Source organism: Pan paniscus, chromosome 4, assembly GCF_029289425.2.
Source record: "Pan paniscus chromosome 4, NHGRI_mPanPan1-v2.0_pri, whole genome shotgun sequence".
Taxonomy (NCBI): domain Eukaryota; kingdom Metazoa; phylum Chordata; class Mammalia; order Primates; family Hominidae; genus Pan; species Pan paniscus.
The window spans coordinates 45,437,114-45,509,202 of NC_073253.2; the positions used below are offsets into that span (position 1 = coordinate 45,437,114).

Consider the following 72,089-nt stretch of genomic DNA (forward strand, 5'->3'; position numbering starts at 1 on the left):
CAGTGACATTAGGCAACAGAAAGAATGTGAAGTTCTCAAACTGGTATGAGAACTGCAGCTCAAGCTTGTTGCTGTTCTAGACAGATGGCTCTTTCAGGCATTGTTCAACTAAGGGGTCATTTCTGCTGTTGTCAGAACAGAAATTCCCAAAACACATACTTTAGAGTCTGTAGGCTGCCTTCATAGTATATTTCAGTAACTCCAAAGGCTTCACTGTTGTAAAATTCTTTACTTTGTAACCCAAGTTCTCCACCCTCCTGAGGAGCCACTGTGTCCTTGGAAGTCCATCAGTCTTAGTCCAAGTTTCCATTTTGGATACAAGAAGTCCTGCATCCTGCTCAAGTATTTCTAAGCATCCCAGTAGAGTTTACATTTCTGGTGGTTGCTTATTGTGTCAGTTAGAAATTAGATCCAGCTGCATGTAACAGAAACTCAACTGCTGTGGTTTAACCAAACAGGAGGAGGGGTGATTTTCTCATGTATTCAAAGTCTGGACATGAGCAGTACGAGGGCTCTGTAAAGTCTTAGGAGCTCCACGTCCTATCAACATTTTTTTCCTCTATCCTTAACATGTGACTTTTTGCCTCATGCTTGTTGCCTCATGGTCACAAAATGGCTGCCCTTTTTCCAGGCTCTTGTCCTTACTCTCAGCAGAAAGAATACGGGGCAAAGGACCAAGGGGGAACCCCTGAAGCAGAAAAGTGAAACTTTCCCAGAAATTCCTAGCCAAGTTTTAATTATATCTCAGTGACCTGAAATGAGTGTCAGCGCATTTTCTGAAGCCTGGGAAGGCAAGGATTATAGCAAAGTGCACTCCCATCTAAAACAAAATATGAATATGGCTGGTAAGGAAAAGGGGAGCTGGGCTGCTGAGTACCCAGAAGTGTCTGCCACTCTTCCCAGCTCTCGTCCTGAACCACTCCACGCTGGCCATGTCTGGTCATCTCCTAACTATGAGATAGGAAAAATTTAAAACTAGATCTCAGACGTGAATACCCTAGTAGTGGCCTTGCCTCTTCCTGGGAGGAGTAGTCTCCTCGGTGCCTTCTTCCTGATCCTCCACTCCAGTACCATATTGCTGAGATCATGGTTTTTTTCTTTCTTTATTCATTCAATTAATAAATACTTTTTGATCAATTTCTATGCATTAAGTACTGTTTTAGACATTGGGGATATGAAAGAAACCAAGATCTCAAGACCCTTACCTTACATGGAACTCATATTCTAATGGAGGTTACTGTATTTCTCTCCCCAGTTGTCCTCTTAGCAGGCACATTTTGCAGGGCACTCCCTGCACCACTGTTTATGGTAACCGTGGTCACTCCCCAGAGACCAACGTTCTAGTCTTCTGTCTCTCTCTCCACTAGAAGAAGTTTAAAAAATCAGGCAACGAATATTATTTTTGCAGAAATAAACACAATGACCTATTCCAAGTCTTTTATTGTCAAACAGTATGTTTATCATCTCAGTCTGAAGCCCCCACCTTTAGATATTTCCATTTGTCCAGTGTTTCCTCAAGAAGAATGTTTTTACTTTCTTACTGCATGAGAGGCTTTGCTAAACACAAATTCCAGTTTTCACCTTTACAGCCACAAAGAGTTCAGAAAATTGGGCACCCAGTGTATTTGAGCATCTCCTTAAGCTTATGTATAATAGAGATTCCTCAAAGAGCAACTCATGCCCATTGATAGTTAGTGATTTAATTTTCCTGCACACTTCGATTGAAGGTCTATGTGCATTCTGAAGCCCCTTTATAAAATGTAAATTAAGTGTTTACTTGAATCTAGTTGATCTCTTGCATTAAGCCTCTACTTTTGTTAGGGAAAGGGGATAATACAAATCTCAGTTCTGGAAAGGCCTTTCTCTGTTTCTCTTTCTGACTCAGGACCCCCATGTACACAGGGGGTATGACAACACCAAAGTAATAACCAAAGGTATTTGAAGTGGATGAGGTCTTTGAGGTTCTGTGTACCGGTGATCAAGGGTAATGTGGTTGAATGTATGAGTTTCTAAACTTCCCGACATATATTCCTTACCAAACTGCTTCATCTTCAGCTGCCATACTCTGTCTTGTGTTCTCTCCTCCAGCTAAGCATGGAATTTTCCTTCTTCACCTCAAAACCTTCCCTCAGGTGCTTCTCCCTGCTCTCTGCCAAGCCAGTTCTTCAAACCATTGCTCAGGCTATTCCTCCTTCTTAAACTCGCCACACACCACACCATGCTACCTGTCATTATTCTGTTCTCCCTGACTCTCCCTCAGCACTTGTATATGGCTATGTCCAACTGTCCATCTCTCTGCCCTTCACTGATGCCAGTTCTAGTTCTTCATGAAATGATAAACTCACAAAAGGGGCATCAGGGTCCTCTACATCCTCAGGAACTCCCCACTATATATTGTGTTACTCCTTGCTCAAAATAGACCATCTGTAAATAGGGGTGCTGCAGGTTTAAGACAAAACTTCTCATCAGCATGCTCAGTTTTCTAGGCAGTTTACATTTGAGACTGCAAAGCAGTGGGCGTGTAACTGCTTCCAACCTTCTCTGGGTGGTGATGCAATCATGGGGAGACCATCTGTGTTTCCTCCATCTGTTGAGGCTTCTCTGCACCTAATCAAGTGCAATGCACCAACTCAAGCCTCATCTTTACAAGCAGCCTTCTCCGCCTGAACCACCCTTCCTCAGCAGTCCACTCAACCTGGGTCTCCAGAGCAGTGGATATGTAGACAGGCTACAGCAGAATCACTGAGCCTCCATTTCCTTATCAATAAAATGGGATGATAATGTATTCCTCATACGTTTGATGTGAGGATTAAATGAGAAAATGTATAATAAACCCTTTGCACATGGTAGGTGTTCAGCATATGTTAAATCTCTGCCCCCTCCCTATCACGCTTTCATGCTGGGATAACCATTGTTCATTTGCACAGTCTCATTTCCCCTGCATGATTGTGAACTCCTTGAGGACAAAGTCTCATCTAATTTGTCTTTACATAAGGAAGGGTAGGGTGTTAGAGAATTAAAAATCCTCAAATCATGACCTTGGTCATGGATCTGCCACTTATGATCTGTGTGACTTTAGGCTGGTTCATTCATCGGTAAAACAAGGCGTTTGGTTTGGAGGACTGCTAAGATCTATGTGTCTAACCTAAATCTCCTAAGGAGCTTAGTGAGTGAATGGGCACCAAGGAAGCATGATTCCTAAGACTTGTTCCTCCTTTAATAGGTGAGTGGGTGAGTGTCCAATGTCTTTTAAGAGGCTCTATGATCAGCCATTCCTTTCCACTGGGCTCATTCAAGTCCAGCAGACTAGAGCTTAAATACACTGCAGCTCCTCAGGCCCACAGAAGGAAGGTGTTCCTTAAAATTAAAGCTCCACCCAGGGCAAATTCTATGAACCAGCCAAGCAGGTCTCCTGAATTCACATGCTCCCTTAAACCCCATCCACCCAACTGCCCAGCAAGGATGACGTAAGTCCTATTGGTGGGAATGCTAGAGTGAGGGATGGGAGTCTATATTCAGTTTCTGCAACTGCCCTTTTGATTCACTCACACAGCTGATGCTGGAAGCTAAGGTGCATAACTGGTGAGCAAATGTTTTGTTATCTTCTTTACCCACTGGCAACGTTATAAAAAGTCAGTATTGATGCCAAGAATTTCTTTGAGATTGTCAAGTAAAAAATGCGAATATGGATCAGATTATAAAATGGCTGATTCTATTACAATAAGCACCTTTATATAAGGAGAAAGGTTTTTTCCTGCTTTGGGCCATATATTTCAAGTTATACCAAACATGACAAATTTGTAGTATAACCAGTCCATTTATATGGGACCTTTGAGCCTATATTAAGCAAAGTGAGGATGAAGGTCTCTATTCTTGGCCTCTTCCTGTACCATCACAAGAATATCTGCCACATTTACGTCTAGTGAGCTAGTTTGAATACATAGATGCTGAGTACTTTCATACTTATCCTTGTTATTAATGCTCAGGGAAAGAAAAGTGTGGGAGAGAAAGAGACTTGAGTCCCTAAATGTTCAGGTACTGTGCTAGGTCCCATCAGACTTCGTCTCATTAGACAGCTAAGGCTCAGAGAAGAAACTCGTCTCTGATCATACAGCCAGTACATGGCAGAGCTGAGATTTGAATCAAGACCTCACTCAAGTGTCCATGCTCTTAACCACTGCACCCCAGTGGCTCCCTGGGTTAGCAATTAGGTGAGTTGTTAGTCAATCAAGTAGGCAAAAATGTAGGCAACACAAGGTATGGGGGTCCATAGAAAACTCTCTCCCTTTCTCTCCTGAGACCTGTGTTCCATGGCAGGTGTACCTTGGTGATTAATGCTTCTGAAGCTCTGGGTGTGCCCAGATGATATGCTATCTACAGCACACAAATGGGAAATTTCAAGATGCTGTTCTCTAACAGGCTTGCCACCAAATGCTGTCAGAAAACTAAAATTGTTCAGGCTATTTTGAGACCAAACTCAAAGTTTTATTCAGCTTCTCCCTGAAGTAAATTGATGTTCATGGATCTCAGAGCTGTTCTTTGCCTCACATTTTAGGTGGGGCCGTATAGCTAGAGTTTGTGCTCATTCAGATTCATGTCCTTGTGTTGACCCCAATCCTTCTGAAAAGCCCAGTGGAATTACAGGGTCTTAGATAAAATCAGAGGCCTGTATTTTCTAGCTTCAAAATAAAGAGAAGGCAAGAGTTGACTCAGAACACAAACACAGTTCTGAGAATAAAATTAGAATTGCTCATTTAATGTGTATACACCTTGTAGGCTGGGGGTGGGTGTAGCTTGTTTACTTTCTGAGTATAAATTACTGAGTTTTCCCACCTTGAGATAGAAACCTGACCTGTGAGACAAAATTTTATTTTCTTCCCTCTTTTTATAACAAGTAGAAATGGCTTGGTGAAATGTGTGTTGGTTTTCATTCTGGGTGAGAAAGTAGAAGTGAGGCTGTAAATTCTAAGTAATGTGTTCTAAGATGCACCTGAGACTGACTGGGCACTAATATAAATTATAACAAAGACTGGAAAATTTATTGCTCCCTCCCCTGTGTTGGCTCTTGACATTTGGCCTGGAGTCTTCATGGTCACTGTGCAGCCCGGGAAGTGATGCAGGAGGACACACATGGGGAATCTTTTCCTGGAAATGGGTTTAGAGGACAGCTTATTATAAACAATAAGCCCTTGTGTAGGGGGTTGAAAATAAACTCAGACAGTGCATGAGGTTACAGTTATGTGCTGAAAGGCGAAAATCCACCATCTGTCACCTGTCCACAAGCCCTGATGGAAGCATTTGCCTCTGCCTGGAATCCCATTCCAGAAACTCCAGCTCAGTGATTAGACACTTCTTTATGCAGAGTCCAGGGACTTAGGGATAGACTCCCATGGTATTTAAGCTTATTTTTAAAAACATCATTTTTTGGTTATTTTTAAGAAAGGAGGCAATGTTGTATTAGAAGGCCACATGATCTTTTTAATCTGTCAGCTCATTGCCCAAATGTCACAGTCTAAAGGACTATTCTGGGCCAGCTCTCATATATTTCCCTCCATTAATTGTATATGTTATTATTTAGGCACAGCATGCGTGTTGGCTCCAACCTGCATGAATGAAAAAAAAAATGACAAGCTCTGAAGCTTTGTCTCTCCAATACAGAAAAACCGTCATAGTTTTCTACCATTGCTTTTGATTCTGTACTAAAAGTCTTGTTGAGCGAATGATATTTGTGGACCAGAAAACTGTATATACGAGTCAGACCATTGTCTCCCCTTCTCCCATGATGTCTATCACAGTTTAAATGTTCCCTTCATCTCTTTCTTTCTTATATAGCACAGCTTCAGCTCCAGAGTTAACTGTAAAATTTCAGAAGCATATTTTTCTAGCAACTCAAAGCACTTAAGAGGACTCAGGGAAAAGTATTTTGGCACTTACTTAGGGGAAATTATTATGTTGGTTGCAAAAACATTTTGGAAATAAAAAGTGTCTTTAGTCTTGTGATTACGTAAATTTCTACTTGGCAAACAAGGACTGTTCTGGCATTGTGGACCTAGAATTTAAGACATCATCTTTTTAACCTAAATTCCTTTTCTGTGAATCTACATTGTTGGTGAGGAAGCAACCCAGGGAGGTAGTGGCTATAATTCCAGTCTTCAAGTCTATGGACAATGCAAGGGTCTAGGGCAGTCCAGAGCTCCTAGATCATTCTGTGGGTAGAGAGAACTGAGGTGGAAGAGACAAGCTTCTTGTTCAGTTGGCCCATGTACAGCTACCAGAGGGAGCCCTAGGGCACCCATAATAGGCTCCCTGAAATAGAAACATTTCAGGTACTAACAGAGTCCCATGACAGCTTAATGCTATGAGAAGGGTTAGAACCTTTACCCTAAGTACAGGTTCCCAGCCTGTGGACTGTGGGCTCCTGGCAGCTGCAGCTCTGTAAAGAGCGAGAAATTCACAGCTGGGTAGAAAACAGCCTGGGTAAGGTTTCACATAATTATGTCCTAGGTCATCTAACATAGCAAGGAGGCTCTGGAGACTAACATTTTAGGTTCAAATGCTGGCTGTGTCTCTTACTAGTTGTGTGGCCCTGAATAAGTTATTTAACCTCTGAATACTTCAGTTTCTTCATCTGTAAAATGGAGATAATGGTGATAATATCACCTCACAGGGTTGTTGTCTTAAATGAGTTAATATCTGAGGAACAGTGCTGCTTACATAGTTAGGGCTCGGTGCATTTTAGCCATTCTTATTGTTTGACAGACATATTTGAAGCTGCTGTCATGATAAATTAAAATACGTTCATTTAAATGTGATTTCATTGTTACTCTTTGTCAATATGCACAGTTTCGGTTGATGGAAACCAAACACAGAATTGTCATAACAGAGGAGTCCTCATTCTCAGAAATGAATGAAAGAAATAAAACAGGGGGGCTGAGTTATCCTAAAATAGGGAAGAAAATATGTATGGCAAGCAGGGCTAACTTCTCTATTAGGCAAAGTAGGCAGAGAATCTAGGGCCCACAATGCTTTCAGAGGCCCATGAAAATGTTTTAATTTCCTTTAAAACCGGAAGAAAAAGTTAATTTTCAGATTGAAGAAAGTGTTTTAATATATAATATTAATACATTTGTCTTTAGGCACTTCGTATAAACATGAAATACAGTTTTTAATATTTTTATGGAAGAAGGGGTCAACAAAGGCAAAATATTAGGAAGTTATAATGTAGCCCAGACTGCAAGTGCCTCTGTTGTATTTGCTCATGTCTTTTTCTGTGTTCCTAACTGAATGGGGAGCCCTTTGAAAGCAGAAGATTGCATCCTATTTACCATTGTACACACCGAGCCTAGCATGGTACCTGGCATATCATAGGCAACAACTATATATTTGATGAATGAAAGAAATGATTAGTATTTTAAGTCACATGGAACAAGCCCTGGAAAGAGGGCTTTTGCTAAGGCTCCAAGCAAGTCAACCTCTGTGCAGCTTAGAAGTACTTTGAAAGTGGCATTCTACGTCACAGGGATGAAAAATCAAAATGATGAAAACATCATTAAGCAAGGCAAAATAGAGACACACTCTGTTGTCTCTGGCTTTGACTCTAAAGCAGACTTTGCATGAAAGACTGCAAGTTTAGCTCCAGCTAAGGCCCATCCAGTTGGAAGAAAGCCCTCAGAGATGGTCCCTGGAAGAGTGAGTCTGTCCTGCTGCAGAAGGGCCAAAGAAATAGAGTGCAACTTCAGAGACTCAAAAACACAAAGGAGGCACCCCTCGCAGCCCTCCCTTAGAGCTCTGCTGGGCCCTGCATGGCCAGGCCAGAGGCCACATAGGGAGGAGAGGGAGAAAGGCCTCCTAGTGGTAGGGCTACGCCTCAGGGAAGCCAAGGTCTAAGTGGTGACTGACAGCCAAATCCAATGGGAAAAAGTTGAAACACCAAAGTTCTCTGGCCAAAGTTCAACTGGAGTTACATCTGCCTCATGGAATTCTGGGGTGGGGTGGTGGAGGGGATGGATATATTCAGGAGCAGGACAGAATTGGAGAGGAGCATGAAAAAAATCGAGGAAACTGCAGTCAGTGGGAAAAGGGAAAATATTGCTACATTGGATTTTTGGGTTAACCAAAAATCTCCTTTGCTTCAATCCTTAATAGTAAAAAATAAACAGTGATCTATTTGCAATAGGGACTGTATTATACGAAATCAAAACACACAATGGGCAGGAATCTTAGCAATATAATATTCAGTTAAAAAACCTCCTAAAGTATTACATACAGCATGATACCCTTTAAAAATTTTATATGGACAATTTAAAACACATACAAAAGAGAATACTGTCACCTCCCTCAGGCATCCTGCATCCAGCTTCCATCTTGGCCGATCTTGTTTCATCCACATATACCTCTTACCCGCTTTTCTCCTCCCTTATTATTTTGAAGAAAATCTCAGACATAGTGGAATAACATTTGTATAATATTGAAAACAGTTAAAAATTAAGAAATACTTTCATGAATACATAGATGCCATTAAAACATATAAAAAGCTTTTTATTTTATCTTGTTTTATTTTTTGAGACGGAGTCTTGCTCTATTGCCAGGTTGGGGTGCAGTGGCACGATCTTGGCTCCCTGAAACCTCCACCTCCCGGGTTCCAGCAATTCTCCTGCCTCAGCCTCTCAAGTAACTGGGACTACAGGCGCCCGCCAACACACCCGGCTAATTTTTGTATTTTTAGTAGAGACAGGGTTTCACCATGTTGGCGAGGGTGGTCTCGATCTCTTGACTTTGTGATCTGCCTGCCTCAGCCTCCCAAAGTGCGGGATTACAGGCGTGAACCACCGCGCCCAGCCCATAAAAAGCTTTTCAAAAGGATGATGGTGACCACAGGTGTGGGGTGGGCTACATGTAGATTAGCATCAAGTTCTGAGATTTTGTTTTGAATGGCCGATTCTGGGTTCTTATTACCTTGTTACTAATAATTGATTAACGAACTGACTAGCAGAATAAAAGGAGACCACGCAAAGACCAATATGAGAGTGTGTGTGAACCCAAGATTTTAATTCCTCTCATTTTCTGTGCCAGAAGCTGCATCGGTCCCCTTTTCTGCCTGCGTAACTGCAGTCATCATCGTCTTTCCTTTCAAGAGTGACTAGAATGTGCGGGAGGGCAGTGGGGGTTGGAGAGGAAGACTTTAAATCCAGTTTGTTTGAAGTCTTGGTTAGCTGGGTTGCAGACTTAGACTCACTGTGTCCATGAGCACGTCCTGTCCACGGCCTACTTTGCTTTAACCCACTTTGCCTATTCCTGCCTGAATTCTGGAACTCAGAACCACAGCTTGGTAGCAGAGGCTGCAAAATGATTGCAACCTACACAAGAGAGGCACATTCATTACAGCCAAATGGACTGTGGGGCCTCCAATGAGAAGCCTGTGCCACAAGTTTTATTTCTGGCAGGAGAGGCTCCAGAGGTAGGGGAAGAAAGGAGTGAGAGAGAGTGGAGAAAGGTGTAACAAAGACAGAAAAAGAAAGAGTGAGGAGACTGTTTGCTTATAACTATTTACAGTATAGTTTTTTTATTTCAATCTAAGATGTATTTAAATCAATTCATTTGAAAGACTGTTCTACTTTCAGCCTATGTCCTGATTTGAGTTTTGGATTTTAATACAATCACTACAGGTTGAATTGCTTGATTTAATTAACTTTTTCCTATTAATTGAGGAGGTGGAGCAGAGGGTAGTGCATTGAGACACCCTCTCTTAACCTTGGCTCTGACCTGTAGAGCAGGCCATGTAAGCTTTCTGGGCTTAGTTTCTACATCTGTAAAAATAACGAGGTAGGACTAGAAGATCTCTAGGGTCCATTTCGGTTGTAAAATTTTATCATTTTAAGTGGCCTGAACAAACCATAAATGGGTTTGTCAGAAGCACAGAGATGGGTATGTCACAGAGATTGAAAAGAACAGGAAATTTGTTCTTTGACTTCCCAGACCAGTGTTTAACTTCTACACATCCAGTTGCTTAGGTCTTAAATGTTCATGTGTTTCCACATTTCCTTATGACCTACACACCTTAAAAGAAAATGAAGGTTACAAAATTTTCTGCACAAAATCCCACGTTAAGTGGAGCAAAACTTTTCTTGAATAAGAAAGAGTTTTCTGAATGGAAATAGTCACAAAGTCAGCCCCAGATTCTAGACATTCTATTTGGTAATACAAGTTACAGGTAGAAAATGGCTTTCTGGTTTGGAGAGCCATGGGCCATGGGATACATAGCCCTGAGACACACACATGCATACACACACACACATTCATAACTGAAGGAAGTATTTTTTTTCAGCTCATTCATCCTGATTTGGGACCCAGAATCCATGTCTCTTCTTCTGCCTAGAGGGCACAAGTGACAAGGCATTAGATGCTGTTGCCAAGACTCTGGGTGCCCACAGCAGAGTGATGCTGAGATAGATGTGGATTCTACCTTTAGCACCTGGGGTGGTCATGGGGTACAGAAGGGAGAAACCATAACTAGAATCAGTATTAATATATCAAAGGAAGTGAATAGAAAGCCTGGAGTCAAACCCAAATATCTATAGTACTTAAAATGTAATGAAGAACAAATTGGTAGGGAGAAATGCATTATTTAGTAATAGTGTTGGGATAACAGCTTACACATTGGAAAAACTGCATATTGAAACTTAGCTCGCATTATACACTTCAATACACTCTAGGTAGACTAAAGAAATATAGAACTGTAAACTAGGTTTAAAAATGTATGTAATTTTAGTTTGAAAAGGCTTTTCTAAGGCAGAAACTGTGAAGAAATAGATTGGTAGATTTGACAACATAAAAATTTTACTTTTCTGTACATCCTAAAACAATAAAAAATTAAAGACAGCCAGGCACGGTGGCTCACACCTGTAATCCCAGCACTTTGGGAGGCCAAGGTGGGTGAATCACGAGGTCAGGAATTCGATACCAGCCTGGCCAATGTGGTGAAACCCTGTCTCTACTAAAAAATACAAAAAATTAGCTGGGTGTGGTCGAGGGCACCTGTAATCCCAGCTACTCGGGAGGCTGAGGCAGGAGAACAGAGGTTGCAGTGAGCCAAGATTGTACCACTGCACTCCAGCCCGGGAAACAGTGCCAGACTCTGTCTCAAAAAAAAACAAAAACAAAAACAAAAAAAACAAACAGAAAAAAACCACAGGACTAAGTGGAAAATATATTTGTAAAATAAGATAATATCACTATTATGGCAAGAGTTCTTATTAGTCAACTCAGAAAAGATAACCATTCTTCCCACCAAAAAAAAAAAAAAAAAGAAATAGGTATAGGCAACAGGTAAGAAAGAACTGGAAAAGAGCCTCATAGATACTCAAAGCAGCGTAAACTAAAACAAGGAAATACTGTTTTGCCTATAGAGTCAGTTAAAAGACTGATAATAGCCTTGGTAATTATGCGGTGAAATGAACACTCTAAGATTAGCTTTATTCCTCATTCTTACTTTAGTATAAAATCTTAGGAAAGCCGCTTAAGCTTTTTGAGCCTCGATTTTCTCATCTGTAAACTAGGGATTATAATAGTATCACTTGCAGGGTTAGTCTGAGAATTAGACGGGCTAATACATTTTAAATGAACTTTGTAAATTCAAAAGTAATATACACACAGGTATATATAATTATTGGGTCCTATAGCCCTTTGTTCTCAAAGAACAAAGGGGATGTAAGGGAATGGGTAGAGTTGTTTCCTTGATGCTATCTTTAAGATCCTGCACTAAAGCATTGTAGCTTTGTTAAGCTACTCTCCAGAGATGGCACTGAGGACTGAGATACATGGATATTGTTATAGAAGCAGCAGAAACTAAGAGGGCACTAAAACTGATGTTGGCAGGAGTGGATGACCAGAGCCACCATTCACTGGCAACAGCCAAGAGGTGATGATGGAAGCCACTTCTAATGGCAGAAACTACCTCAATGAAGCAGCAGCTGAGAGTGGTTCCTGGAATAGAGCTATGTCTAAGGAGAGGATCCACTAGGAGTGACTTCAGTGAGCCTAGCAGGAATCACTCTCAGTCACAGATCAGAGGTGGAGCTGGGAAGACTCCAGAGGAAATGGGTACCACTGGCCTTTTGTGTAGTAAGTAATATTACACAAAGAGCTATATAACTGTACTTCCTGGGTTCAAATCCCAACTCCACCAATTGTGTGACCTTGGGGAAGACACTTTATTTCTCCGTGTCTCAGTTTTCTCATTTGCTAATAAAATAATAGTAACATCTAGATAATGATTATTGTGAGAATTATGTAAGTTAATATATGTAAAGCACTTAAAGATGTCTGGAACATGTAAATACCTAGTTAATGTTACATGTTATTATTGTTGCTATGGTCATTATTAGCACTACTACTACCATGACCACAATCTTTCTTAAAGAGACAATAACATTTTTTCACTAGGAAACCTAGTATTGTTGGAAGCTAAAAATTCTGGTTAGGAGGTAATAAAAGGAAGTTTCAACCATAAGAGTAGGTTTTTCCCCTTGCTACCTAGAGAAATATTTATCCATCAGTTGGCTCCATCTTTTCTTTTCCATGGAAAGAAGGGGAAAAAAAGTCTTCAGTTCACACCACGGTGGTAACTTACAGCATCCTTAAAGATGCAGCTCCCTCTCACTCCTAACAGAGACCTCTCTCAAGTTCATAGGCTCAAATCTACAATTCAAATAAGTGCCCCAAAGGGAAGGCTTTTCCTGTGTTCTGGGGAGTAGTATGAGAGAGGCCTAATATAGCTTCTTGCTTCATGTATTCAACAGTAAGTTCAAATATTTCAAGAATATTTCCTAGAGAATATCCCATGATGCCTTTGAAACCTCCAAAATGGAAGGATTTGATTTAAAAATGAATGATTAGGTCAAACTCTACTTATAAAATTACCTAGCCTTGCACTTTCAGGTCAAAGTGTACTTCATGTCCTGGTGTTAAAGGTGCTACAGCAAAACTTTCTTCCTATGTAATAAGATTCAAGAGACTAATTTTTAAATATAGTATTTGAGTGAATGTGGCCAGTGGCAAGTACATAGTGGGCCTGCCGTGATGTCTGATCTCCCTCACCTCCCAAAATTGGTGCTGTTTACCAACCACAAATGCCATTCAGAATTCCCACTATAAGATGGCTCTCTTGAAGGCATATATTTGTAATAGTCGATCACTATTCATGTCACAAGCAAGATATGTGACATATCTCCATTGGTGTGGAACAGGGGGTCTAGGTGGCCCCTGCTGTCAGCCACATCCGGGACCTTCATCTCTACAGATAAAATCACCAGAGTTTCAAGGGGTTAAGTGACTTGCTCAAGATCACTCATCCATGCAGTCTTTTCCCCCAGAAAAAATCAAGAGGTCACAGCCACCAATGGCTATAGAATATATACCAAATATTCTTAAACTATAAACTCTAAAATAGGCAGCTAGAAAAAAAAGAAGAGTGGAAAAGAAGCAAAATGCTTGGACACTCAAAAAAGACAAAACAAATCAAAGCCTGGAGCTTGAACAGGCAGGAAAGGAAACCAGAACACGTTTCTCTACCTGTGTTGTCAGGGATGAGTTGAAAGAAGAGGGAGGGTCTCAAGAGTGATAACGCGATCCAGCATTGTTGACTTCTCTCAGAAGCCACTCAATTTTCCTGTCCTGTTGAATCTCCAGCTACTCTGAACAAAAGGAATACTATTACTGTTACTTCTAGGGTTTCTTGGGTGATGTTGAAAACATGTCCCCCTTTAACCTGTGCAGTAGAAAGAGAAAGCTTTGGAATAATATAGGATGCTGACTTGGCTAACTAACAGTGTGAGAACATGTTTGCTCATCTGGAAAACGGGAATGATAATGCTAGTAACTATGTTGGAGGACAGTTGCAAGAATTACATGGGACAGTATTTGTGAAGCAGTCAACATCATGCCTAGCACGTGGTTCTTTCTTTGTTAGGAAAGAGGTTAATTCTCTACATTTTTTTTTTTTTTGGAAAATAAAAGTGGGGGAAAAAACTGACACCACACTCTGTCTTTTCCTCTTTCCTCCTTCTTTCCTTTGAATTGAAATAGAGAACCTGAGCTTAATAATTTCCACTCCTATTGTAGTTATTTTTCTCTTTAAAAAATATCTTGAATTGTGAGATATCCCAGCAGCCAACAAAATAAAACTTCAATTCACCAGCGTTTTGAGCCTGTGCAACCCAATGATGACACAAGAAAACCCCAGCTACCCAGTGGTTTCACATCCTCAGTGTCAAATATTTACAAGAAATTGAACACTATTAATCTGGACATTGTATCAAAATGTATCAGCAATGGGGAGTTCAAGTTAGGGTGTTAATGTGAACAAACCCAAAGTAAAGATAGCAAAGTAAATTACTCAGAAAACACATCCTGGCACAGGAATAAAATTGGTATTCCATTTAATGTTGGAAAACCTGAGGGGCTGGGGCCAGGGATAACCTGTTGATATTTGCAGAGTGTACCATGTTGCAGGAGGCGCATTCGCCCTCTGTGGTACAACTTGAATGATAACTGATCCTGGATGATTTAAATGAAGACAGTCAACAATCAGTCAACCCTGAGGTGAGTCGTATAATAAAACTGCATTTTTATTATCAAGTTTGAAGGGAGAAGCAGGACTAGATTAGTTAAAAGCCCACTAACCACAGAAGAAGTGCAGATATCCCAATCCTACAAAACCTTGGCTGGACCAGGGAGCTCAGAAGCATGGGCTGTTTCAATGAAAGAGGAAGAAAAAAGAACCCAGAGGTCCCTATAGAGGAAGAATGCTTCAGAACATGGTATTTGTACTTGTTGGTTTTCTTAATTAGAAACAACAAACTTTGGTCAGATTTTACTAAAACATAATTTCTTGAAAAGATATTTAATAGCTTCACAAATGCCTGAAAATGGAGAATCATGAAGGATCAGAGCTAAAATCATACCACAAGAATTTTTTGGTAAGGTTGGTGTCTTAGTTTGCCTGAACTGCTGTAACAAAGTGCCACAGACTGTGTGGCTTAGGTAAGAGGCACATTCTCACAGCTCTGGAGGCTGGAAGTCCATGATCAACGTGTCCACAGGGTTGGTTCCTTCTGAGGGCTGTGAGGGATCTGATCCAGGCTGCTCTCCTTGGCTTGGAGATGGTGTCTTCATGTTCACTTGGCATCCTCCCTGTACGTCTCTTCACAGTATCTTCCCTCTGTGTATGTCTTTGTGTCTAAGTTTCCCTTTTTTATAATCAGTCCTGTAGGATTAGGGCTCACCCCAATAACCTCACTGTAACCTGATTACCTCTGCAAAGACCCCATCTCCAAATCTGCTCACATTCTTAGATACTTGGGGTTAGATATTCAGCATATGAGTTTAGGGGGTAGGGGACAAAATTCAACCCATAACAGATAGTCCCTCTGGGTGCTGGTTGTTAGATATTGCTTCCTGCTGGTGCTGTGACCCCTGCTCCCTTGGTCACTGGGAGAAGAATGCTCCACTGCCCCAGGTTGGAGCATCTGATTGGCTAGGCTGCTCACACACACTCTGCCAGTGAGGAGAAGGAAAGTTAGACTCTGGCTTTCTCAGTTTCTAGGGCAGGAGGCAGGTTCTGTCTTCTACCAAGACTCATGCTGTGGGATTGCCCTCAGTGGAGGAGGAGGCTCAGCAGCTAAACAGTCAGAAACCCGCCAAGTAGCCACATTTGTACTTTTTAAACCAGTCAATGTCTTCAAGTGGGCATACTAGTCTATGGAAAGAGGCCTTGAATAACAATTTTTAAATATATTTATTTATTTATTTATTATTAAGACATGGTCTCACTCCCATTGCCCAGGCTGGAGTACAGTGGCGTGATTTTGGCTCACTGCAGCCTCAACCTCCCAGGCTCAAGCAATGCCCACCTCAGCCTCCCCAGTAGCTGGGACTACAGGTGCACACCACCATGCCCAGATAATTTTTGTACTTTTTATAGACACACGGTTTCACCATGTTGCCCAGGCTGGTCTCAAACTCCTGGGCTCAAGCAGTCCTCCCACCTTGGCCTCCCAAAATGCTGGGATTACAGGCATGAGCCACCATGCCTGGCCTTGAATAACATGTAAATAGAGGGTCTAGAATCAAGCCAGGTGATGAAGCAACTCTAATGCTTAATGGCAAAACTCATAAATTTTAGTCTATCTCTCATTCACATTGAGAGAGGTGGGATACCATGGAGCCTTTCTACTCAAGATGATTAATTTCCACCATCACAATCCCAAACGGAAGTGAGGAAAACACCTAGGCCTACCTATCCCTTGTCCTCTCTGACTTTCCTACAATGACCTATGATGAGATATACAAGTGCCTGAGAAGAGGAGAGCAAGAGCTTCTTTTATTTATTTATTTATTTATTTATATTTTTGAGACAGAGTCTAGCTCTGTCACCAGGCCGGAGTCCAGTGGCACCATCTTGGCTCACTGCAATTTCCACCTCCCAGGTTCCAGTGACTCCCCTGCCTCAGCCTCCCGAGTAGCTGGGACTACAGGTGCACCCCACTATGTCTGGCTAATTTTTTGTATTTTTGTAGAGACAGGGTTTCACCATGTTGGTCTGGATGGTCTTGATCTCCTGACCTCTTGACCTGCCCGCCTTGGCCTCCCAAAGTGCTGGGATTACAGATGTGAGCCACCGCACCCGGGTTATAGGAGAGAAGCAGTTCTGGGTAAATGCTGACCAAGCCATTGGTCAGAATCACCATTGTGATAGACATTGGAGTCGGGGGCATCCCTATAGAGACTTACTGAGAGAAGGGCACGTCAGGGAGAAAGGGAGGTCCTTCCCTTGGGAAAACATAAGACTTGACAGGAATGAGCTCTTGAAAACAAATAGCTACTGCCAGGGCAGAGTCCATGGCTCCACACCCCTCACTGCCAAGCCTTCTGCAGAGCTCTCCTGCCCACTGGCAGGTTTATTATTTACTGAACACTTATGGAGCCAGGCACCATACTAGAGACTTGAGGTGCAAAGATGAAAACTTAGTCTCTGTCCTAAAGGAGATCGATGCTGGTATAGTGTGGAAAACACACTCATAAAGAAATATAAAGGAGTATTTTTAGAGCACGCATCAGTATGTGGAATTGGGTATATTTCAATCTTTACTTATTCACTCTCTGTTCCCCACCATTAAAATGTAATAGACTTTGTACATTCACTGCTGTATCTGGAGCGCCCCAGCACATAGAGTCTAGGAAATGTTAGGAATTATCAATAACTTCTATCATGAAAGCATATCAGAAAGAGTGCTCAAGGCTGCTGAGGAAGATTAAGGAAGACTTCCCAGAGGAGGAAGCACCACATCACTATTATTCAATTCCATTTTGGTGGGTTGTGTTATTGGACAAGGATTTTGCACATATCCCTGTATTCATGCCCTTTGGCAGTGGGCTTAGCCATTAGACTTGTTTAGACAATGGGATAGTAGCAAACTTGATGCAAGCAGAAACTTGAAATGTGCTTAAAGGTGTCTGATTGCTCTCTCGGAACCTTGCCACCACCAGAAACACAAACCCAGACTAGCCTGCTGGGAGAGATGAAACTATATGGAACAGAGATGAGTGGCGTCAGCTGAAGGCCATCTTAAGCCAGCTAGCCCCCAGGTGAGTGGGCAGCTGATTGCAGATACATGACTGAGCCTAGTCCAGATCAGCAAAACTTCCCAGCTGACCCACAGAGGTGTGAGAAACACCAAATGGCTGGCTTAAGCCACTAAGCTTTGGGGTGGTTGTTACATATTGTGGCAGTAAATAACTGATACACCTACTGTCTCACTCAGCAAAAACCTGTAAAATAGTAGTTTTTACTACCACTTCAAATATACGAAAACTGGGGCTCAGAAACAAATAAATAGGAGGGAAACAGAATTTCCCTTGAGTCTCCTGAGTCTTTGGACTTCAAATTTGGTCCTCCCGTCCTTAGGCCATAACTGCCTTGATGTTTAAAAACACGAGTCTAACAGCTCATTGGAGCCTACAAATGAATTATGTCAACAAGAGGGAGGAAAGGAAGGAAGGAATGAAGGAAAAGGGGAGAGAAGGAGGGCAAGAGGAAGGAAGAGAGGGACAAAGGTAGGAAGGGAGGAGTATGTGTGACCCCCAAGCCAATATGGTTGCTCCATGAATTTAGCCCCATGGGTGGTGCTTAGAGGATTCTAAGTGATGTCTAATATACATCACAGGCTAACTTAAGAAATGGGTTAAAGAGAACCTTTTAAAGAATGAAACAGGGAAAGAGAGGTAGACAAGACAGGACAGGATAAAAGATGTGTATGTTTCTGTGAGACAGATGAAATAATCCATCCTACTTTTGGCTGAGTGGCCAGGGAAAGACTCTCTCTGGGGAGGTAGCATTAAATCTAAGATTTGAATAACAAGAAAGAACTGGGATCAGGGAGAACAACATTCCAAAGCAAGAGGACAGCTGTGGCAAAGGGCCCAAGGCTAAAACAAGCTTGGCAAGAGCAAGGACCCAAAAAAGGACCCAGGTGGCTTGACTGAAGTAGTTGGCGGGGGAGGGACAGATTTCATTTTCAGTGGCATCTGACATGTGTTTTTAAAAGATGACTTTAGAGAACGGATTGTGGAAAGAATGGATTGTAGGCAGGTAAACACAAAAATAGGAAGACCAGATAAGAGGTTATCACAGTTGTCCATGCAGTGGGTGCTGGCTGGGTGCGGTGGCTCACGCCTGGAATCCCAACAGTTCGAGAGGACAAGGTGGGACAATTGCTTGAGGCCAGGAGTTCGAGACCAGCCTGAACAATATAGCAAAACCCAGTCTCTACAAAAAAAAAATTTTTTTTAATTAACCAAATGTGGTGGTGTGTGCTTGTAGTCCCAGCTACTTGGGAGACTGAGGTGGGAGGACTGTTTGAGCCCAGGAGTTCAAGAATCCAGTGAGCTGTGATCATGCCACTGTGTTCCAGCCTGGGCAAGAGACCCTGTCCCTGAAAAACAAACAAGCAAACAAAAACAGAGAGATGCTGGTTGCTGGACTGTGGTGATGGCCATAAAGGTGGTAAAAAGTGACTTTCTCTTGGAAGTTGTCAACCAGATGTAACAATGAATTGGATATGAGGGAAAGATCGGAATTATGAAAGACTCTCACGTTTTGACTTGAACAACTTGGCAGATAGTAGTGCCATTTACTGAAACATGGATGGCCACAGAAGGAAAAGGATGTTTTTTTTTTCCAGAGTAGGGGATTAATAGGAAAAGGAGAATAAGGAGAAGAGGAAAGGAATAAAGGGTTAAAAACACAGGGCCAATGTTGGGGAGACGTAGGGTAGCCTCCTGCAGAGTATCACTGCAAGCATCAGGGCCTTGGGCTGTGTGTCTCTCATCTGATGTTTTGATGTGTATGAATGATCCAGGAAGGTCTGATTGTTATGGAATAAAAACAAACAATTAAAAATTAAAATAGAACCACAGCACTGCTGAGGAACAGCTTGTTGGTAAGCAGCAGCAGCTAAAGGCAGAAGATGCAGCGTCTGTTTTTCCTTCCCTAACCTAAGCACTGCACGCATGCGAGGCCAGCACTTTTTGGTGGTGGGTCTGTGGGTAACCACCTCCCTTTCCATACACCCCCTCTCTGCCACAAAGGAAACAAGAGACTGTTGGGTCTGTTTTCTAATAGAGCTCACACTTTTAAAGCACTTCAGATAATTTGTGACGACAGCTCAGTGAGGTGAACAGGAAAGATGCCATTATTCCCAGTTTTTAAATGAGGAATCTGAAGAGTCAGGGCCACATGGGTAATAAGTGGTGGGGCTGGGACTAGAACCTAGGTCTTTGAACACCTAGGTCAGTGTGCTTCCATGGCCCAGGGCTGCCCTTCTTTCCCAAGCCTGATTCTGTGTCACTGTTGGCCAGCCCTCTATGTTTTCCATGCCTGTTCCCCCACCTCTTTGGAACCTTCTCTTGTCAACTCCTCCTTCTTCCTGTCCTTAGCACCCACCTTTCCTCACTCCCTTCCTTCCTAACATGAACTCTATGGTTCATCCTTTCAATCTTTCCCTTGCAAATGTAGTAAAACCCCCATGATGGTACCTCCTGTTGCAGTGCGAAGTTAGCAGCCTGTAATTGGTGTTTGGCTCCCACCTTCCACCCAGTCCCTATCCTCATTTCACTAACCTAGTTATAACAAGGCTCTCCATTTTATGCAATTCAGTTTTTGGATCTCACATATAATGTTGTGGTGGGGTTTGACTCTACCATCAGCTCCTTTTTCCTGTGCTCTTTCATCATATCTGGATGACTCACTGTTCATCTTCTCAGGTTGAGCGCTCAGGCTGCTGGGCACTGCTGCGGGAAATCACCAACCGATCTGATGAGGCCAATTCCTCTCCTGCTGGGCCACAGGCACTGCTCTGAAATCCTACTCTACCTCTGGTTTGTTTTTCTACACTCTGTTTCAAATCTCTGTTCTCTTCAAACCTTGGATTTCTTGCTCACTTTAAGGAGACAATGTAACTTCCTACTTCACAGAAATAATAGAAACCATTACATGGAAACAACTTCAATTTCTGGCCATGAGATCTATACAAACTTTCCTGCTTTTGTGTTCATCCTTTTGCTTCCAGGTACAGTGGAGGACACTGTCCCTCTCAATTCCAACATCTCTCCATCCACCCATGCCGTGGATCCCATCTTCTGTCTTTTAGCTTGTGTTTCCAACTTTCCTCTCAATAAGTTCAAGTGTCTCTTTTAAAACATAAAACAAAAACTCCTCCTAGACCCCCTTTGCCTACTCTTGCCATTCTTTTGTCAATCTCCATTTCTTCATAGTAAATTTCTAATCTTTACCATATTTTCAACTCTGATTCACCCTTGCACCACCTACCAAACCTGGCTTCCTTCCCCAGTGCTCTAAGGACACCTGTTCCACTGACTAAGGTCACCAACAATCTCAGTGTTGCTACATTTGAGGAACACTTCTGCATCTGATTTTCTCTCTCAGAGGCATGGCATATAGTTAATCATTCCATACTCACTGTCAGGACAGAGGCTTGACTTTGATGGCACCATTCCCACTAGGTTTCCTTCTAACTAGCTGACAGGACCTTCTTTTATGCTGGGCTCCGCAGCCTCTTCCTCTACCCAGACATTAAATTTCCTTTTCTCATCTGACTCCCTCCTCAGATGATCCTGTCCATATCCTGTGCAGTGATAACTCCAGGAACTTGAACTACTGCCAAGAATTTTCTACTGATACTCATGGATCAGACTCATGGATCCATCTGCCCACTTGATATCCCCATGTGATAATAGGCCTCAAAAAGAACACGTGCAAACCTGAACTTGTGATCTTTCCCCTCAACACTCTACCCTTCCTTCGATGAATAAACCCTACCCCCATCCCTCTGCCATCCACTCAGTTTTGCCTATAAAAATCCTCGGAGTTACCTGGACTCCTTATTAGTACTGTCATTCTTGCCTACTTAGCACTCATTCACCTTTGTACTGGGAATAGCTCTTCAAATTTCCTTTCCTGCTCACAATGTCTTCACTCCAGGTGAGATTAATCCTATCCGTTAGCTCCATGGGTAAACATGTTACCCAGGACTAGCCAATAAGGCTCAATTCTAGGAAGTTTCCTGAAACTATTGAGAAGTTGCCTTCTTCTGGAGTTGCTAACCTCTGAGGATGTGAACCTGGAGCTGCCAGCAGCTATTTTGCCACCACAAGGAGAGCTTTCCAGAGAGTGAAGCCATTACACCAGATAAAGAATTCGAAAGAGAGCTACTCTAGAAGACATCATCTGAACTCCTGGATCCAGCCATATATGAAGTATCTGATCTATCCCCAGGACTTTTCCTTCACTTGAATCAATAAATTTTCATTTAGGCTTAAGCCAGTTTGAATGGGATTGCAATCACCCCTACAGAAACAATGCTGACAGATATATCATCCTTAGCTCCTCTCCTTCCTTTACCTCTCCCTAACCTCTCCTCATCCAATCAGTCCCCAAGTCTTTTTGGTTCCACTTGCTGATTCACTAAATATCTCTGAAATCACTCCTCTTCAATCCATTCCAGCCATTACTTTAGGCCAAGCTATCATCTCTCAGTGGCGCAACCACAGTGGCCTTCTAACTGGTAACTCATGCCCAGTCCCATCCCTTTCATGTACTCTGATATGGTTTGGCTGTGTCCCTGTCCAAATCTCATCTTGAATTCCCATGTGTTGTGGGAGGGACCTGGTGGGAGGTAACCGAATCACGAGGGCAGGTCTTTCTCGTGCTGTTCTCGTGATAGTGAATAAGTCTTATGAGATCTGATGGTTTTAAAAAGAGGGGTTCCACTGAACAAGCTCTCTCTCTTTGCCTGCTCCATCCATGTGAGCCATGACTTGCTCCTCCTTGCCTTCCACCATGATTGTGAGGCTTCTCCACCCACATGGAACTGTGAGTCGAATTAAACCTCTTTCTTTTGGAAATTGCCCAGTCTCTGTTATGTCTTTATCAGCAGTGTGAAAACGAACTAATACATACTCTTTACACAATAGTCAGCCTGATCTTAGTAAAATATAAATCTCAGAGCTCTTCATTTCTCCCCCTTGCCCACATAATTAAGCCCAAAGTTGTTCACATGGCCTATAAGCTCTGAATGAGCTGCTGCATGCCTTCCTTTCCCGCTTTATCTCATTCCATTTTTCCCCTAATCCCCTTTATCCCAGCCATGCTAGAAACTACTCCCAAACCTCAGCACCTTGGCAAATGCTGGTTTCACTGCCTGAAACAGTCTTCTCCTTCCTCTCTTCTTAACCAGTTCTAATCTCAATGCCATTTCTCTGGAAAAGGCTGCCGTAATATACCAGACAAGGCCCCTTTATTTCCTGAGCCACCTCTCACACCTGGACACCTTATACTCTATCCTTTGCCTTTTCAGCATTTGTCTTTGTCATCACCTAATTAAGCATTTAATGTTAATGATTAACTGAAGGTCAGATTCCCTCCCTAGACTATAAGCTCCATGAGGACAGGGACCATGGCTGTTTGGTTCACCACTATAGCTTATCATAGGGCCTGACACAAGTTTTGACTGATTATCCTTTGTTCTGGGCTGGAGGGACAGGCAGAGGGGAAACTTAAAGAAAAATAGAGATGTTTTCCAGGCTTTTGAGCAGGTTTACAGATTTCATTTTAGACGAAAAGCTTTACATTTCAGCAGTTGACCATCTGTCATACCATTAAGGCAGTATCTCTTGCAGGTGAAGATACAGCAAAAAGTTGGGCAATTAAAAAAAAAAAATCTGGTTTATGTAAAGAACAAAATCTGAAAGAGAAAAAAACAAAAGAAAGCTTCCCTGTTTTTTTCAACAAGGAGTTTCATGAAAAAAATAATAAAAGGAGGGAAGAAACCATGCTAGATTAAAGAGCTTTAAGGGACATAATACTAGATGCAATGCAGGGCCCTAGGTTTGAGTTCGGTTTGGACAAACCAACTGGAAAGGACATTTTTGGGGACGAGCAGGAGGAATTTGAATACAGACTGGGTTTTAGATAAGATGAAAATTTATTGGCAAGGAAAGATGGAGATCATTAACTAAAAAAAGCAGGTTACAAACAGCATGTACAACATGATCTCATTTTGGTAAAAATATGTATATGTATATTTATACACGCATAGAAAAAGCTTTAAGGATATACACACAGGTGTTAACAGTGGTAATCTATGGGTGGTAGGAATATGGTGCTATCGTTTTCTTATTTTTCTTTATCTGAATTTATAACTTTCGACAAGGCACAAATGCTGCTTTTGTAATAATAAAAATTAAAACATGAATTCATTTTAGAAAATTTTAAAGCAGGCTTAAGCAGACCCAGATTTTCACTGAAAGCTGTCCAGGACATTTTTTCTACGTCCTCCACCTTAGAAATGAATAGTGTGTCCCAACTTCTGAGTAGGTCTCCGCATGAAGGATTAAAAATTTTTGCAGTCCTTGAACTAAAAGTGAATCAATCAGATATTGAGCATGCATACATTTTCCACTAGCAATGTCAGTAAAGGACCTTCCCATCAGTAGCAGGAAAGGTTGCAAGAAAGTAACCCTCACAGGAGGTGCTCACATCATTACCAGGCAACTTCTACACAGCCATTTCCCACTCTAGTGGAAAAATCCACAGTTCATCAACTGTTAAGGATAGTAAGTACATAGAAAATTTAGAAAATGCTGAGTTCCAATGTTATCTGAGAAGTGAAGGAAAGAGAGTTTTGAAGAAAACCATAAAAGACTAGAAAGGTCACTACTGGACACTATTAAGCTGAATATCAGGGATTTGTAACCAAGCCCCAGCCTTATCCCAAAGGAACTGGAAAAGTTCCCAGCCATGGTGGTCCTCATATTCTTTATCTGTAAAATTAGGTCTAGATGAAATCTAACATTTTTATTTGCTTCAGAGCATGGTTCATTACATAACAAAATATTATGTTGCACACTAAGTCACAACATTAAATATAATAAGAGAATTTTGCAAATATCCTCTTCCTGGATTCTTACACGGTGGAGGAAGTTGCCTGTAGAGGGCACTAGTCAGTTAATAACATCTGAATCAGTTTGACTTGAAAGCAAGAAGGGACCTTAGGGGTCACATAGTGGATCCCTCTCTTACAGAGAAGAAACTGAGCCCTAGTGAGATTAGGCGACTTGCTCAGAATCACACAGTTGGCATTTTCACAGAGCTGAGATGGAAAAAAGAACTCTGGTTCATGTTAAAAAACAAAAACCAAACCCAAAAACCTTACAAAGGCCTAGAAATTGAATTGCATTTAGTTGTTCTTTTAATGAATCACCCACCGTGAAAAATAATAAAAAGATTACCATCACCATAAAAAAGGAGACCATCCTAGGAAGCCTACTCTTCAGGACACTAGGAGACAATTAATTCCAGTGTCACTCCCAGCCACAGGGTTATTCAGTGAAATTCCCTTGGCCCATAACCATTTTGTTGATAACCTTTGCTGTCTAAACATCCCTTTGCCAAATTTACACAGCACTCAGATTGCACTGGGGGACAGGATGGTATATAAGAGAGGGGACGGACTTGTTTTTCTTCCTCTCAGCCCCATCAACAGCAGTTAAGTGTCAACCAATGGATTGGATCTTCTTCATTCACTGGTTAAAATTAGGCAAACAACTGGACTGGCAATGTGGCTCCCTGAGGCTGGTGTCTGGTTATTTCAGTCACCTTACAATCAGATTAGATCTATCCACTTTGCAAGATTGCCCCTTCCTTGCCAACATACTAGAAACCAGTTTATCTGTTCAAATACTGCATATGGACCCAGACTCTGTAAAACCATGACTAGGATGTTTGATGTGTTATCTTAGGGTTTTTCTGTTTGTTGCTGTTTTGAGAAATAGACATGTAGGTGGTAACATGCTGCAGTAGAACCATCGACTTTGGAGCCCACTAGACAAGGCTTAAATTCTGCCTCCACTTGTGTGTCAGCTGGGTCTCCTCACTGTATTGCTTGACTCTGAGTATCAGATTTCTCATCACGGTATTTACCTTACAGACTGAGGATTAAAGGAGAAAGTTCATATGAAGTGCCTAGATCAGCACCTGGCACTGTACAAATGAGTCTCCCACTTGAAGAATATGGCCGGTTTTCAGAATTAGGAGAGAGTAAGCAGTAGAATTCCACCATGTAATGAATTCAAGGTCATGGCTATTGAAGGAAGGTATTGTCTTTAAAACGTCCCATGAAAAATAGCTTAGATAAACATTCTAGTAGATAAGCTTCAGAAAAGTAATTTTTAACCTACTCCAAGCTAATGCCATGGTGTTCTCATTGTTTCTCTACTTTTATAAACAGTGGCATTACTAAATTACAGCCTAAATTCCCCCATGCATTTTAGTGGTGATCCAAGAGCATGCTCAGTTAAAAACATGGGTGGAAGGATTTAGGAGAGTTAGCCACCTCTCCCTACACAATATTTCTAGGGTGCAGAGACAACACTTCTGCTTCCTTTTAAACCCAGTATTTGCTTACTTTTCAGAAAGAATGAGGCGGTCCCCAAAGGCATGCTGGTCTAAGCATGGAAGCACCATAGTGATGGCATGTTTTCCTAGTTTTACACAGTTGATTTATACCCACTGAGTGCATAGTATGTCTAGGGCACTGGTCATGTATTATTTCATTCAAACTCTACCACAACTTGATGAAGGAGTCACTATTATCAACTTCCATATATTGATGGAGAGGCTGAGGTTTGGAGAAAGTATGTTGCTCACCCAGGTCATGCAGGTGTCAGTGTGGTGAAGCCAGGATGGAGCCTGGCAGCAACATCCGAGCCCCTCCTTCTTCCTGCTGCCTCTTTAGTCTCTTTTTTTTTTTTTTTTTGTATTTTATTGGCTTTTCTGAATGTGGTAATAACGGGCAAAAGGGCAGGGGCAAAAAATCAAGGAACTTAAGGAATTCACTGAGATCTAAAACATATTTATATCCACACAGTCTACGTTAACATGATTTTACTATTCCAGGATCCTCATCAGCATAACTTTACTGTTCCAGAAAACTCTTCCTCAAGAAGATAACAGTTACAAATAACTGTATTGTTCATTCCAGGAATTTCCCCAAAGACACATCAACTCGTCAATAGAAAGCATTCAAGGAAAATTTTAAAATTTGAGCATTTCCGAGTCTTTGCCCTCAAAATCTTCATCTTGTGTTTGCCCATTCTAAGTGATTAGATTATGGTCCTCACTAGACCCCAGCCAGGGCTCCCTGGCTCTCACACTAAAAGATACACATTGGAAAAAATCCAGACTTCACAATCTCAAAAATATTCCCAACTTTGCTCCATCCCCTACCTGCACCCCGAGACTCTAGTGAGATTTTTTGTAAATAGTGTTCTCCATTAACTTTAAGCCATCAGTTCTCAACTGGGGATGATTTTGCCTCCCAGGGGATATTTGGCCATGTCTGGCAACATTTCTGGTTGTCATGACTGGGGCTGCTCCTGGCATCTAGAGGGTAGAAGTCAGGAATGCTGCTAAACATCCTATAATGCACAGGACAGCCTCCTCCCCTAATAAAGCCTGTCGAGAATCAACAGATTATTTTAATAATATTTTGGAGAGCCACTAATTAGCAATATCTCAGTTAGTGCTATGAAGAAGCTTCCCAAACTCTGAACCCTTCTGGTTATGTTTTTACTCTCTTGATTGCCAGTGTTCTTGCAGGTTCATGAGCCCCAAATCCATGAGCCCCAAATCCATGAAGCCCATCCTTAAGAAATTTCATTCCCAGAGGCTAGACTGCAGACGTTTACCTACTCTTCTTATGATGGGGGTTTCCATCTCCTAAGATAAGATCACTTGGTGGCTCAGTTATTTTTTTTAAGACAGGGTCTTGCTCTGTTGCCCAGGCTGGAATGCAGTGGCGCAATCACGGCTCACTGCAGCCTTGGCCTCCCGGGTGTCAGGCGATTCTCCTACCTCAGCCTCCCGAGTAGCTGGGATTGCAGATGTGAGCCACGGCACCCGGCCAAGTTATCTTTAATTTCTACATTTTGTATTGTGTATCAGCTGTTTGAAATGATGAACCTGAGTCCACAATTTTTTTAGAAGATGCTGTTAACTATCTTAATAATGGCAGCATTCCTGAAGTTGTGAAGATGACTTTACTGAACAGGAAGCATGTTTTCCTTATAGACAAATAGCACGAATTCATATTACTTATAAAAGATACTGCCTCTTGAAATTAGCGCTTTGAATTTCACCTTTTCATGTAGATATTTCCACTGGTAACAAAATTTCCCTGGAAGTCAGTGTTTGGAGTTATAAGATCAATTTGTGACCCAAAAATATAAACGGTCCACCTTTTATCCTGTTTGTGATGAGTGAAAGGCAAAAGTAAACAGAAAAAAGAAACCTGATATGACTTCACTCTTGAAATATTGTGCAATGATTTTCTGAAGGTAAGTAGCAGGCTTTGTATCTTGAGAACCTAACGAAGTTAAACAGCAGTCCTCACTCTGGGCACAGAAGTCACAGCTTACAGTGCTGGAATGAGGCCCAGGATGATGTCATCCTGGGCAGAGACCTTATCCGTAACCCCACAGTGCATTTGTATTAGGCAGTGATGTCTCTGTCACCAGGAACTTCACTGAGCCTTCCTGAAGCTCTCAAGCATGTCATAGAAATATTGTCTATCTCAAAATTTGCCCTAGAAAGGAACCAGGAAGTTTTCCTTTTTAAAAGTTCTTGAGATGATATATGTCTTGAGTCTTGTGGGGATTCATTCAAATCCCTGGAGCTGGCATAAAGATTTTTGAAGTGAGAACATTTGAGCTAAAGAAGATACAGAAAAAAGTCTTATCTCGACTGCACTTACCTGACTAAAGCAGGGCCTCCCGAAAATACTGCTGCCATTAACCCCCATCTGAGGGAGTTTCCTGGAATTCCGCTGCCAGGGAGACAGAGTGTCCATTGCTATTAGCATTAAAAACCTCAACAGAACCTTCCATACCTTCTTATTGAAGCCCTAACCCCTCTCCCCTTTGTTAAATTTTGTATATGAACCCTTTAATCTCAGGCTATTGAGTGAGTTATTATCTCTGAGAACTCCTGTGTATGTGTAAATCGCCTATCTTTTCTCCTGTTAATCTGTCTATTGTCAGTTAATTCATGGGCCTTCAACCACTGGAACTAAATTGGATGAGGAAAAGTTTTCTCCCAATAGTTTTGGTGATGTGGATGGAATGGCTGGGACTCTGCTCCTCCAGAAAGTGCAGCTAAGATTTCAGGATCTCTGACTATGCTGACAAAGATAAATTTCTTAGCAGCCAGGTTCCCAGATCTCTGCTCAGAATCCCATCAAGTGAGGATGGTAAGAGCATCTTTCTGTCTTTTCTTCCCAAGATTTAGATTTGTGGGAGAAAACACTCAGAACTTATACTAACTGTATTGTGATTTGGTTTGAATACTTTTTAAAATAGATCTTTTCCTTCCCAGGGATAGCTCCTGTGTCCTTTCTGTCTCATTTTGTGTCCTGATAGTTTGGTTTGGATTCAGTCAGAGTGCTCACTCTCTGGCTTTCCGCATGCTGTGGGGTGCAGATTGTCTGGTCTGTGCTCAGAAGCAGCCAATTGTCAGGTTGGGGCTCAAGCATTTGTAGTTGACTGAAGAGAAATTTGGGTATCCTGGGCATCCCATTTTCAGCTGGCACCGTGCTGACTGTTGCCAGTGCTAAGGGGGTTTGTCTAAGTTCTCTTTCCTATTGTCTTGCTAGTGGAGAGAAGTCCCATCTCAGTATTATCTGCCCAGAGTCATGGATTCGCAGGTACATGATCAAAGTCATATCATTTTTATGGGCAACCGGAGATAGGAGTTTTCACAAGTATCATTCTTACTGCCTATAGCAATGATGATCTTTGCTTTCCTTCTCTTTGGCTGTCTTTGGAGTTGATTTTGTATCATGGGAGCTACATCTTCTGCACCCTCTATGGGGGTGTTTCCTGTGTCCACGATTAAGCTGTAAAATAGGTTTATTCATTATGAGTCACATTTTGGAAAAAGTGTACCTTTGGAGATACTAAATCATCAATGGCCACACAGCAGATCCTTTGATTTGGAACAGCTTTTAAATTTGAGAGGATTTTCAGAAAGCTCTCATCCTAAACAAATGTCCTGTTACCAATATGGGAGGATCAGAATGAAAGGACATTAAAAAAAAAAAAAAAAAGTATCACAGCTAGCCTAAAAGACTCCCTTAACAAAACTAAAGAACAGAAATCAGGTCTAGAACAAAAATTGAAATTCACACTCACCATAAACTCTCCCCCTCCCCTGCACCACCATCTTCCTCCTGCAAATGGCCCAGTTGGAGGCTGATATTCAGGGCCTGAGAGGAGCTATTAAAGATGTTTTCCCTTCCGTCTTCCCTCCTACTCTGAAGGTTAATTGGGCTAAAGTGGAGCAATGTACTCAGAGGAAAGGAATACATCCTAAAGTCTTTGTTGAATGACTTATAAAAACATTCCAAAGACACATAGCTCTAAATCCAGAGTCCTGGATCATTGAAAATCTCTTGGTTTCCACCTTAGTTGGAAATCTTATCTCCAATATAAAGAAACAAATTTAAAAATATTGTAGTTGGATAGGTAGGCCAATTCCTTAATGCTATTATTGAGGCTATCTGCTATGGTATGAATGTTCGTTCCTTCCAAAACTCATGTTGAAATGTAATTGCCATTGTAACAGTATTAAGAGTTAGGACCTTTAAGAGATAATTAGGCCATCATGGGTGGTATTGGTCCCCTTATAAAAGCATGAGTGTGACCCCCTCTTGTCCTCTCTCTTGCTTTTGCACCTTCCACCATGGGATAATGCAGCAAGAAGGTCCTTGTCAGATACCAGCAGCATGATGTTGGACTTCCCAGCCTCCAGAACTGTGTGACGATACATTTCTGTTTATTATTAATTACTCACTTATAAAACCACCTTTGCAAAATTATAATGGTGAGAAAATTGTGACAGTGAAAGAGATCAGACCTAACTGACTCCATCTTGCCTTTAACCTCCAAACTGCCCTTGTTCATTCCTGGGCATAGGCCAAGTTAACTATAGGAGGAATTAGTTTATAGGTTAACTTTGAAACAAAGATGATAACAGCTCTTTCCTGAAGCAAATCTTCTTCTTGTCTGGGGACCAGACCACCTTCTTAAAACTAACAAATTAGCCACAAGATTCGAAATTATAGTTCAGGATATGATGCAGCCAAGATTCCTAACCTCCCCAGTTGCTCTTATGGATAAGAGAACTATTGTAAAACCTAAGATTAGTGTTCCAGATATCTCTCAGACCCTGCATTCTGATGGACCAGCTGGTGCCACCCAGACTGGTAATCTGGCTCAACCAGTTCTGCGATCCCACCCAGAAACAGAAGACAGCAAGAAGAACCCACTTGGATCCCCCTATGATTTCATCTCTGACCCAACCAATCAGCACTCCCCACTCCCTAGCCCCTTACCCATGAAATTATCCTTAAAAAACCCTAGTCTCTGAATTTTCAGGGAGATTGATTTGGGTAATAAAACTCATGTTTCCCATTTGGTTAGCTGTGTGTGCATTAAACCCTTTTTCCTTTGCAATTCTCCTGTCTTGATAAATCATCACTATTTGAGCAGGAGGTAAGAAGAACCCTTTGGGCAGTTACAGTCTCGGATATTGTTATAGCAACACAAAATAGACTAACACACTGTCCCCTAATTCTTTGAAGAATTAAAAATACTGCCCTCACCTTACTAATTAAGTCTTTACAAAGACAGTAATAGGGCTCTAAGGATAACCCAAAGCCCACCTATATTTCTTATCAATCCCAAAGCCTCTCCTATTTATCTCATGATGCTTGCTGATACTTTAAAGAAGTCAGGACATTAGAAAAGGGAAGAATTATCCAATGAGAAGATATACTTAACCTTCCCTATGTTATATTTGTATGGGTAAATGCTATGAATATAAGTACGTCAGAAAGTATATGAGTTAAAACGCTTATTGTCCATATGTCCTAATATAATGTTAGTAGTCATAATTCCAGTTACTATCTTAAATGTTTTATGTCATCAGAACAACCACATATCCTTGTCAATTGCATTATTTTTATAACAAACTCTCATCAAATTTTTAGCCATTGCCATTTTGTCTTTTTTCATTGACAGGGAGTTATTGTTTTATTCTGATGCTTTCCTGAAAGCTCTTACAATCAGCTGTAAGGCAGAATGCATCATCTTCAGAAAAGGGAACATTTTAGAGACCCATAGAAATGACTGGTTATCCAAGGTAAAGGATTCTGATGGCTCTGCATAAATGACTTTGAGATCATACCACTGGACTGAGTAAGAATTTCCAGAATTCTAGTGGAGAGGCTGATGGGTTCATAAAACTGCTAACCCAAGATAGAGCAGAACAAAAATAAGTTATCATCTGGGGCTGAATGAACTGATGAAGATTGATTATAATTTTTATGGGTTGTATTTTTGTTTGGAACATTGCTGGTTCTTTAATATTCCATTTTCTGAATATAAGGAATTCCTTTCTCTTTTCTCTTAACCTATTTATAATTGACAATTTAGTAGATTATATCTTACAAACAAGAATGAAACTTTATATTTTTCTCCCTACCTAATCCCTACAGAATTCAGAAACTCATATTGAATATTCTTATTTTTATGGCGATACAGTTTTTTGCACAGGTTCCATAAGTATCTATTCTCCTTGTAACCGGACATAATTGAGGAAATTAGTTATATCACCAAGGCTTTAACTGAAATGTCATATTTGAGAATGATGTGCATAGAAACAGACATGACCAGGCAGTTTTAAGGAACTAAGGTTGACTTTGTGGAGCCACTGTTCACAAAGCCCTCTTAGCAAAACTGACCTTGTACCTGGCTTACAGTGTCCCCCGCCTCACAGATGAGTAATGAAGGTTACTTCCTGGCAGGCCCAGGAGCTTTAGAATGCTTTGGATACCTCAACAGGAGAGGATTTCACCCAAATCTATAGGTACTGCAGATAAAGTTCTCATGACAAGTTCTTGGCTTGGCCTCCTAGCCGAGAAAGGCTTTTAAAAGTCCAGTCTGAGATTCCTTATAAAACTTCCAGCAAAGCAAACTTTAAAAGGCCTGTGTGGTCAATTACAATTCTTGCTTCATTTATTACATGATCAGGACATATTTAATGAGGCTAGGCTTATTTTGTAAATAAGAGTAATCTTACTTTATCTTTTATAAAAATGGAGGTGATTGTAGAGAGAAATTTTATGTTTCAATGGAAAATTATAACACCCCTTGTGAGTTAGCAGATTGTCGTTCTGTTCATTGTCTTTGAGCTATTTTTCGTCTCTTCTAAACTGGATTCTACCATCTTGCACATTTTGTCAATAATTAACACTTTCATTTTTCCCCCATTCTCCTGACTTGTTATCACTGAGAACTAGCACTGCCCATTTCTTGAAGCTCTGAGTGCTGAAGCTGGACAACTTGATATAGCTTCAAAAGATTGATAACCACCACAACAATGTGGGATACCCAGCAAGTTTACCAGAACATGTGCACCTTCCATGCCCTGCTCCAGCAAATAACCATTATTGTGACATTCTCACTACCATCTTCACTCAAGAGGCTTCAGACTCAACATCTAGAAAACTTCTCGACTGGACTGGCTGCCTTCTATACTCAGAAATTGGTTCTGCTTGGTTCCAACCTTTAATCTTCATTTTTCTGTCCCTTTGCAGATCTCTTACCTCACAATTTCTAACATCAATCACTCTCCACAGCAATCAAACTCACTTTTTTTTTTTTTTGGTGAAATGTCCAGAACAGTTTCAGATGAAGGACATGTGGGGACCCACTTGGACCCCTAGACGTGATATAAAGATAATTTTTAAATGAAAATGTTGGAGCTAAAGAAGATTCAAAAAGAAATCTTATCTGAAATTCTCTTATCTGATTAAGTTAGAGTCTCCAGAAAATACAGCTGCCACTAACCCTCCTCCTAGGAAGTGTCCTACAAATTCAGCTGACATGGAAATAGACTGCCCGTTTCCACTAGCATAAAAAAAAGTCCAGTAGAACCTTCCATACTTTCCCTAACCACTCTCCCTCCTTCTTGGTTAAGTTTGGTATATAACCTTTTTTCCTCTGGCTAATGGGTGAGTAACTTATTACTGAGTATTCCTGCCTGTAAGTATAAATAAATCATGTCTTTTCTCCTCTTTTTTTTGGGGGGGGGAGGGTTGGGGGTGGAGTTTCACTCTTGTTGCCCAGGCTGGAGTACAATGGTGCGATCTTGGCTCACTGCAACCTCTGCCTCCCGGGTTTAGGCTATTCTCCTGACTCAGCCTCCCAAGAAGCTGGGATTACAAGCATGCACCACCACTCCCGGCTAATTTTTTTTTTATTTTTTGTAGAGATGGGGTTTCACCATGTTGGCCAGGCTGGTCTTGAACTCCTGACCTCAGGTGATCCACCTGCCTAAGCCTCCCTGGGATTACAGGTGTGAGCCACCATGCCCAGCCATCTTTTGTCCTCTTAATCTGTCCATCATCACTTAATTTGTGAACCCCCTACCACTGGATTCAAGTTGCAAGAAGAAAAATTTACCCCCCAATAGTTTCCTCTCTGCTTACTGTCAGCAGCATTCTCTGTCATGACTACAAAATTATCTATTCCTGTATGTGTGTGTGCACACACGCATGTGTGTATTTACAGAGACCTGGCAGCCCAGTGGGTTGTGACTGAATGCCTTTAGGAATTTCCTTGGGGAATCAAAGCTTATTAAAGTAGAAACACTTCCCAGAAGATCAGAAATCTATCTTCAAACCAAGCTTGTTCCCCTGCTTATTGCATCATCAGACCAGGCGGCTTAAAATAAATAATCTATTCAAAGCGAACCAATTACAAAACTCACCTTTCAACTCTTAGTTTTGGGAAATGGACTGGAAGGACTCCTTCAATGGTAACTTGACCATGCTGTCTCTCTGATGACATCGTCTTGGAATGCTGATAAACTTCTTTTAGTATACACTTTAGGGAGAAGACAGTTGTCTAAATTAGTGACAATCCTTGACAGTTGTGAGCTTTTGTGTCTGGTGGACTGGAATCCTTTCCTAACTCAATCACTTTTTAGTTTTGTAATCTTGAGCAATCCTTTAGCCTTTTTGAGGCTGCCTCAGTTGGCAAGGTGGGAGAAATAACACTTAACTTGAAAGATTTGGGGGGAGCATAGGATGAGATCAATGTATGCACTGGTTCTTTTCTTTCCGTCTTCTCTTTAAAGTTCTTTTGAAATTATTTTGGCCACAAAATTATTAATAATACTTTATAGGCAGCAAATGACACAGCTGTTCCCCCATTATAACGCACACCATCCTCCAGTTACTTGATATTCTTCACCTATTTTCCTGCTTCCCTTATTCTGGAAAAAAGATCGTACATACTTTATGTGGACAGAAAACAGTTTCTCCTATGAAAACCAAATAAAAAAGAAAAGCAGAATGTAACGTTTATTTTTGGCCAATTACTAAATTTTAAAAACCTTCCCTCTTTGATTTCATGAAGGTTTTCTAGTGTTCCCTTTAGCTTGTGTCTGATATGGAGTCTGGATCCCTTTCTCTGTCTTTTTCTTGCATGTCTAAATCTCATTATAGCTGGCTCTACCACCATGACCTGAGCCACCCTGAGTCTGGACTGACTGCATCGGGCAGTAAACAGGCCAAGATCTTTCTGGTCAGAGCTTGGCAGCACGAATTTAGGAAGATGCCAACATTGTTGCCAAATGGATGGCTCATATTTTCCATCTTTGTCTTTGTGGATGCCAGTCATGTGTTCCCTGTGGTGCCCAAATTGTGCAACAGACACTGGAGGCTCTGCGCCAGCACAAGGGCCTAGGATGGGGTTAGGCCTTCCTGATGGGCATAGGCCTGGATTGAGCCAGTGGATATATGTTCAGCCTGAATAATCAGCTATGGTGGGCTAGACAAAGGCTTGGTTGGGTATATGAAATCAGAAGCGAAGGCTGAGAGCGGCCCTAGGAAAGGAAAGACGGGATGGGTCAGAAGGGGGAACTTGGGTTGGCGCTGATTGTTGAGGTGGGTATGGCCACCAGGCTGGGCTCAGAAGGATAGAAGTTGAGGAGTCAGGTAAGGCCACAGCTTGGATATAGCTAAAGACAATAACTAAGATCATTCCAGATGCTTCTCAAGGGAGATGTGGTGCTGATGGAGGCTTCCATTCACTGAAGCATGGCTTAGAGTTTCTCCCAGCAGCTCCGCTATGGGGAAATCAATCTACCTGTTTTCTCTAAGACCTGGTGTGCAGTGGGCCAGGGCAAGGAAAGGGGGATACTGGTTCCATTGGAACAAAAGCTGAGTATTCTTTGGATCAGGGCCACTGAGTCTGGGTAAGCAGTGCTGTCTCCTGAGCTGGACTCTGAGGGAATCTAGATTTCTATTCATTCTTAGGGCTTGGAGAAAGGTCCCTGCCATGCGATATCTAATCAGAATGTGGATATGAGAAAATTAGTGATTTAGGAAAAGGGTTCTTCAATTTACATCTGTATCCATGTGAGAAGGAAAGAGGAAGAGGAAGAGGAAGAAGAAAAAGAAGAAGAAGGAGAAGGAGGAGGAGGAGGAAGAATCACTGTCCTAGAGTATATCAACAATTGTAAAACCCCTAAATCAATTTATTAGCCCCAGATCTGGAGCTTCTCTTGACCTGTAGTTTGTCCCTCAACCTGGTTTGTGGCTTACAGAACCCTAGGGATGGCATATAGTGGGCTAGGGGGAGGAGAGCAGGTGAATGATGGGGAGGCACTACCATGAGATCTTCAGCCCCCTGTTGAAGGGGTACATATCTCTCAGGACGCCCCAACATCTTCCAGAACTCTTTCCAGAACTTATTCTGAAACTCTTCTGAGTCCTCTAAGCATCCCTAGGAAGGATGTTTCTGGTCTAGATAGCAGGTGAGATCCTTCCTTTGCTTTAGAGAAATGAGGTCAGGAAGCTTCTATGACCTCTTTGGTAGTAATGTCCACACAGAGAGTAAAACGAGGTTGTTGGATTGCAGGAGGCAGGGCTTGGATGTCCTGGAAGAGTGCCACATCTTTCCTTAGAGCTGCTTTTTGTTCTGATACTGAGGTGGCCATCATTGGCCCCAGACTCTGTGGCTCAGCCACGTCCCAACAAAGTGTCATTCTAGAGGGAGAGACGGCCTTCCTGAATGACTACATTCTAGTTCCTGAAGCCTGCCCTTGACTTTTTCTTGATTAACTTTCCTGAGACTTTAGGAACATTATATGCACTAAGTACATAAATTAAAAGTCTGCATGTAATAGTCTCTTAATAGGCAAATAAGTCTTAGTCCCAAAATGGAAAAATATTGCCCTACAGTACGTCTGAAAAAAACACACAAGCAAACCTGAGCCTAAACCAAACAAATAAACACCCTTGGCTTCTTCAAACTTTGCTATAAACAAACAAGAGACCTTGCAATTCTCAGCAGAAATGTCTTGTGCACATCAAAGCAAGATATAGGTGCTTAAAGCTTGTCATGGGTACTGGAATACCTTCTGGATGTGAGGCTACGTGCAATGTAGGGTGAGGGGAAATGTGTAATATCTGTGGCCCAGGCGAAAATGACCTCATCTATCTGTATCATCTCCACCCACAAAGTGCTTCTTAGATTGAATTATCCAGGTGATTGCTTTATCTCTCCACCATGCATTCCACATATAAAATTATCTTAACATTAAACACTGTGCCATTCTTAAAAATGGAACCCAAGCTCTTATAGCATTTTACAAATCTATAGTTTGATTTGTACTTCCTAGAATTATTTTTTATAACATCGCTTTTTAAAAAATTCTCAAGAGTGTTGATTTGCGAGGCTGAGCTCCCTCAGGAATAGACTGACCTCCAGCAACTGTTCATTCCACCCCTAGTAGGAGCTTGAATAATGACTGAGTGACAAAGTGTCCCATTCAGTTATTATTCAACTATATTAAATTGCTAAAGTTGGTAATTGGAGCATATCTTATTACAAAGGCAAAAGTTCAACATTTTTCCCCAGGCACAATAGGCTTGCACATTTGAAAACTTCTGGTCTGGTAAGGAATAAGATGTCAGGGCATGGAGCATGCAACAAATTAAACAGGGGAAAATATATTAACCAAACCCAGGCACAATTACCAAGCATTACTTTGAAGATATTTACCAATCTCAAGCTCTTTTAATAGGGATGGGAGAGATAAAGTAGAAGGGGATCTTGAAAATAAATCAGTATTCCTAAGCTCTAGGAGGCTGACACAATTGAGAACTGTCATTTAAAATATACTGGGGGCTAATAATAGAAGGTAAGTACAGGTTATTGACAACCTACTGTTTATCCACATTGGTTGGCGCTCATGCTGTATCAATTATTGAATATTTTGAAATCTGATTTTATTAAAACTCATTTGGATCTACAGTTATAGGCTATGTATTGGAAGTATCATTTGGGGTCTGACTGAGATGTCCAAGTTTTTCTAAAATGGTACTGCACAGAAGGAGCAGTTTTACTGAGACAATAAGAGCTTTGGGTACCTGCGTGAATGTGGTCACACCAAGTTACTGCTTCAAAGAACAAGAAACGAATGCTGTGAGAACTGCAGAGACCACAGCCTATAGTGGTATTCCCCAAATGGGCCTGATCAGAAGACTCAATTGGGGGCAGTTGTTTAATAATTTAGATTCCCAGGTACCTTCTCTGGAGATTATGATTACTAGGTCTGTCTAGGGGAGGCCTAGGAATCAGTATTTTTGACAGTAGTCCCAGTGATTCTTTTGGTAAGACAAATTTGGGAAACATCTATTGACATTCATAATGCTACCATTCATTCATTATTTTAATTATTTCACAATTACTATGGTATTTTTCAAATATGAACCTAGATTCCCCACATAAAATCACCTGGGCTGTTTGATTAAGATCCTGGGCTGCAGCCCCATTCCAAACCTACCAGATAGATCTCCAGGGATAAGATCCAGAAATCTGCATTGTAAATGAGCCTCCCAAGTGATTCTTAGGTAATAAAGTTAGGGAATACTTGCAGTGTGTGTCAAGCACATCATATGTTTCTTCAAGCTGTCCATTCTCAGTCAATAGGCAACAACCACTTCATTTAAACACCTACTAAGGCAGGAATCAGTGAATGACTTGCGTAGAGGTGATGTAAAGTGTGAAGGGAGAGTGGCAGCTCTTCCTGCTTTAAACCAGCCATCCACAGGCTTGTGAAAGCAAGAAGGGAGGCTACCCTTCAGACAGAGTGGCCAGGTTTTGGGGCACACGGGAGAGGCAAGTGAGGCCCAGGCCCTTTAAGACTCTGGAGTCTGTGGATGTGGCCAACCAATGCCTGGCTGGACCCAAAAACCCCACGACCTCAGGGTCAAGGGCTAGGGCACTGGTGAGAGCTCTCACTCGGAATTTCCTGCTGGAGTGCTAGACCTGCAGCACATAAATATACTTTACTTTTCTTTCTTCTCCCATTTCCTTAGTTTTGTTTGTGGAACAGTATTGGAGCCTTCCCGGGCATTGTTTTCATTCTGACACCATAACAAGGTCTGCTCCCTATTCACTTTCTCAGTCAGAAGCCTGTGGAGTGTTCATTGTTCCTGTGGATTTTTACTGATGCACAATTGTGTTTAAAATAACTTGTCCAAAGTACGTCTGGAAAATAATAAGTACATTTATTTTAAGTAAATGTTGGCAGGTGATTCCAATTCTGATTTTCTTTGATTGCTCATGCAAATGAAAATTTAGGTGAATGCCCCTCTGGTTTCAAATGGTAAGAGTAACAATAACAGTAATAAATAAGGTACTCAAGAACTTTGAGGGATTGTTAACTCTAGCATAGGATTTTGAGTAAAAAATCGGAATGGACCTCAATTTCCTCATCTGTAAAATGGGAATCATAAGACCTGCCATAGCTACCTTACTGGGTTGCTGAAAGTCCCGTAACTCTATAGTATTGATGCTTGGTGAACTATATATAAACTTTTTACTTTACACATACATTGGTTGTTGGGTTTAATAATTGTTTTTCTTGATACTTTTTTGCCCTCTGGCTTTAGATGTCATTGAAACATTTTTACACAGCATCGGTCAACCTAAAATAAAGCATTGAAAACTCACAGGAATTTGGGTAAAAGTTGCTTATCATTGCAATTCCCTCCATTACAGAGAAAATTGCTTGCACCAAGATATTTTATTTGTTAAGGTCTGAGAAGGCGGAAGTATGATCCAAATAGCAAAGGTCCCAGTGGCAAATGAAAGGCACTTGGAAACTATGGTGCATTGTTCTGTTCTTCTGGAAGGCAAAATACTGCCGGGATGAGGACGGAGCCATTCCAAGTGGGTGATGAAATTTACTTTATTGACATTATCAATAAGGATGTATTTATGGGAAACAAACATGAAGTATAGCTCACACTTACAGGATTTGGCAGGTAAGCAAAGCGAAGTGGGGTGTCTAATCATGAGGCCCAAACCTTTGAGCTTGCTTGGCATTGGTTTCAGCTCTGGATAGCTGTGTGGGCTTCACGTCATTCTCTTCCTCCAGGAAGCCTCAGCTTTCTCTTGCATAAAAAGGACATAAAGCTCTCCAGTACACTGTAAGATCATAGAAGATAATATTTTGTACTTGAAGTTAAATATCACACATAGTTTATCCAGTTACTAGGTAACAAATATTGCTTCTTTCATGTGGGTTGAAATCCAGAAAGATACAGAATAGAGTTAGAAAGTGCCAAGTGGAACACAGGTCTCTTGAATATTTTGGCTGTGTAATACAAATATCTTACTTTTGGTTTTCTTTTTCAAGGATACCCTATTGTAAGATCATCAAAAGGAAAATAAAAGCACCCCTCTTTAGGTATGTAGATGAAAAGGAGCTTTATCCTTCCAAATCACCCTCTCTTTCCACTTCCCAGAATCTTGTGAGAACAGTGAAGACTTTGGTACATTAAATGCAAGTTCATAAAATAATTATGGCCATGTCTTAAATTCATGCATGTTATTACAAGTTGATGAATCATTGCTGGTTCCTGCAGAATTTTTGTAACTGGAAAAAAAATGTTAATATATTGATGGTTAGAGTTGCCAGATTGACAAATCCAGAGAACAAAGAACTTTTCTTTTAGGATTAGGTAGGAGTCATAGCCTGTTTAAAGCCGAAGGAAACTTTAAAACAATCAGTTTATAGATGAGAAAGCTGGTGCAAAGATGCAGGTAGTAACAGTAATAATAATAAACGTTTATTGTGTTTTGCATACTAGATTTGTACTCAGTGATTTGCATGCATTATTTCATTTAATTCTCAAAACAACTTTGGAAATAGGTGCTATTACTAATGCTTTGTTAGAGATAGGGAAACTGAAATTTAGAGCGATTAAGCCACTTACTCAAGGCTAAACAGCTTGTTGATTCTCCTGAGCTGCGTTGATGAGAAGTACCATTCATTCATTCAAATAATTAATTAACATTTATTGAGCACATATTATATGTCACACATTGTGCTTCACACTGGGAACACAAAGGTAAACCAACAAGATATGATCCCATCTTTGCAGTGTGTGCAGAGCAGTGGGAGAGACAGACATATATCAATGGTCATATCAACACATAATTACAAAGCAGAACCAGTAGGTTTTGTTTGTTTGTTTGGTTTGAGACAGAGTCTCACTCTGTTGCTCAGGCTGGAACTGCAGTGGTGTGATCTCGGCTTACTTCAACCTCCGCCTCCCGGATGCAAGCGATTCTCCTGCCTCAGCCTCGCAAGTAGCTGGGACTACAGGTGCCCGCCACCACACCTGGCTAATTTTTTGTATTTTTAGTAGAGACGGGGTTTCACCATGTTAGTCAGGGTGGTCTCGATCTCCTGACCTCGTGATCCGCCCACCTCAGCCTCCCAAATAAACCAGTAGTTTTTAAGGCAAAGTACAGGATCTGTGAGAACAACGAAGTCTTTTTTGTGCAAGGAGACAGAGTGGCTTCTCGGAGGATGTAACTGTCATACTGAAACCTGAAGGATTAGCAGGAGTTAACTAGAGAAGTTTAGGGGAATGTAAGAGTGTCTCAAATTGGGTGATTCAGGTACAAAGGCCTTTGGCTGGAGTGCAAAGTGCTAGTGTGGGGATGGGAGGTGGTGGAGAGAGATGAGAGGAAGGCAGGGGCTGATTCTTCAGAACAGTGAGATATTTGGTCTCTAACATGAGAACAATAGCTTTGGGAATTATCTTCACAAAAGGTCACCATGTCCTGCCAGTTACCTAATATTACAGCCTTTCTCCAGGTTTCTTCCTCCCCAGATGTCTGGAGCACCCCAGAGCAATGGCCTTGGGTCTGATAGTCCTATAGTTCCCAGGTCCTTCAAGGTCCTCCAAGAACCTCAGATGCTTTCTCTGCCCCATTCCTCTCCTACCCACTTACTGTAAGACTACAGTACACTCTCTTAAAGTGTTCATGTGTGTGTGTATCTCCTCAATGTTCATTCTTGCTCATTTTCCCAAATGCCCAAACCTTACATGTCGGACTGACTCCATTTGGTGAAGCCACTGAAATTCCTAGAACACATTAAAAAAAAAACAATATGCCTGTCAAACCATGTAGTTTTATCTCATGTTTGTTGATATATTTCATTAATAGCTTCAAAACTTCTATTACAATCTCACTTAGGTTTGGAAGACAATGCCCCAGTACCACCATCCTTACTGACAAAAACTATCCTTTACCCATCGTCTGGCTGCTAAGACATCTGTTACAGCTTCTTTCTTTAGTCAAAAGTATTCTCCAGTCAGTTAAAATAAATGAATAATCTGAAAACATGGAACATGTAAGTTATCAATCATTTATGTCATAATGGAAAGAGTTTTGGATCTTTCCCATGGGCAAGTTTCAATAGAAACGGAGGGGAAGTGCAGAAGGTCACTGAGCTCCTGGCTGAGGTGGGAAGGAGAGACAAGGAGGGTGGAGGAGGAGAGTGGGGAGAAGACGTTCACCTCTGTGAAGCTGACAGCTTTTAACAAGGTCACTTTTCTTTCTTTCCTATTCCTAAATATGATTTATTTGTTCTTTGGTAATTATCCATTACATTGAGTAAATTTCTGGTTAATACTTTTACTGTGGTTTCCTTTAGGCTGTAATTATCGGGAAACTTTTGATTAAAAATAGTAACTTAAAATATAAACACTTAACCCTGGCTATATAACCAACCACCCAAATAGACTTACATTTTTTTCCTATTTCAGTTATTTTCTATTCAAATACAGTAAAACATTTTAAAGGAAAAATGTGCCCAAAGGCATCATTTGGCTTAACGAGAGATGCTACTCTGGAAAAAAAAAAAAATTAGCTAAATTCAACAGCAGCGTGATTCAAGATGATTGACACTTGAGAGTGGGCATCCAAGTTCCTTTCACGAATAGTAGGGGGAGCTTGGCTTCAGCTGAACATTTACTTATCAGTGTTTGTGCTACTGGTTTCCAGGCAGTGTATAAATTACTGCTTGCTTCTGTGTGGTGCAGAAAATAAAGGCAAATTCTTTCTTTTGGGAGGCAACCAGTCTATACCTGATTTATTGGATATGGTAACACTGGGCCGACTAATGAGAGGGATCAAAACGAGCCATGACAAAATGGCAGTGTGCTAAATCAGGAAGACTCTGGAATTCTGCTGTTACATTGGGGCTTACTGCTTGGCTGGAAGGAAATATGCTGTAGTGGTTAGAGGGAAATGGTCTTTCTGTTCCAAACCTGTATCTCCAGCAACTTTGAAGTGGTTTATAAAGTTATATTTCAAGCTATGCAGCCTCACACCAGGTGTTAACCCAGGGGTAACTGTTTGTTAAGTTTCCTTCAAAGGCTGTTCAGGGACTTTGAACAAGTGGAAAGTGTCTGCTGTTTGGGGATTGCCAGCATTGTTATGGGTACAAAGTGATTCATCCCCACTGAGGAACAGTCACTTCTGGCCAGAAAGAGGTAAAATGGGTCACTGTGTCAAAGATAGCCAAGGAACAGGAAGAAACTCAAGACAGAGCTACCCAGATGGGGGGCAGCTGCAACACGATGGTGGTCCAAAAGTGTTGCTTGAGTTCTGGTTAGCAGGTGCATGGGGTGCCTAATGGAAAGTGGATAGAAGCCATGGGAACATGGGACCCCAATTGTTTTTTTCTTTCTGTTCCTTAAAGGGAAATGTTAGCTAAAAGCAAAAAATTATCTTTCCTTTATACGGAAAGCTGACCAGTTGTCCTGTGTCATGCCAAATGGAGAAACACAACAGCTAGCATGTGTGGTGGTGGAGTGAAGTGGAGGTCAAACAGAGAAGAGTTTGACTAATTACTCTTGGAAGGGAAGGTTACTTGGTATATTTGATCAAGCTTGTGACAATGCCATTGTAAAAAAAATTTTGCTCTTTTCCCACATACCAACCTCCTTTTTTTCAATCAAAGCCATATGATTCAACCAGAAATTTTGCTTGACAAGCATTTGAAGAGGCCAGAAGAGGATGGCAAGGGAGTGGTCTGAGGGCCCCAGCCTTTCCCACTGTCCCATTCCCTCTGCATTTTACAAAGCAGATCATCCCTGGAGAGGAATCAAATTCCTGTGAATCTCCAGTAACTTTTCCAAATTTGTTAAACATAAAAAAGCCCAGGAATGAGCATAGGCCAAGCTAACCATGGGAGGAACTTAGTTTATAAATTAGGTTTGAAGCAAGGATAATAATAGTCCCTCCCTGAAACTGATCTGTGCCATATTCAGGGGCTGAAACTGTCTTTGTAAGACTAATGAAAGGCCACAAGATTACAATTATGTAAGGGGCTGAATTCTGTTAAAATGTAGGTATAATTTCTATAATCTCTTACTGCTTAGGAGTCATGTGACCAGCGGTCACAAGATTTGTGACTTCCCCAATTGCCCTTGTAGATAACATCATTATTGTAGAACTTAAGATTGGTCTTTTGAGATGTTTTTCAGACTGACCTCACCCAGAATCATAATGCATCACTCAACCAGTCAAATGGCCCCCTACCCAGAGATGGATTTAGCACATAAGGACCATTTTCCACACCCCTATCATTGTATCCCCAATACCCACTGAGTGTACCCAATCAGCATACCCACTCCCTAGTCCCTTGACCACCAAACTATCCTCGAAAATCCGTAACCTCTGAGCCTTTCGGGAGACTGATTTGAGTGGTAACTCCAGTCTCCCATGTGACAGCCTCACATCAATTAAACACTTTCTCTACTGCAATACTGCAGTCTCAGTGGATTGATTTTGCCTGTGCAGTGGGCAGGAAGAAACCACTGGGCAATTACATTGGGAGGGTCTTCACATCCCCACTCCCCACCATGACTCTTAATGCTCTTGCTCAATGTGCTCCAGGCTCACAAGCTCCTTCTTCCTTCCCCCTCAATTCCCCCCAGATAGCTCCCATTGGCTGTAGCAAAGGTAGAATTTACCCTGTCTTCATAATTTTAAGAACCTCACATTACTGCTTAGAATAGTACAATTGAAGTCCAACCTACCATTCCTACTATTAGGGAATTCAAAGTCTAGCCGAAAAACAGAGACCTCTCTACATCACTGTGGAAAAAAAACAACAGCAACACTGATTTATGAATTCACACAACACAGCACACACATATGGTAGCTGGCAAAAGGCTACAAGGTCAGAATGAAATTTTACACAATTTATGCAGCAAAACAGAAGAAATAACAATAATACATCTCCCACAACCTTAAGAAACAAACAATTACATCTTGAGACAGGCTCTCAGGTTAGCTCCAGAGGCACATGTTTGCATTTGGGTTATGGGACCCATGACCTTGAAGACATCTCTGTAAAACTGGAGACTGGTCTTATCTCACCTCTGGAAAGACCCGTTTACATTCCGAAAGGTTAGAACAAGGACTTAAGCCTACTGGTTTTCAAGGAGAGTCTTACTACTACTAATAGTAATAACAGAAAGGTTCGTAAGCATAGAATCAACTTCTAATATACCCCTCTCCCATAGTTAGAAAACATACTGTCCCTTTTCATACCTCCAGCCCGGAGGCTCTCTGTGGCTCTCTGTGGCTTTCTCCTTCAATGCCACCCATTATCTGAATACTTCTGTGTAGAAGCATCTGTAGTTGAGAGTCAGGTCACACAGTGTGGTTTTCCCAAGTGACACCCTCCTTTGGCAGAAACAGCTCCTTTAGAGATCAAGATGGCCGTTCCCTGAGGCCCAGGGTCTCAGCAAGCTAGAAAGAGGAAAGCAATCTGATTAAAGGAACCTACATTAAACTCTGTTGATGGCAGCCCTCCAACCTGCCCGTTAGTGCTGTTCATGTGAAGAAGCAGGGAAAGAATCCTTTTAGTCCATTGAATCACATGTTAAATTAGTTCTAGAAACTTGGAGATTGAGAGGGAGAAGTATGTGAGGTCTTCTTCCTACCACTTGCTTGAATTTAACTCCAAGCACCTACCCAGTGCATCTTAAAATTTAGCTCGATGCTTGTAATGCCTATTTAAAATGCACACTTCTGACCTTCTGGTCTAATTCAGCAACTTTGAGGTGGAGCCAAAAAATCTACATTTTTGTAAAGCTCCCCAGGTGATTGTGATACCAGTGAAACCCAGAAATACTGACCTTCTTCATGCAGATACCCAACAGCCACACTTGAGCCCATCTGCCTAGCCAGGGGTTTCTGGAAGCTAGAGTAACCTGTGCCCACAGTGACCTAGGTCACTTGAAAACACTTCCCAAAGTGTATTTTGGACTCTAGGGACCTGATCCTAGGGATCTTAATAAGTGTTAGAGGGCTGAGATAAACCAAGTTAATCAAGTGTTTTTGCTGTGGGACTTCTCAGACCCTTTAACATTAATATATCATGAGTCTCGAGGAGAAGTATATAACAGGTAAAATGTTTCAAATTTATATGGCCACAGAATCATCTGCGAAATCTGGAGCACATCTTGGGAAAGTGTGATCTGCAGATCATCAGAGAAGTTTTCTGCTGTGCGTAAATGACTACTGAAGTGTTTGATTTTGCTGTATAAAATAGTGTTAGATATGTAAATGTATGTGGGCTGAATCATGTGTAATAAATGTCATATGCTGAGTGATACACTGTCCCAGGCACGTAATAAGTGTTACATACATGATCTCATTTAACCTTCACAATAATCCTGCGAGATGGGCATTATTCTTCCTATTTGATGATAAACTGGGCTTGGAAGAGCTTAAGTAACTTATCCAAGATCACACAATTAATACAGAACAAAGCCGAGATTCAAATCCAGGACTCAAATCCAGCTCAATCTGTCTCCTAAACCCACATCTTTCTCCTTATACTCCACTGCCTCCTTAGCAACACAGTAATAATTACAGTGGAATCTCACCTTCTGTGGGGTTAGGTTCTAAAGTGAAGTGCAATCAAAGGTAAATTAGAAAAAACCTAAGTCACTGATAAAGTATAGTTAGTTATACAAGGTTTTGGGCATATAACCCTGCCCCGTATTATGTTTGTATAAGTATATAACGTTGTGTATGTGTACGTAAAATATAATTTTACAGCATTTTTATTTTTAAGTATGCAAAAGAGACAGAACTTGTTTAGTTGAATTCATGTAAGTTAAACACCTGTATAATGTCTCTCTACACATGCATACCTCTAAATGTGTGCCAGACTAACAGTGGTAACATCTTACAGAGTTTTACAGCTTTAGAACCAGAGGGAACTTCTATGGTCAAGTGGTCTGTGTTACATTTGACAGAATTGAGGCACAAAGAGGCTGTCCCTTGCCCAACTTCACTGTCTACCTTCATTTCCAACAAGCTTTGGGAGCCTGTGTGTCTGCTCACAGCTAGGAGGAAAGCAGAGGAAGGCCAGTTCTCCTTACTTTTTGCCTGTTGTGGCCCAGCTAACCCAATAAATGAAATTCAGGTTGCTGTGAGATGGTCAAGGTCTGGGCTTTACATCTGGCAGGGAGACAGCTCCTTTCTGAGGATGACAGCTGCAGCTTCAGCTCTACCTGGGAGCTGTCTCCCCATGGGGAGGATGTTCATAGCCAGCTGTCTTTTCTGTGTGCAGTTCCTGGGATTGTTCAAACTGGTAGAAGCTGAGAGAGCCCAAGGGAAGGAAATCTGCAGCTATAGAGCCCAACATGCCTTCTACACACACACACACACACACACACACACACACACACACATGCCCTCATTCCTTTAAAACAGAAAGAAGCCAGAACATGTGATGTGGTCAGCTGTTTGGATTCTTAGAGAGTGTTGAGTCTAAGTAATGGGGCAAGTTGTGGGGAGGGCACTCATGGTTTTGGTGGGGAGGGCAGGGACCATTCCCGCTCTAATCAGAAGGATAAAGGAAGTAAGCAGACCAGCAGACCTGGCCTCCGGCATGTGAAACAGCATCCACATGCCCCCCTCCCGATGTCCTATCAGATCTCATTAACCCTCTCCCATTCCATTATCCAGGCACCGCCTCCTTACCTGCCTTGATTATCTCAGCTAGCTGCCAGGGTTGATAAGAAATCCGTCCCAAAATGGCAGAGGGCTAACAGATTAAGGGGTTCCCTCTCAGGGACTTAGCCCTTCAGGTGGGCTGTCTCACAGTTCCCAATTCTTCCAGAGCCAAAGGAAAGCCACAGAAGCATGAAGTGTCAGGAAGATTAGACAGACATTTCTGGGCCACAAGCCTGTGTGATGCTTTTCAGATCAAAACCCAGGTCGTGCCTGCTATGTTTGTAGGAAGGAGGGAGTCTGGGTGGGAAATTAGAGAAAGTACAGCACCCTCTGGCCTGAAGAACCTTTCATCCCTGAACTTGGAGGTGTAAGCTGCCCTTCTGAAACACAAATCCTTATCTACTCTCATTTTCCAAATGTTTTGTGTTTCTATATGAAAATCTTTAGATTTGCTGAACCACTGGGCCCCAAAAATATGGCCCAGGTCACTCAAACCTATATATTTTCTTCCTATGATTTTCCTCAGGGCAATTCATGTCATCACAGGTGGCCCCACCCCCCAAAGCCTTCACCTGAAGGTATTGCAAGCCAACTTTCCAGTTATTTGTTAAAAATAAAATGATCCTTAAATGATGTGATGGTCAGCCAAGATACTAGAATTGTTAGCTTTCATCGGACAAAAGGACTTTCAGTGTCAGCTACGGGTATCAAACTCCCTGGGAACTTGTTAGCATGCCAATCCTGGGCTGAGAATATGATTTTAAGGGGATTGATGCTTTAGAATTTCTGGACTAAAGGTTGCTGTTTCTCTTGAAGTGGCAACTCCATTTGAGTGGCAGGTTATCCTGTCTGTCATTACCTGGAGAATTATACAGAAATCTTCTGCATAGCAAGAAGTCCCACCACACTCAGGGCATTGGGGAAATAGGGTGGTGGCAAGCCTATGTTCAGTTAGGGGGATCCCTGCCCTGTGCTGCCGGAGGAAGTGCCCTGTGCTGCAATGAGGAAGTTCACTGCTGTCTTTCTCAGAAACTCAGACCAACATGAAAATAGGACTCCTGAACTTAGAGCCTATGTTTTGTCCACAAGATTATCCAATCTGCAACAAGCACCAGAACTTGTCTGAGATCCTGAAATCCAGAGATCCTAGCCAGCTGGGCATATACCAAGCTCTAGCATAGAAGAGAGGCCGGCTACTCAGCCAGGGCACATGGCCCTGGGGCAGCCTGGCCCTGGACAGGTGGAGCCAACCTCTCCAAGAACTTTCCAACACTCCACCGTTTTCTGTTTACCCCAGAGGCGTATTAGACTGACTGAGACATCCCTGAGAACACAGGGAAGCTTCAACTACCTAAGACTGAAATCATGATCATCATCATTATCTGGTTCTAAACAAAATCATCCTAGGAGGCAGCATGCCCTTGTACAAATTTCAATTCTGATACAAATAGCTGTGTGGCGTTAGGCAGATTCCCTCTCTGTGCTTACAGTTCCTCATCTATAAAACAGAGTTAATAAAAGAACCCCAATCCCGGCACTTTGGGAGGCCGAGGCAGGCAAATCACGAGGTCAAGAGATTGAGACCATCCTGGCCAACGTGGTGAAACTCTATCTCTACTGAAAATACAAAAATTAGCTGGGCATGCTGGTGCGCACCTGAAGTTCCCAGCTACTCGGGAGGCTGAGGCAGGAGAATCGCTCAAACCCAGGAGGCGGAGGTTGCAGTGAGCCGAGATCGTGCCACTGCACTCCAGCCTGGTGACAGAGTGAGACTCTGTCTCAAAAAAAAAAAAGAATCCGTCTCTTAGGTTCGTTGTAAGAATTAAATGAGACAATGTGTACCAAATTCTTAACAGAGTCTGGAATATAATAAGTGTTCTGTAGACAGGGCCACAGCTAGCATGCAGGGTGTCTTTGTGGTAATTGGAGAGGGGTGTGCTCATTTGGGTAGACACATTAGAAAAAGATGTCCCTTCCTCTGGGCTGGCTCAGGCTGGTGCCTGACTTGGGAAGCAGAGTTCCTCCCTCGGCTGGCCACCCTTTGGCTGGTCACAACCCACAAAACTGAAGGTGGAGGCCCTGTCCGTACATGTTTGCTATGGTAAGTACCAACAGTTCTTGCAGACGGACAACTGTGTGCACTCTCACTGTGGAGGCCCCCTTGGAGGAGGTAGCTGACTCTCACTTCTCAGAACCACAGTGCTAGGCTCAGCAGAGTCTCATCTTGATAAACTTCTGTGAGAACAAAGGCATGGGGACACACTGAATTTTCCTTTTCTGAGCTTGAAACCAGCTGATCATGCTTCCTGTTTCTCTAAGGGCTTCCCTGACATAGACGACTTGCTTCTTTCAAATTTGGTCATCGCCCTCTTGCCTTCCTGTGTGAGTCAGCGTGGCTGCCCTTGTGCACGCCAGGCTCCTGTCTGTGCTCCGGGGCCTGTTTCCTGGCCTCCCCAGGTAATTCCCCTCGGCCAAGGGTGAGCGTCCCCGCCCACGTCCCCTCTGCCTGGAGACGTGCGTGCGCTGGGGACATGAGTCACAGCAGCCCGCCCATCCTCTGCATCTGAAACTATTATTGGAATGCCTCTGCGCACAGCACACGCCTGCTTCCCAGATTTCACAGGCCCCTGCTCAGGGATCTGCAAACCACATTGCTCAGCCCGAGATTCCACGCGGGTGATCACGAGGTGGTTTGCTCTAAGCTGGAATTTTTCTAAGAAAGTAGGTTTCTTTAAGCCAGGCATTCTGCATTCTTCAAAAAGCATCAACCACATGTCTCCAGCGAGCGCCTAGCAATGTGCCTGCCTTAATGGGTAATGTAAAATAAATCGTTCTGGAGCTCTGAGAAGGACACAGTAAAAAGAAGAGCAAAAATGAGCATCTCAAATAAGAGATGTGGCAGGACAGATCCTTATGGGCCTGGAGAGTTAAACCCACAAAAAGAAAGGGAAGAAAGAGGCAGAAGATCGGGAGGAGGACCATGAGAGAGAACCAACAGAGGCAAACAACTTGAACAAAGATGCAGAGGGAGAATGTGTTGGACTTGTTTACGGGAACCTAAACACGGAACCAAATTTGAATTTTGAAGATCCTTCTCTTTTTCTCTTGCTAGGATGATTAATAGCCTCTAGTGTGAGAGAATTTGTTGTTGTGAGGTGATAAAACTGCTTTGAATGCTATAAGGTATACAACTCTTGTCTCCCTTTTACAGATGAGGAAACTGAGGCACAAAAAGGTGAAGTCCTGAGCTCACAGTCATGCAACCAGCAGGTGGTGAAACACACCTCCGAGCTGCCTGCCTCCTAAGCATCAAGCTTTGTGGCCTAGGGTGAGAACAGATTTTTGTTTTTCCGGGTGGATATTTGAAAGGGAGGAGCTAAGGTTAGTTCACTGATCCTTCTTCTCTGAACTCCTGATGCAGGTTTCCCTTCTTCCATGCTAGATCTTGGTGTATGTCCAGGTGACTAGGATCTCAGGATCTCAGGCAAGTTCTGGTGCTTGCTGCAGGTTGGATAATCTTGTGGACAAAACAGGCTCTAAGTTCAGGAGTCTTATTTTTATGTTGGTCTGAGCTCCTGAGAGAGACAGCAATTAACTTCCCCATTTTCCCTATTTGACATGGACACGAGAACATGAGACTAACAAAGAAACAACCTTTTGCTAGACCATTTTCAGATCCTATGAAAGAAAATGATAAAGAGAAAAGTAGCTCCTGGGGCAAAGTGGAAGCAGATCCTGGAAGAAGTTGCAGGTGGGCTTATGTCAGAGGCGCCCTAGCAGTAGGTATGCGAAAAGAGAGCAAGGGAAAGATGGGAAGTCCCTCCTCAAGCAGCAAACGCATGTGGCATCCCAGCATGGCTGGAAGCCACCTCTATCACTTCCTTCCGCCGGTGACAATGAAACGGAAAGGGAGCTTGTGACTCACTTCACCTGGCAAGGTGGTGCTGGAACAGGACACTTCCGTGAATCAAGGCTGATTGATCTTATTCTATTTCTAGACACATATCTTACCCAGAGTGCCTCTCCTTCTGAAAGAGTGGCCACCTCATAAAAGTGAAGAGAACACTGTCAGTGGGAATGTAAAACGGTGCAGCCACTGTGGAAAAACTTATGGCATTTCTCAAAAAATTGAAAAGAGAATTACCATATGACCCAGCATTTTCACTTATAGGTATAATATATACCCCAAAGAGTAGAAAGCAGGACTCCAACTGATGTTTGTACACCATGTTGATAGAGCATTATTCACAGTAGCCAAAAAAATGGAAGCAACTCCAGTGTCCATTGATAGATGAGTAGATAAACAAAATGTGAAATACACATGCAATGGAATATTATCCAGCCTTAAAAAGGAAGGACAGTCTGACATATGCTTTGACATAGATGAACCTTGAGGACATCATACTAAGTGAAATAGGCCAGTCACAAAAAGACAAACACTGTATGATTCCACTTACGTAAGATATCAAGAACAGTCAGACTTTTATAAGGGAGGGGGAAATGAGGAGTCGTTTAACGGGTACAGAGTTTCAGTTTTGTAAGATGAGTTTTGGAGATTACATTGGTTGTACAATAATGTGAGTATACTTAACATATCGTTAATGGTACACTTCATAGTTAAGATGGTAACGTTTATGTTGTGTGTATTTTATCACGATGAAGCAATTTTAAAAATTTAACAAATGAAGAGAAAGCTTGTTTTTGTCTGCTACTTGAGTGTAACTATTTGAATTGACTTGAAGGAGGAAGCTCTGGGCCAGTGTGGAGCTTGAGCATAGGCACAGGAGAAAGGGAGACTGAAGACATTGTTTCTTGATCTGAAAAGGAAAACATGGTTCTGCAGTTGTGACAAGCTAAAGGAGACTGGAAGCTTCCCTGAGAGTGAGCTACTGAGCTCTTGCCCCACTCCTTCTCAGAGTTCTCCAAGGACACACATCTCAGTGTCCCTGCCTAACCCTACCGCCCCAGCAAAGCCCTGGTCCAAACAATGAAAGATGCCTGTTTGAACTTAGGACAATCCCATGGTTTGCTTATTGGACACTTACTAAGGATTTCACTGGCATCTTCTGGTTGTAATTCTCTTAGCCTCCTTTAAGGAAGGTCTTGTTACTATGCCCATCTTTTAGATGAGAAAACTGAAGCACAGAGAGCCTTTGAGATCCATCTGATTTAAAAGCTGCTACTTTAATAGATCTCTGATAAACAGACATCTTCTGTGATTGCATTAAATAATTTTTAACAAAAATGAAGCAATTCAGTTAAAGATAATATCCAAATGACCAGCTTTACTGGGGTGAAGGCTAAAAGGAATGAGCAGGTTGCCATTAGGGAATGAGCATGTGCGTGTGATGAAGAAAGGTAAAGAGGTATTCATAGTCTAAAGCATTTAGTTGAATTCTTGTGGTTTAGAAACATTAGGTTACAAGTAGTTAACCAAGTGGAAAAAAAAAAGACACTCAAAACCACCACACTGTTTTTGGCACAGTAATATAACCTGGTAAGTGTACTAAAAATTACCCATTTGGTGAAGGGTAGGGATGGCCCTAAAATAGAATTTCCATTGGCACCTCTTCTTTATGTTCTGCCTTTCAGCTTTATATACCTTCAAGTTACAGGAAAAGCTCTGCTGAGCACTCTTGGATATTTCAGACTTTTCAATGTGACCTCTCTAAAAACCTCCCCCACCAATCAAAAATGCACAACCAGAAACTGTTTCTGCCACAATAGTTCCAAGTTCACATCAGTTACATTTTGTTTTGTTTTGTTTTTTGAGAAGGGGTTTTGCTCTTGTTGCCCATGTGGGTGGCATGATCTTGGCTCACTACAACCTCCACCTCCTGGGTTCAAGCAATTCTCCTGCCTCAGCCTCCTGAGTAGCTAGGGTTACAGGTGCCTACCACCACAACTGGTTAATTTTGTATTTTTGGTAGAGACGGGGTTTCTCCATGTTGGTCAGGCTGGTCTTGAACTCCCAACCTCAGGTGTCAGTTACATTTTTAGAGGATGAAAAGGTACACTTTGGGTTTAAAAATCCATTGTAAAGGAGATGCTTTTTCAAACTTTAAAAAAGAAGAACCTGACATTTTTCAATCCAAAATGGACTGACAAACATTCTTTCAGTTCATCTTGTTTAAATAATGAACATCAGAAGCCTATTGGTTAGTATTTTTCAAAAAATAGTAGCATTCTCAAGATTTGTTTTTGTTTTCAACAGATCTACTTCATGCTCCAAATATTCATGGACCTTCCCAGGACCTCAACAAAACAAAACCACGAAGAAAAACCTTGACATGAACCCCCAAAAAAACCAGTCAGCAATATTTTAAGTTAAATTTTGAAACAAATCCAAACGGGTTCCTCCCCATAAATCTACCAGTAAATTGTGCAGAATCAGAACTGAAGCCATGCCCTTTCTTAAAGTATTGAATTAGAATAAATGAGAACATCTAAATATTTTCCAAATTCATATTCCAGTTATAATATTCAAGTTTCTTAGTTTCTCTCTGTTCACATTCAACATGAAATAGTCCCATTAGTCAGTAGCAAGAGCTGCAACATTTCTACAGGTACTAAAGGATGTGATCAGAGCAGGGAAGATGGCCAACAAGACGATGCCACTCTAGCGGGTGCCCATCCAAATCATAACCCATGAATACTGCGGCTTTATTATCTTGGACAACAGAAAGCTGATCTTGTAATTGGATGATCACCCCTGCTTGCATGCTTTCGAGTAGTTACGTATGACAAAAGGAGCTACTGGTTTTGTGATGATGGGTTTCTGGGTAAACCCTAGATGCAGAAGCAGCTTTTAAGCAGAGCCGAGCAAGAGTCAAATGGTTCTGAAAAAAGTTTTAACTCTGAGATGACTTCTCCCCGCTTCTTTCACTCTACCCTCTCAATCCTAGAGCAAGTGAGCAGAGCAGGTAAAGCTGTTTCCTCCAGAAAGATGATCCATATTTTAAACAGCTCTGTGAATGGGGCACTAAGACTCAGAAGATCTGGTTTTCAGTTCGCATTCTGCCTTTAACTGGTCTTGAAAGTTTGGGCAACTCAGTTATCTCATGGAGTCAGTATTTGCATCTGTACAGTGGGGATATGAATACCCATCTTACCTACACGGAGCTGTAAGAGCAACAGAATGCGAGCTGGCATGATGTTATTATATGTATCACCTTGGTTATTTTAAAACATGCTTGATATATTAGCCTCTCTGTTTCCTCTTGAGCTTTCCTGCAGAGATGTCTTTTAAACCAAGCATCACTCTCCCAATCAGAGACAGGGCTAACTAGATAGACAAATGAGAAAGAGAAGTCGGGGATGGGATGGGAGCACAGCCAATGCAGAAACAGTCATGTGTATTCTTCTAGAAAGGTGAGCAGAGACATTTTCAGGATTTCAGGGGGGCAGGATGGAGACATGGGGGAAGCTTCTGGGTCAGTTCTTGATGGTGTGGCTTCAGTATGTAGATGCACACACTCTCCTCTAAGTCGAAAAGAATATACTGGGGGTTTCCATTCTTTTGGATTTTCCAGGCTTCTAATGACCTCCACCATTCCCAGTCCAGATGAGGTCGTGGGATGATAGAAAGTGGGAGCAACCAGGGCATGTGCCTTTTCATTTCGCAGTGGAGGGGCTGAGGCTTGGAAGGAGGGCCTGGCTTAGGGAATACAGACTTCAGCTCGGAAAATCTAACAGGAATTCTCTTCTGTGACTGCTAGACAGGCTTGAAACGACTTAGCAATATTCTGATTTTTTGTCTCTGCAATATCAATAAGGGTAAGCACCCAGTGCCTTCTGGCAGCACCCCCAGAAGCTGCCACCTACAGGACTCCCTTCCCTGCTGGCCGGCCCATGGGCACCCTGTGAGGTGAGCCAGGGCTGCTTCCCAGCAGAGGAAGGCCGAGCCACCATGCAGCCGTGATTTGTCTGTATGAAGGGGCAGAAATTGATGGCCCACACAGCTCAAGCTTTTGCATTTGCGAGAGAAAAATGTCTTCGTAAAAACAACAAGAACAGCAGCCTGAAATAAAAGAAACAAATGGCATCCAGTCAGAGCCCAGGTTCCCTTCCAAACCCACACCCACACACACCCCTGCGCCTGTTTCATGCTTCTCAGCATGAGGCGCTGCCTCCAGTGCTTCTTTCAAAATACTGCTGAGAAAGTGCCACAGGACTGTCACGTCGGCAAACTGTTCAGTCCCCCGTTTGAAGCTGAGAGGTGCCAGGCAGAAACTGGGTTCAATTAGACATGATGGAAAAAGGGAGAGGCCCTCCCTGGCCCTCGCTCAGGCCCCTGAGGTGTGCATTACATCTGGCACAAGAATTGCCCAGAAGGGAGGCCCTAGGCTGCCTAGCGGTTCCCAGGTCTTCTGCCCCACTATCAGCTTCTCCCTTGCTTCTGCCTAAGCTATCAGGAGCCTGCAGGCAGCCTGGACCTTGGGGCTTGCACACATGAGCTTCAGGTCTGATTAGAAAGGAAGCTGGGCTCCTTCTTCTTTTCTACTGAGGCCTGTTTGGAGAGCATCCTGGCCAACACATGCGTAGGGGATCACAATGCATTACTTAGAATCCCTCCATCCTGGCTTGTGCCTCAAGTCCTTCCCTTCTGTTTCCACACGCCCAGGCACAATTTTTTAGACTTGAAGAAAATTAATTTGTATTTATAACTAAAAGGATACAGCACTTATAAGTGCAATGGTCAGTATTTTTTTCTGCCTCATTTTCTATCCGATATTTTCTGTGATGATTTGACTTTTATTTGTATATTATAAAAAGCATCTACTGGGCCAGGTGTGGTGGCTCACGCCTGTAATCCCAGCACTTTGGGAGGCTGAGGCGGGCAGATCACTTGAGGTCAGGAGTTTGAGACCAGCCTGGCCAATACGGTAAAACCTTGTCTCTACTAAAAATACAAAAATCAACCGGGTGTGGTGGCAGGCGCTTGTAATCCCAGCTGCTCGGGAGGCTGAGGCAGGAGAATCGCTTGAACCTGGGAGGTGGAGGTAGAAGTGAGCCGAGATCACACCATTGTACTCCAGCCTGGGCATCACAGTGAGACTTTGTCTCAAAAAAAAAAAAAGCATCTACTGTGTGTCTCTGAATTTCTTAATAAGTATTTGCAAAACAAATCATACATTTCAGCTTGCAAACTAAAAAAAAAAAAAAAGGGCAATATGTGCTGGATTAGTTAAATGGAAATGGCCAGCCTTCAGTAAAACAAATGCTTATTAAGCACCTACTATTTGCCAGTCCCTGTGGGAGAACACAAAGATGTGGAGACACAAAGATGAAAAGGCACATGCCTGCCTCCTAAAAGTTTAAGTTATCCTCAAACTTCCACTCGATGTGAGAACACAAATGATTCTTAACAGTGTTTAATTCCCAAATGATTTTTTTAGAGGAATGAGGATGTGTGAGTATCTGTATACATCTATACAAGTGTCAGGGATCTAAATGTGTAGCTGGCAGCATTTAGAAAAGAACAGGCTAGGTGCAGTGGCTCTTGCCTGTACTCCCAGCACTCTGGGAGGCCAAGGTGGGCAGACTGCTTGAGCCCAGGAGTTTGAGACCAGTCTGGGCAACATAGCAAGACCCTCTCTAGACAAAAAATTAAAAAGTTAGCTGGCATGGTGGTGCACGCCTGTGGTCCCAGCTATTTAGGAGGCTGAGGCAGTAGGAGGACCTGGGATGTCGAGTGTAACAAGGCTACAGTGAGCCTTGATTGCGCCCCTGTACTCCAGCCTGGGTGACAGAGTGAGACCCTATCTCAAAACAAACAAATAAAAACAAAATAAAAGAAGAACAAATCCACTTTACCCAACTACAAGCTGTAAGCTCTCACAATGCTCAGGTCTAAGTACATGATGTATTTATTTCCTAGATACCTACTGTGAAGTGTGGAACAAATCCAAGTTCTATTACATATTTGAAAAATCCAGGTGACAGGAAGAGGATACAAAGATGGAGTAAGCTCCCCGTGTCACCTCGTGGGAGGTAGAAGGGATCAGGGTAGGGAGTTAACAAGAAAACTAAGAAAGGGATGATGAGACTGAAATGGAAAAGTAGATCAGTGATTGCCACAGTAGAGTGTCATAAAAGCAATATAAGATCTTCTCTTTCTATTTATGTTCGTTAAAAAATAAAAGACATTAGGCTTGACTACCATTTAACAGATTGTCCGTAGTACATGTGTATAATGTGTGTGTGTATAAACATGGTGTAAGGAGCCTGACTGTCTGAGATTGTATTGTGCCGAGCCTAAGTTAGCCACATGGATGGACAGAAGCCATGTGGAGGAGCACCAAGGCACCACACAGGTGTGGGAATCCTCCTTAGATCTTGTAGCTCAGCTAGCCACCACCTGACTATAGCTGAGCGAGTGACCCAGCCATCCTCACTGGAACAGAAGAGCCAGCTGAACCCTGCCTGAATTCCTATGCCACTGATTATGAGAAGGAGTAAATAATTGTTTTAAGCCACTAAGTTTTGGAGTGTGGTTTGTTTCACAACAATAGATAACAAAACGATCATATTCTTACAGTTTGGTAATTAGCCCTAGAGACAAACATATTTATCAAGATTTCTCTCTTTACATGATGGCACCTTAAATGTGAAAAACAAAATTCTGAGTATATAGTCAATGAAATCTGATGACTAGGCTAAGCCCAGAAAACAATGAGGCAGCCACAACAAATTAACAAAGTATTATTTTTAAAAATTTATTTTTGAGACAGGATCTCACTCTGTCACCCAGGCTGGAGTACAGTGGTGGAATCTCAGCTCACTGCAGCCTCAACTTCCTGGGCTGAAGCAATCCTCCCGCCTCAGCATTCCAAGTAGCTAGGACTACAGGCACTCACCGCCATGCCCTATTAAGTTTTGTATTTTTTTATAGAGACGGGGTTTCACCAGATTTCCCAGGCTCATCTTGAACTCCTGGACTCCAGGCGATCCTCCTGCCTCAGCCCTCCAAAGTGCTGGGAATTCAGGCATAAGCCACTATGTCAAGCCCAAAGTATCGCCTTAAAAGAGAAGTTGCATACAGTACAGAAGACTTAGAGTGGGAGGTATTTTACAATAATCAGGAATCTATGCACAGGTAATGTTTTCTACCTCTTCCTTTGGCAAAAGTTTTATCCCTTCCAGCCTTTGGAGTTCTTTCTTTAGCTGTATCTGACAGCTTGTCTGTTACCCTCTTCCCTTTTATTATTGGGGGCTGGATGCCTGGAAACCACATTTTCCAGCATCCTTGCCAACAGAGTTCCAGATCATATACTGACATGAGATTAAGAAGGTACAAGAGAGGTAGAAGCCACATAATGCTACTCTGCAGAAGAGAGCAAATGTGTGGGTTTCAGCAAATACCAGATTTTGTATTGGCTCCCCGACATCTCCCTGTGAATCATCAATGTCAGTGTTAGAAACAGATGATACCATCACCAGCAGTTTCCTGTAGTCCCTGAAACCTTCTGTCTCTGAAAGCTAGCAGCAAATTTGAAAGTTTGTGGCTTTCCCTGAACTTCCTTCCTTGAACTTTCACCCTTGACCTTTCATAGCCCTTACAGGAGTTTTGTATGCATCCACTTCCGTGTATTAAGTTCTTTTCCTGCCTGAAATACCTAGAGTGGTTTCTGTTTTCCCTTCCTACTTCTGATTATATAAGTCCAAATCTCATTTAGACTTAACGAAAGTCAAGATACAGAATTTCTCTTTACACACACATATGCATTTTACAAACAGCTACAGACCTCCATAAAATGTGCAACGTTAGGCCAGGTGTGGTGACTCATGCTTGTAATCCCAGTGCTTTGGGAGATTAAGGTGGGAGGATTGCTTGAGGCCGGGAATTTGAGACCAGCCTGGGCAACATAGCTAAACCCCATCTCTACAAAAAATAGAAAAAATTAACGAGTCACAGAGGTGCATGCCTGCAGTGCCAGCTGCTTGAGAGGCTGAGGTGGGGGGATCACATGAGCCTGGGTGTTCAAGGCTCAAATTTTATTTTAAAAAAAATAAAATTTGAAACACAAATACACATAATACAGCATAAAGGGAGATGCATATGGAGGAATCATAGAATGGAAATAAGAATTAATAAAAGATATAGTTGAGGCTCTATGGAAAGGGAAAATTAGTATTTTTCCTTCCAGTTAATCAAAGTTTTATAGGTAGGGTTACCAGATTTAGCAAAGAGACAACAGGTTACCTAGCTAAATTTGAATTTCAGATAAACAATATTGTAGGCAGAATAATATTCCATGAAAGATATTTATGTTCTAATCCTTGGAACCTATGACTATGTTATGTTACTTGGCAAAAGGGACTTTCAGAGGTGATTAAAGATATGAACCTTGAAATGGGGAGAATAGCCTGGATTATCCAGGTGGGCCAAATCTAATCAAATAAGGTCTTAAAAGTGGACAACTTTTGCCAACTGCAATCAGAGAGAGATCTGACTAAGGAAGAAGGATCAGAGAGATGTAACATTGCTGGCTTTGATGATGAGGAACAGGCCATGAACCAAAGAGTGTGGGTGGCCCCAGAAGTGGGAAAAGGCAAGAATACACATTGTCTGCTAGCACCTCCAGAAAGGAATGGGGCCTGCCCTGTTGACACCTTGATTTTAGCGCAGTGAAATGCGTATTAGACTTCTGAACTACAGAACTGTAAGGCAATAACTTTGTGTTGGTTTAAAGCCACTAAGTTTGTGATAATTTGCTAGAGCAGCAATAGAAAATGAATACAAGCAACAGAGAATTTTTTAGTATGTTTGGTCCATGCAATATTTAGAACACGCTTATCCTAAAAATTATTTTTATTTTGAAGTTAAAATTTGACTGAATACTGTATTTTACCTGGCAACCCATTTTATAGGAACCTGAGATTCCAGAGCGCTTGTACATCTCTGCCTCTATCTATCTATTCATTTCTATATCAGTTTGGGGAACTCACTATGTTGCAGGCAGTAAAAATAGGCAATTTACCTATGGTATTTCATCTAACTCTCACAACTCTTTGGTGTAGGCATTAATTATTGTGCCTGTCTTATAAACAAGGTAACTGAGTCTATGCAAGGTTAAAGAGTTTGTTTGCGGTAGTACAGTGGAGGAGCTGGGGTGGCTCGGGTCTGTCTGAGTGCAAAGCCCATGCCGCTAAGCTCTGTGTCTACTTGGCTAGGCTGTCACTTCATTCCTCAGTTTGCTTTCATTCCCAGGGCCCCAAAAGTTAGCCTCTATTGTTGCTTCCACATTCTCCCCACCCACTCTCTCCCATAGACCAGTCATCTGATATCTGTCCCCACCTCTTTACAACAGGGAAACTGCTTTTTCAAAGGTCACCGATGGCCTCTAATCTGCCATCATTTCTTAGTCATCCTTCTCTTGACCTTCTCTGTAGCATGTGGCTTTGTCGTCTCCCTCCCCACACATGCACCGAGCTTTTCTCTTGTACTTCTCTACCTCTCTGATTATTGCTTCTGTCTGCTTACTCATCTCATTCTCCACAGTGGTATGGGAAGCCTGGTTCTGTTCTTCCTCACTCTCATTTTCTCATTTTAAAACTCCCTTGGAAATCTCACTCATGGCCAGGCTTCAACTTCCATCTCTGCTGATGATGCCCCAATGTTACCTTCAGGCCTGCTTTCTCTCTCTCCAGCTCTCATCTCATATTTCTACAATTGCCTGCTGGACAACCCCAGACAGACAATTAAAATCAGGCCCACCTCCACCCCAGCTTACCTGCCCTTCCTCCCCGGTATGAAGGGTCTGGTGCTCTCCGGATATGGGGTCTGAGTCCATTTCATTTTTGACTCTTGCTTTTTTTCCCTAAATGAAGTAACCGAGTAGTTCCTGGTCCCAGTGTGTTGTTCATGATACCTTTTGCATTCCTTTCTTTCTCTCTCTGGCTGCTCCCACTGGTCGGGCTCCTGTGGCCTCACACTTGGACTGCAGCCTCCTAAGGTCCTTGACCTTGCCACAAACCTGGGAGACATTACAGCCTGGGCTTCACTCTCAAAACAGATTCAGCCCCTCCAAGATGGGGTCGAGGCCACAGATGTTTGTAAGTCTCCCCAGGTGTGTTAGCTTTCTATGGCTGTTGTAGCAGATTACTGCCAACTCACTGGTTTAAAAGAACACAAATTTATTTTCCTACAGTTGTAGTTCTGTAGGCCAGAAGTCCAAAATGGGTTTCACTGGGGTGAAATTAAGGTGTGTCCTCCAGACGCTCTAGTGGAGAATGCATTTCCTTTCTTTCTCCATGCTTGTTCATAGCCCCATCTCGTTGCCTTTTCTCCCCCTACTTCCCTTGTCACTCAGCCTTCTTCCTCTGGTGTAAAGTCACATCTCCTTCTGCCTCCCTCTAGAGGGATATTTGTGATTACATTTAGGGCCCACCTGGATAACCTGGGGTACTCTCCTCCTCTCAAGATCCTAAACAACATCAGCAAAGTCTCTGGCCACAGAAACAAACATTCACAGGTTCCCAGGATTAAGTCCTGGATAACCCTGGGGGCTGGTGTCAGCCTGTTACCTCAGGTGACTCTAGTTGGCAACCAAGCTTGAGAACTACTTTTGTGACTGAGCATCCTTTCTCCATGCTTGTCTCTCAATCCTGTTGCTCACCATCGTCTTCACACACCCTGTGTCTTATGACATGCTTCTGAGTGCCACCACAGTTCCCGTCTGCCCTTAGAACACATCGCAAACTCCTCAGCCTAGAACACAGCCCAGCTCGCACAGACATGAGGACTCCTTACAGACACGTTATGCTCTACCGCTCTCCCACATAAACGCTCGGCTTCAGGTAAACTGGTTTTCTCAGAATATACTTGGCATTTGGAAGGGCTTATTTTGTTGGTCCTGTTTCTCCAACGTTAAGCCTTTTCCCATCCTGCTCTGCTTACTCAGAGCTAACCCTGGTGTCAAGACATGTTAGCTTCCTCAGGCTGCTGTGATATATCAGATTGGTTGACTTGAATGGCAGAAAGTATAATCTCACAGATCTGGAAGCTAGAAGTCTGAAATGAAGGTATCAGCAAGTTTGGTTTCTATGGAGGGCTGTGAGGGAAGGATCCATCCAAGGCCTTTCTCCTTGGCTTGCAGAAGGCCATCTTCTTTCTATATGTGTCTCTTTCCAAATTTCCCATTTTTATAACTAACCAGTCATATTGGATTAGGCCCATCCTAATGAACTCATTTTTAACTTGATTATCTCTGTAAAGACCCTATCTCCCAATAAGGTCACATTCTGAGGTACAGGGGGTTGGGCTGTCAACATGAATTTGGGGGGATACAATTTGATCTGTAACACTAGCCTATCACAGTCCTTTTTGTTTACTGCTGTCTTTCCTCCTCTGTACCACAGGCTGAAGTTCTCTCCCTCGTTTAAACAATACAGCTATCCCTGTCCATTCATTTGGAAAAAGGACACATGAAGCCTTGATTGCATCTCTTTGGTTGTTGTCTTTGAACAATTTGTGCATGTGTGGACGTGCATGTATGTGTGTTCTCTCCAAATAGAATATGAGCTCCTTGAAGATAGCCATTGCATCTTCTTAATCTCATTGTGCTCATGATACCTATGATGCCTGTGTTTGGTGAATGTATTTTTTTTAATTTCAGAAAACTTAAGAGAGTTTAGTTTGGGGTGAGGAGTGGACAGATAAATGATCTGATATTGTATAGCATTGGATGAACGATCTCTTCAATATCTTTGTTGGAGAGAATCTAAAAGAATGTGGTCAGGTGGCCTGGTACCTCAAAGCTACAAGCTGACCAAAGAGAGGAGGAGAGAAGAGAGAGAGAAAAGACAATCAAGTCTCTAGATACTCAGATGAATTCATGTAAAAACCGGCTGAGTCCGGTTAACAGTATTTTCATCAGCATCATCCCTGACCTCAACAACCCCGGCCCTACCCTCCAGTGACAGCGTGGTGCTTTGGAGGGCTTATCAGGCTGACACAGGCACCCCGAGTCAGGCACTCTGCCAACACCTTGCTGGGTGGCCTTGCATCGCCCTCTGTTTTTTGAGTACTCCTCTGCCTACCAGGCAGAAACGCCCTGGTCACTTCCACAGAAGCAGTGTACAAATTAGTGAGTAGGGGACTATCAGGTGGGGAAATGTAAAGAGTTGTCAGGATTTATGTCCTTAGCGTGAGAGTCTAGAGAACCAAAACTTGAGGAGTCTCCCATATTAAAAAGATGTGCTGGAGCACACATGTGTGTCACTCCTGCAGAGAGGAATATAGCCAAGCCCCATTAAGAAAATCATGAGGCAGAGACTTGAATCAACTTCTATAAACTTCTTTTACCTTGAAATGGCTCAGAATTGTAAACACCTGTATTTCGTCTGGATTATCTGGACAAATCGCTTAGCCGTTCCTGCATCCCACCCCAGTCTCCAGTGGGACCCTGTGGCTTCTCTACACTTATTTGACATTTCTAGGCTCCAGTTCCTGCTTCTTTAGTTTCAGCTTTGTTTCTTATTATGCCCAGGTCACACCAGCTGTCCCTTCCTGGTGTTGACTCTGGGAGAGATAGAAGCCTGCTCCAGCTTCATCCCAAGCTCCCCATAGGTGGGGGCTTTCCAGGGACTTTTTTAGCTCGATGCCCATATCAATTTCACAACCTCCCGAGGGGAGCCTGGGCCCCCAGGAATGGCTACCTCCTCTGCTGCCATTCCTATGTGTTTACCAAGTCTCATGTTGGTCTCCTCCTTTCTTGCTGCAGCTGCCACACTCAGAGAAGGAAGAGGAATCTTCAGGCATCAGATGCTTGCTTGAGTGGGCTGCCTTTCCCTCTAAGGGCTCTGAGAGTGGGGTCGGGTTCTTCCCCACGGCCTCTAGCACTACTGGAGCAGCTGGAGGTTATTTTTGCAGTAGGGGCGTTAAAGGAACAAGAAGTACAGTTGCCCAGGGCTTTCCTCCATGTGTGACTGCACAGGAGGTCAGAGGTTAGGGTGGAGCAGGGCAGGCTGAGTCAGCTCCGTGGAAAGTGAGCTGGGCTGCTGTCAGCCTGATCCACATACTTTCTCAAAGCCCCCTCCGTCTGCTCTTTCCTTTCAACCTCTAAGCTTATTCCCAAGAGACTATGGGTCTGGATTATCTCATTTTAGTCCACCAAGCTGTTCAAACAGCTCTTAACATTTGACCTTCCCTCACCCTATCTTATGCAGATTTGGAACATAGTTTCTTTCTCTGTTCTCTATCTAAATGATCTACCTAGCTTTAATATGCATGTGCTATAAATTCTTTATTGTTTGTGCATAGATGTAATCTCTCTTTTTATATGTTAGTATATCTTTGTGTAATCATCCATATCAGTGCTATGGCAACATAGTGAGATCCTGTCTCTATAAAAATTTTTTTAAAAAATAGTCAGATGTGGTGGTACATGCCTGTACTTAGGAGGCTGAGGTGGGAGGATCACTTGAGCCCAAGAGGACGAGGCTGCAGTGAGCTGTGATTGTGCTGCTGCACTCCAGCCTGGGTGACAGATTGAGGGCGGTGGGTGGGGGAAGAGGGGAGTTAAGCAATTTGCTTCATACCAAATTGCGTTCTGTAATTTTAGGTTTGTATGCAAGGAACAGAAAAATCCAAAATTAACAATCTTAAACAAAATAGCTCAAGAAAAATGAGTGGGTTTCTCTCGTGTAAAAGAGTGGAAAAAAGCAGCACTGGGTGGGTAAGGGGGATCGGCTCCTGGAAATCCTCAGAAAATAGTTCACCGTGCTGTTACCTGTATAGTGTGGCCTCATTATCATAGTCCAAGGTGGCATCTGTTTCCAGGCAGCAGGAGGGGTGAAATGTTGAAAAGGCAAAGAGCATATGTGAGCCAACTCTCATATGAGGGTCCCAGAAGTTGCTCTAACATTTTTGCTTACTTCTCATTGACCAGGACTTAGTCACATGACTACACTTAGCTACAAGGGAGGCAGGGTAACGTGGCAACATGGTCTTTATTTAGGACAATCTTGTGTCTGCTGAAAATTCTATTACCAGAAAAGGTGAAAATGAATAGTAGAGGACAACTGGCAGGCTCTGCCACAATTTTTAAAAAAAATAAATTTTGGGGGGCGTTTGGTGGAATGAAGACTATGTATTTCTAAGAAGCAAACCAAAGATTTGTCCCTAAAGTGCACATCATTACCTGTCCAGATACAAACACACGAATTTATATATATGTAAATACTTGAGCAATAGAATTATATTTTAAGTCAAGTAGACAGAGTAAAGAGTTTATTGGGAACATTTTTAAGCTATTTCTATAAATAGGAATGACTTGTCCTGGAATGTTTCCTTCAGGATTGCAATAATCTTCTGAGCCATTAAGTTAGTCAATGACCTTGAGCAGCTCAGCCAGGCACCAGATGATGAAATCTCTGATATCTCTGGGGTCCTGGTTGGCAGAATCATTTCAACTTAGTGCTAGGGAACAATGGCCCATGGACTAGCAAGTCTGCATATTCCCTCACAGAAGAGTAATCTATTGCGGGAGACTTTGACACCTAAGTTTCGGCAAGCTGTGGGGAAAGTATGAATACATGTGTGTTGGTACTTGTGCAGACTGGAAATCTGTCTTCAGGAATTAAATGAAGCACTGCATGAAATAAGGCACTTAATAAAAATTTCTGGTGCCTTTGTCGGCAAACCTATCCCTTGGGTGATGGTCTCTATCCAACAGAAATCAAAATAAACTTTTGGGTTTTCAGGTTAACTTTTTTAAAGGGGCATAAAACATTTTTATTTAATTTTGTTCTTTTCTCTTTTCTGTATCAAACAAGAAATGATTTTTTTTTTCCACCAGAGGTATTAAAATGCTGCAAGGGAGCAGCCTCTGGCTTGACCAGAAACACATAAACTTGAAACTGTGAATGTTGGTTTGCACATATGTTAAGTTAAAAGTAATGATATATTTTCAAAAGTCATTACATTTTTTAAAAAAACTTTGTTAGCTAAAGCAGAAAAGTAAAATTCAATTAGGAGCACACCTTAGCAAAAAAAAAAAAAAAAAATCTTTTTACCTATGATGATCACATGCTTTTATAAGGGTCATCTCTCCACAGTCCCATAGTCCCATTATAAGAGCCCTCTACAGTACATTTCTGAATGCCAAAAAGTTATTTTATTAACTGTGCTTAGACGAATCTATTAACAAGGTCAAATAGTCCCAGGCAAAACAATAAACTAGGAAGATGTTGTGCAAACATGGATGTGTTCTCTAATGTGTAGAATTTCTGTGATAGTTTTGGCTTTGTAATTTTGTACATTACTACAAGCAATTCTGGACATGAAACAATTACCTTGTAATTGAGCTCCGCTACTCAGTTTCTATGTCTGAATTTGCATTTATGTTCCTATCCCTTTAGCATTACTGAAGACCAAAAGGCATCATAGCATGATGAGTAGAAGCAGCATTCACAATTTAAATGAGGAAACTGAATAGTGAAGAAATTGAATACCCTCAGCAATTGGCAGCCCAGTCATGCCTTGTTCAAAGACTCAGTCACAGTGGTCAGCATCAAGACCCTGTGGCTAGCAAACATGTTAGTGGGCACCCATCTTTGTACTCCAGCACATCGAGCAGTTCATAAGGGGGCAGTACAGGTAGTTACAAAAAGACAGTGGAAAACTCCTTATTCAGTGGAATTCAATGGGTTTTTTCCTGCTAGTATTGCATTTTGAAACACAGTTTTAAGTGGCCCATGAACCTAATTGGTTTAAAATGAGTTAATTTTTTACAGAAAAATAACAATAATGTCTTAAATAATGCCTTATCAAAAGCAAAAGAATCAAGTCCAAAAAATGAGACATAAAGCATGCAAATGCATTTGTCTTATTAAATCAATCTAGATGACTCTGTTTCAGTAAAACAGAACCATCCTTATTAAATTACTTTTGCTAATTTGAATTTATAGTTTTTATAGCTTATTTCTTTGGGATTTAGAGTTGTACTACAGGTGTGTACATGTGTTCAGTACCTACAAGCATTTTCGTAATTAAGTAAAATGATAAAACACTGAAAATCCTGAAATGTCAAATTTTTCCTTTAAAAAGAGGCCATACAAATAGTTTGCAAAACACAGACCAAAAGGGTAATTTTCAGTGTCTCCTTTGTCTACATTTCAGTATCATTTCCCACCAGGACTTTCAGACCCACCTGCTTCCCTCCCACAATTCCTCCCACAATTGTTAAGGAGCCCCACAGCTGAGCCCAACCAGCCTGAGCCTCATCTAACTCAAAGTCACCCTTTCTGAGTAGGAGACAGACTTTAACCCTAATGAGCACTGGTGAAATGTCAGAAGGTTAGTTTAATAAACAAGGTACAATAAATGAAGAACATTAATTTATATTCAACACCAGAAAGCAGAGATGAAGCAGGTGTCAGTTGGCTGAGGGCCAATCCTATAGAGTGATCATTTCATAAATTGAATTGGAAATGTCATTGTAGGAACTGGGGCACATAAGAAGGGTTCTTTTGAAAGTTTCCAATAATCAAATTTAATGTGGCCTATTATAATTTTGAGTCTTTCTTAAGGCTCACAGATTAAATTTGTTATCCATTTGTGTATATATTTTACTATCAAACAGCTTTTCATTTTCCTTGACTTTAATGGGCCCATTCTCCTCTCATTCTTTGGCTATACCCATTCCTGCCTTTATTGTCCCCAAAGCCCATTACCTCTATATGTGTACACTTAAAGTCATACACACACACAGGCACACACAGTCCTTGGGGAAAGAAGGTGTTGATAAAGTGTATAAAATACTTGGGAGCAACAAGAAGCAGAAAAAAACTGAAGTCAAGGTGAGAGAAAAATTAAATGCATTTTATTTTCTTTGGATACCAAGCAGAAATTTTTTAATTACATATTTTAATTCATGACTTTGCTTTTCTCCTTCTGGAACACAGATGTGGTTGTTGAGCAGCTTTCTCTTCTGTCTCACCTTATTAACATCCTGAAATAATACAACCTTCAGCCAACCGCTGGACTGCCTGAATTGTCTTTTTTGCTGGAGATCTTGAGTCTTACAGGTTATGAATTGCAGAGCCAACATGAGAGGACACTTCCTTTTTCCCGCCCTCGCAGGAAGTTGTTACACACTGACACTGGGAAGGCTGATTTATATCAGTCCCCTGGGGAAGGATGCTTAGTTGACAAAGACAAGTAGAACAAACAGAATTTGGCCCATGACTTGGTACTGTCTGAGTTTTGTAGTGAGGAAAACAGAGCATTCATTTGTGTACCTTCAAAGACATTCTCAAGACACACTATCCCTTAAATTTGCAAGCAAGTAATTTGTATTATCAAAGGCTCTCTGAGGAGTGATCTACAGAGTAACCTTTGGGGATGTTAAGGCAACCAGGGCCAGGCTGGATTTTTCAGAGGGCACATGGTTTCCTCAGCACTTTATCAAAGTCTGTCAGGATATGGGCAAACCTCCCCTGATAAGTTGGCTCTTCAGTGTAACTTGAGCTTGTTTCTTCCTTTCAATGTTCTAAGTTTGCCTTTTAAGCAAAAAAATATGAAGAAGAATTTGTAAAAAGGGTTTTCAAGCTTTACATTTTTTAGTCTGCTTAGTTGGACGCCAAATAGGAAGGGGTTTATATGTAAGTATAACAATAAAAATATAAAGTTCACAGCTAAGGAGCTCTAACTAACATTTCCTATAGTGACAGTACAATAGATAGGTTTACTTTATATAGGAGAAGAGAAAAGATAAGTCAATAAACCTCTGTAAGGGTCAGATATAAAATGAAGATAGTATTAAACTTGAAGGCTGAGATTATGTAAGTGAGTCACTTATTACAATATTGCATATATGAATAGCTTTCGTGAGTATAGTTGTATCAGGGAGCCCTTGCTTACTTAGTTATTTGAGAAAACAGCCATTTATTCAGCTTATTGGGGCCGCAATCAGCATAGTGGTTCTTCTTGTTTTAGCTGGGCTCCCTCAGGAATCACAAGTCAGTGACAGATCAACTAGGTATCTTGGCTTCTGGGATATGGCTGGCTGTTTCCTGGGACAGTGGGACCAACGGCCCACATGTCTCTCAACCTCCAAGACAATCTGGGCTTATTCACATGGGGATTTCAAGGGTCCAAAAGAAAGAAAGACATGTAAGACCTTGAGCCTAGACTCAGGACTGGCACATTATCATTTCTACTATATTTCATTGGCCAAAGTGAGTCATAAAGTTAGCCTAGATTCAAAAGGTGATCAAGATATTCACTTCTTACTGGAAGGAGCTGAGAAGTCACATGGCAAAGGACATGGATAATGGAGGCATGAAAATTCGTGGCCATTTTTGTCATGTACCACAATAAGCATATATTGTGTCATGTAATTATATTTCTTTATACTTTATTTCACAATGACTTTGTTAGCTTATAGCAAACACAAATACAATGATATGGTAACATGTACCTAATTTTGAAATTAAACTAGGAGTAATATAAATTAGAGCAGGGGGCCAAAACCACAGTTCTTATAATGAAGAACATGCTACTGTGAACAGTGAAGTCTTCATTGAACCTTTCAAACCTTGAGATGCCAGGCTTAGCCCAAAAGCCTATCAAATAAGATGATGACATGAAGTGAGAGAAATGGAGTCTTTGAAACATGACCTGCATAGAACATACGTTGGGAGTGGGTCAAGAGTTAAGGGATCAGTGGTGTAATTTTTCGGGTCCCTCTCTTGAACCCTTTATCGCTGCTATTCAAGCAACTCATATGAGGCTTTTGTGATGCAGAAGAAAGGGCTCTGGAGCCAGAGAGTCTTGAAGAACATCCCGGTTGAGAAACTGGGATTTGAACCTTGTTCTGTGTGGCTTTTCTTCTCAGTATTCTCAAGTTGAGGTTAATGATGCTTATTAGACAGAATGTAAGTCATGTGAAAAAAGCATTTTAGATGTCAGTAATGACACCTTCCTCCTTCCGATTGTTTACCTCAATTTATCTTGTTTCCCAAGAAATGTGAGTAACTCCCTTTTAGAAAAGGATTGCATCTCAGTTCTACTTCTTGGTCTCATCCACAGGTACAGCCCAAAGCACAGCCTATTCATGAAATTGGTGAACATTCTGAATCTTGACCACAAACGAGATTCCCAAGAATAGTTTCCAAACCCAAAGCGATGACGCTATCCAGGACATGGAAGGAAGGTTTTCGCACCTTTGAGCCTTTTATCATCTCAGGTCTCCTTGTGTTTCTGGGACTTTGGGGCATTAGGAGCATTTTGTAACACAGTGGTTCCCTTGGAAGTGTATGGGTGGGGTTGCTGTTTACTAAGGCAAGTTTGTGGCTTGGTAAAGCTGCATCATTTGCATCTGACTCTGTGAAAAGATAGCAGACCATGATTCAGTAAGGACTTTGGGCCTCAACTGAGTCAACCATTCATTTGTATTTCCCACGTGCCTACTATGTATGTTCTAGGCTCTGGGAATGTGAACAAGAGAGACAAAGTTCCTGCTCTTATGAAAACCATACATGATTTCTATCTTCTGGATTATAGTGTCTATCCATGGAAACCAAGGGGAAAGTAGATAAAAAATAAATGCATAAGATGCATTCAGATAACGATAAATGGGATTTTTCTTAAAGCAGCGTGTTGTGATAGAGAGCAAGTGGTGCTGGGAGGAGAGGTGGGCACTATTTCAATTGGGTACCATGGAAGACCTCCCTGGTAAAGAGGAGATTGGAACTGAGATGTAAACATACAGAAGGATCTAATCGTGTAGCTCTTTCCAAGCACAGGGTTAGCAAGGATAAGCTTGATGTATTTAAGAAACTGCAAAGATGGCATGATAGAAGATGCAGAGGGCAGGGCTGAAAGGGAGGAAGGAAGCCAGAGCTGGGCAGGAGCCAGATCATGAGGGTCCATGTAGCCCTTATAGACTTAGTAAGAATCTGGGGTTTTCTTCTTGGTAATTTTTTTAATTGGAGGGTTTTAAGCAGGGGAATTAAATAATTTGATTTACACTGATAAGCATCGTTTTTGAAAAAGACACTTGCTTAGATTACATAGGATAATTTTCTAC

The 72,089-nt window shown here is 41.9% G+C and overlaps 1 long non-coding RNA gene across 1 annotated transcript; it reads left to right on the top strand.

Moving 5' to 3' along the window:
- Positions 1 to 28,768: 28,768 nt before the first annotated feature.
- On the top strand, positions 28,769 to 54,553 carry LOC106634772 (uncharacterized). Its single transcript, XR_001338144.4, has 3 exons — positions 28,769 to 28,880; positions 51,263 to 51,379; positions 54,266 to 54,553. It is a non-coding gene; the product is annotated as an uncharacterized LOC106634772 (long non-coding RNA).
- Positions 54,554 to 72,089: the final 17,536 nt, after the last annotated feature.